General features: G+C 43.3%; 3 protein-coding genes across 6 annotated transcripts; 2 read left to right on the top strand and 1 right to left on the bottom strand.

Moving 5' to 3' along the window:
* The first annotated feature begins 31,990 nt into the window (after positions 1-31,990).
* ZNF862 (zinc finger protein 862) lies at positions 31,991-37,494 on the top strand. 2 transcript variants are annotated; one of them, XM_036758398.1, is made up of 2 exons: positions 31,991-34,046; positions 34,783-37,494. In XM_036758398.1, exons 1-2 carry the CDS (start codon positions 32,057-32,059, stop codon positions 35,013-35,015), a joined length of 2,223 nt encoding a protein of 740 aa, XP_036614293.1. In that variant the 5' UTR covers positions 31,991-32,056; the 3' UTR covers positions 35,016-37,494. The 2 variants fall into 2 exon arrangements, with proteins under 2 accessions (XP_036614293.1, XP_036614294.1); XM_036758399.1 differs by having other exon boundaries at positions 31,991-34,050; positions 34,783-34,809.
* A 9,035-nt stretch (positions 37,495-46,529) lies between these two features.
* Positions 46,530-56,338, bottom strand: LOC118850805 (zinc finger protein 664-like). Its single transcript, XM_036760460.1, has 4 exons — positions 55,860-56,338; positions 51,569-51,695; positions 50,770-50,877; positions 46,530-48,471 (listed from the first exon to the last, which is right to left on the bottom strand). The coding sequence occupies exons 1-4, from the start codon at positions 55,950-55,952 to the stop codon at positions 47,342-47,344; spliced, it is 1,458 nt and encodes a 485-aa protein (XP_036616355.1). The 5' UTR covers positions 55,953-56,338; the 3' UTR covers positions 46,530-47,341.
* A 1,326-nt stretch (positions 56,339-57,664) lies between these two features.
* On the top strand, positions 57,665-70,307 carry ATP6V0E2 (ATPase H+ transporting V0 subunit e2). 3 transcript variants are annotated; one of them, XR_005010489.1, is made up of 5 exons: positions 57,765-58,076; positions 59,778-59,825; positions 65,307-65,431; positions 67,511-67,594; positions 69,932-70,307. XR_005010489.1 is itself a non-coding variant. In XM_036760458.1 (4 exons), exons 1-3 carry the CDS (start codon positions 57,973-57,975, stop codon positions 65,398-65,400), a joined length of 246 nt encoding a protein of 81 aa, XP_036616353.1. In that variant the 5' UTR covers positions 57,665-57,972; the 3' UTR covers positions 65,401-65,431; positions 67,511-70,307. The 3 variants fall into 3 exon arrangements, 2 of the variants coding, with proteins under 2 accessions (XP_036616353.1, XP_036616354.1); XM_036760458.1 differs by having other exon boundaries at positions 57,665-58,076; positions 67,511-70,307; XM_036760459.1 differs by lacking the exon at positions 69,932-70,307 and having other exon boundaries at positions 57,762-58,076; positions 65,307-65,423; positions 67,511-68,765.
* Positions 70,308-70,644: the final 337 nt, after the last annotated feature.

The raw sequence follows: 70,644 nt of genomic DNA, 5'->3' as shown, positions 1-70,644 counted from the left end.
GTGCGTTGGGAGTAGGGAGACGGTTGCCTAGCGACGAAAAGTCGTGCGGGCAGAGAGGGGGGGTGAAGGGGGTGGGGGGTGGGGGAGAGGATGGGGGTTGGCGGGGCGGGAGTAGAGTCTCTCTAGGCCCAATCAGGATGGCGCCTCGACGTAGCCAATCACCACTTTCAGGGCCTGCCTGCTTCGGTTCGAACTACGCCTCCCGTGAGGCTGCGGCCGATGCCGTAAAGCTGCGCGCTGGGCGCGACGCTCGCTTCAGCTTAGTACCCACTCTGGGCCGTGGTCACTTACCCGCTCCCCCAATAGGGTCTCGGCTGCCTGAATCCTTGGGCCGGGCCCCGCTCCCCGGCGCTCTCTGTTTCCGAGAGAGCCCAGTCCCCGGCCGGGCCTCAGGGCTGGGAGGGAGGAAGAGAGGGTCTTCGGGAGGGCTTTGGGGGAGGGGGTCCCGTGGAGGGGTCGGCGCAGCGGACAGCGGGGCCATGGAGTCCGGGGAGTCAGGGCAGGTAGGATGGGAAGGGGCACGGGGACCTCCCACTCCTCCTCCCGCAGCTCCCTTACTTCAGGATAGCCCGCGACGGGCTGGTGGGGTGGGTGAGCCTACCTTGCCTACCTTGCAGGGAAGGAGGCGCCCGCCCACAGGCCCGATCCGATTTTGCTCTCTGCTGCCTCCTGGAACTGCAGCTGTTTCCCCCTTGATCTGCCGCAGCTTCCCCAGCTCCCTGACACTGGAGAGGGAGCAGGGCAGTGGTTAGCACGTTTACTCAAGTCTGCACCCTACCTTTCTGCCTAGCTGCTGGCTGAACTGGTCGGGCGAGTAACCCCCTGGGAGAGAAGGCGGGGTGATGGGAAGGAATTTCCTCTCCCTCTTCCCCCAAGAGGGTTTGGAAAAACTGATCTGCCTCTCAGGGTGCTGGCAGTTTGCAGCAGGTCAGGATGTTGTGTACCATTAACTATGGATTTGGAATCAGAGGCCCCTGGGTTTGAGTCTAGGCAGTGTGACTTTTAGATGGCTAGGTTCAGCGAACGTTTAAGTCCCTTGCCCTTCAGCTTTAGGTCCTAGGGCCTCAGAGAAGAAGGCTTTCACTAGTTGTCTGGTGGACTGATGGGGATAAGGGATGATCAAGCATACTTTTCAGCATCCAAGGCTTCCCTGGGTCCCATGGAAGGTAGAACCCCGTGTTCAGTTTCTTCCTTCTGAACCCTTTCAGAAAATGTCAACTTGATCTCCCAGTGCTTTGGGGAAAAGTTGTAAAGTTTGGGAAGAAAGGAGGGAGCGATTTTATTTTGGGAATGGGGATATGGGGCAGGAGAGGAAGATATAAACTATTCATGGTCATATACAGTCTAGGGCACAAGAAAGTTCTTGTGAGGAACCCTGGCAGCTCCTGTTTGCCAAGTAAGTTTCTGCTTAGTTGCTGCTGTCCTTTCCCAAAGGCTGAGATATTTTCTTGATATAAAAAAAAAAATGCCATTCTCCTCACTCTTAGAATATAACCAGAGTGCATATTTGAAAAGGTGGATGAGGTCTTAGAGAATGCTTCGAAGGGAAAATAGATGGTGTGGTTCATATTGATGCTGAGGGAAATCCTTTAACATATCCTAAGGGGAGAATATTTATATTTTAAGGGACTCTTTCCCTCTTGAATTTCTCCCCTCCCCATCACTAGTTTAGGTAGTTTACTTGTGTAATCCATGGTAGGGTTTTATTTGCTCAATTGACACAGAATGAAACTTGATCATCTGACAGGTATCCTTATCATTAATTGAATAGCTAGTATGTGCTCAGCTTTTTGTTAGAGATTGTGAAGAAATGTTTAACACAGTTGTGTGATCCTAGCCAAATTTAGCCCATTTGGTCCTCAGTTTTTTCATCTGTAAAATGAGGGAGTTGGATGAGGTGGCCTCTGAGGCCCCTTCCAGCTCTAGATTTATGGTTCCATGAATTTAGAGCTGTACAAAACAGCCCCTGCATTCAAGAAACTTGGAATTCCATCTCCCAAAATCGTATCAGTGACAGATTTTTAGTGCATATATTGGGGAGAGGGGAGAAGATTAGAAAAAAGTTAAATTGAGAGCTTAAGTACTTGTTTTGTTACACTCACATCTTCATCCCTTGATGTCTAGCTGGTTCCTATCTTGGTTTACATAGGTTCATTCCTTTGGCACCTAGATCTGGAAGGAAAGAAATGAAAATACTTTTTAGATTGAATGTGCAGAGAATCCTTGGTACCTTTATTAGGAGCAGTTACAAATTCCAAGGGCTATAAATTTCATGTTTGATTCTAATTTTGACTCAAAGAATGACCCTGGACGAGACTCTCTTCTCAGTATCTTTTGATTTTTATCCCAGAGAGTTAAGTAGTGAAACTTATTGCAAAATAAAATGCCAGTGTAAGCTGTCCTGCAAACTAAGGACAGCTCCTGAGGCCCATTGGTGAATCCAATAGGTGTTCCATTCACATGTTGAAATCTCATAAGAATTTTCTTTCCACACACTGTTGGGGAAGCTGGAGGCCTGCTTGAGAAAATAACTTTGTGTTTTCAGAGTCGAAGATGATAATTCTCCTTTGATGTCACTTATTCATAAGCAGCAGCTTATGAATATCAGAATAGTGGAAATTGGTCCAAGATCTGGTCCTCTCTAGGAAGTTCCCATTCTCTGATAGTTGACATGGACACGGATCTTTCACCAGGGTGGGCATGGTGATATGAGGAAGGCTCTGATGAAAACACTTCACATCCTGAGGTAACAACAGTCTTCACAGTGTCTTGGGTGATAGGGCCTCACCCTGTATGCCATGCATTGGCCTAGGAGTGAAGTAGAAACAGGATCAGCAGTGAGCAGCTATCTGAGTACCTCATAGATCCCAGGCATGGTAAAAGATACAAAGACAAGATGGGGCCCTTTTCTTTGAACACAAAGTGGATATTTCATAATATTTCATGTATATGCTATAGATGATAATGTGCTTCCCACCTATCTTTATGCCATATATAGATCAGTCTGTAGTGTGAGAAGCAGTGTGGCCTAATTGGGAGAAAGCTAGTCTCAGAATCAGGAAGTCTTTGGTTTAAGTTCATACTTTGAAACGAGTTGATTCTGTTGCCCTGGGCAATTACTTGCTCTCCAGGTTCCCCAGTAACCTCTTAAGGTGCTAAATTGTAGAAGAGTGGCTGATCTTCATTGGTAGGAGTTTCCACACCAGGAGTCCCATACCAATAAAAATTTAGGACTAGATAAAAAAAAGTCACGTAAGTGAGAGAAAAGATTTGGAGTCAGCTGGTCTGACCCCTCCATAGGCAGCCATGTAAGTCATAGATGAGTGTCAGCCAAAGAACAATCTCTACTGCAGTCCCTTAGGACTCTGCCTCTTGGATTAAAATAGATGACACCGTTATCAGATTTTTGGATGAAACAAAACTAGGATCCAAAATGATGTGCATAATTAAGTGAATGAAATTTAATTGGGCTCATTGAAAGTTCCAGCACTTGGATCCAAAATATAAATTAAGACCGAGGGAACTGTATTTAGATGACAATTCGTATGAAAAAGACGTGAGGTTTTTAGTGGATTGCAAAGCCAATGTGAGGCAACAGTGTGATGTGGCAGACAAAATAATATGATCTTAATCTATACCAACAAAATTATAGTGACCAGAATAGAGGAGGTGATAGTTCTTTACCTAGTCAGACTGTAACTAGAGCATTGGATCCCATCCTGGCACCATATTTTAGGAGATTCATTGACAATCTGGAGCAGGTCCAGAGCAGGTCCATTGGAGGGTAGATCTGCTGGAGTTTTGAGGTTCTTAATATTTAAAATTCTTTGCCAGGTGGCAAAGGTACTAGAAACTATGATTAAAGATACTACAGCTTTCATCATCATAGCTTTCAAAATGTTTGAGTAATTGATAAGTGAAAAGCAGGGTTTACTTATTCTTCTTGACTCGGGAACACAGAATTTGGGCTACAGGGAAGCAGATATTTGTTTAAGATAAAGAAAATCTCCCTAACAACTGATCCAGGGTGAAATGAACTATCACTGGGACAGTTCCCCATTACTGGAGGGCTTTACTCAGAGGTTGGGTGGCTACTTGGGGATATTGTAGAGGGGATTTGTGTTTCAGATGGGTTAGAGTTAGACTGTCTTCTGTTTTAGAATGCCTGTTCTAACTCCTGGTGTTCTGTGACTAGCTGACTGACAGGTGTTTTTTTTTTAATAAAGTAAAATTCTACAGTAAATCCACCTTGTCATGGAGCTTTCTTGTTTTTTAGCCCTTTTTGTGACTGGATCATCCAGAAACTGAAGGTCTTAGAATTTGTAAAATTCAAATGATTGTGATAGGTTGGAAGAACAGAGAGACCCAGATATAATCTGAGTTTTACTGCTCTTAGTTGATATAATCTCACCCAAAGAGTTGAAATTAAAATATATCCGAGGATTATATAAGTTGTTTTTGTAAATGAATACATTCTAGTTTTCTGTGATTATAATGAACTAGAAGCTAAACAAATATACATCTTTGTGGATTAGGAATGGCAGGTGGGAAGTATTTGTCCATTTTTGCATTCATTGCTACATTCATTTACCAATTACGCATTGTTTGTTCCCCAATTTTTTGTAACCTTTCAAAGGTTTTGAATTTAAATATGCATATTTGGTCCTGAGCATGAACTGGAACCTACTATTATGTGGTTTTTAAAAAAAATCCATACTTTAACAAAAATAAAGCATTTAGGGGTCCTTTTTTAAGCCCTGGACATCAAATGGATATATTTTGGTACCCCTCTTGCTTTTGAGGTTTTTCGGTAATCAGTTGACCCTGAAACCATATTAAGTAGAGCCCAAGAAGATAGCCTTCCATGTCATGTTGTGTCATGACTATGATCATGTTAGGTTTTTCCTTTAGCATTTAGAATTATGGAATTTTGTTCCTAAAAGGGATCTTTAATGTGAAGGCTCTACCCCTTCCGCCTTTCTCTTTCTCCCGCCCCTCCTCCCCCACTTTGATAGATCTGCTGGAGTATTAAGGTTCTTAATATTTAAAATTCTTCATCCTTTGTATGAGAAAATAATCTGGATGTTGTGCCAAAATTCTTCATCCTTTGTATGAGAAAATAATCTGGATGTTGTGCCATTTTCATAATAATTATCAGTCATAAGGGCCAGTTTTATGTAGCATTTTGTGATTTACCAAGTGCTGATTTACAACCCTTATCAGAGTTGATCCTCACAACAACGCTCTCATGAGGTAGTTAGTACTTATTATTATAATATCTATTTTAGAGTTAAGGAAACTGAGAATCTGAACGATTGAGTGCCTTGTCTAAAGTCATGTATGGGCGTAAGCATTTGTATAGCTTCTGCCATGTGCCAGGCACGGTGCTAAGTGCTTTTACAAATACCATCTCATTTGAACCCTGCAGGGTAGATATTATTATTCCTATTTTACAGATGAGGAATCTGAGGCAAACAGAGGTTAGGTGACTTGCCCAGGGTCACAAAGCTAGTAAAGATCGGAGTCCAAATTTGAACGCAGGCCTTCCTATCTGTAGGCTCAGTGTTCTACCCACAGGACTACTGGCTGCCTAAGCAGTAAGGCATTAATGAGTAGAAGAGCTAACGTTTGAACAGAGGTCTCACAGGATTCTATAAACCTGAACTCTAAATAAGAATAAATTCTCCCACTTTTAAAAAACTTCTGTCCTCCCCTTTCTTGGACACTCTAGCATACTTGCCATCTAGTTTGTGGCTGTAGGGCCTCAATTCAAAGTCTTTACAGAAAAATGTGGATAAATTCTTAATTAATGACAGAAATGTACAGTCTCCAAAACAAGGCCTTACTTAGGAGCCACAGCATAGGGTTATTACTTAAACACATAGATCAGTCTCTTGCTGTTTCTTTTTTCTTTTGCTGAGTTTTAAAAAAATCTTACCTTTCCTCTATGATAAGAATTTTGAATCGCCTGGCTCTTTTCAGCCTTTGATGTTTTAAAAAGTATCTTAATGACTATTTCAATAGAACTGGTTTCCTTTGTGATCCTATATATTTTCTTTTATGCATTTATAAACATGATTTTGAGGAGGAGTCCATCACCCAAAGGGATCTATAACAGAATGAAAAAAAAGTCTGAAAATGTCAGACAACCTCTGCTTGCGCATCTTTTGCAGGTAAATTTGACTTTTGTGCCATGTTCACCCGCAAAGAGAAGACTGGGTATCAGCCAGCTCTTGCCGTTACGAGAATTTAAAATCACAAGAATATAACAGTTAAAAGGAACCTTAAAGGTCAGTTAGGCTGATCCCATTTTACAGATGAGCAAACTTGAGACCAGTGAAGTAACTTGCCCAGTTTACTTGGTGACAGAGCCACGATTAGAATCTATCTCCCAGTTTCCAGTTAATTCATTTCCCACTATGCTTTCAGTTTCCTGCCCCATTCTTTTTTTTTTTTTTAAATGTTGCCAGTGGTCTGTCTAAACAAATTGATGTAGGTCTTCTGATAGTTTAAGAGTAATAGAGTGGAAATGGAATTCAGTTAGGAATCAGAAGACCTGGGTTCTTCCGGTTGTGTTATTCCTGTGCTCTATGACCTTAGCTAAATTACATTCTGTGACCAGCAGTTTCTTTGCTTCTGAAATGAAGAGGATCACACCTACCTTTGCCTTTCATACAGTGTCATGAGGATCAAATGAGATAGTGTATTTTGTAAACTCTAAAGCACTATGCAGATACATTAGACCTTAATAGTGGCAGCAGCTGCACTTTGGTAGAAACAAGAATGCTGAATTTGAAGTCAGGGGCTCTGGGTTCGAATTTCAGCACTTTTATTAATTACCTGTAATATTTAGGGTAAGTCACTTCACTGTGCTAGGCCTAGGTTACTCATCTCTAAAAATGAATAGATTGGACTGCATAACTTCTGAGGTCCCCTCCACTCTGAATCCTGTGATCCGAGTAAAATAGCATGTTGTCCCTAATCTAGGAACCTTACAGTGGTGTCACTCGGATGCGTATGTGCGTATGTACATAAGTGATGTGTACGTATATACGTATATACATATGCTAAGTTCATTCGGTTCTCATGATGTGCAGATGTATATATACGTACACGTACATCACTCCCTCTCTGTGTATTTACTGTTACTAGGGTTTCCCTTTCTTCTGGTTGTAAGATGTGTGCAAAGTGGGAACATAGGATTTAGAGCCAGAATGGTCTTTAGAGATCATCTAACTTAGAGGTGGCTGGGTGGTGCAGTGGATAGAGCACCAGTCTTAGAGACAGGAAGACCTGAGTTCAAATGCTGCCCCATATACTTAGTAGCTGGGTGACCCTGGGCAAGTCAACTGACTATCCCTCAACCGTCTGCCTCAGTTATATCATCTATAAAATGAGAATAATAATAGCACCCGTCCCACAGGATCAAATGAGGTAACGTGTAAAGAACTTGGCTAACCTTAAAGTGCTAGGTAAGTGTTTAACTGCTATCATTAATTCAGCTCGCGGACGAGGAAACGGAGGCCTGCAGCAGGACTAGGGAGTTTGGCATCAGATTTTCTGCATTGTTTCCTGGTGTCTGTTCCTCTGACCTCCAGAAACATGGAGAATTATTTCTTTGTTCAGCATGATAATTATCCAGCCTTAATGTGAGGGCTGTTTCTTTTTAAGCTAGCTTTTCTCTTAGAAGTTTTCTCTTATAAGTCAGTCCTAACCCCACAGCATTATTGGCTGCAGCATATATGATGTAGTTGTTTAGGCCACAAATTGGATTGTGTGGTTGCTGAAAATGTTGAGGTACAGGGTTGTAAAGTCCTTGTGGCCATTCGTCCTCTTTTTCCTTAATGTTTCCATCCCTCACTGTAATTAGTACAGTGACTAGCACATAGTAGGAGTTCAGCAAGTGTATGTTGAATAGGTCAACATTAATTTGGTTATCTTTTCTGAGTTATGCTAAGTATTCCATTACTTCACTTACAAACTCTGACATCTCAATATTGCTGTTCTCTCAAAAGAGAATTTGCTTGCATTGATCGCTTGAATATAAACGGTGTTTTCTGCTAACCCTTTTCCTTTCTCCACTGTTCCTTTTGTGGATTTGCCCGTTTGCTTATTATGTTCCCACTTCCTATGTCCTCAGCTGTAGTTTCACATTCTTACTCTGATCAGTGCTGTCATACTTCCCTCCATTAAAGGTTCCTGAGCAGCAGAGCAGCACGATGAAAGTGGGTACTAAATTTAGGGAGTGTTATTCTGCAGGGTAGAGTGGAGATGAGGAGACAATGTTGCCATCATTACTATTTCTTGAGCCTCTATTAAAGAGCTCCCTCTTGTATTTTGTACATTAGCGTCGAGGGGATAGAATAGAGAAAAGACCAGTTCACCGGCCCCTGGGAACTTGCACAGCAAATAAACACATCTCTGATATAGTTGGATGCTCATATTCATGAAGTATCAAGTAAGCAAACTGATTTTTAATATATTGAACTTGTATATCCAAATAAATATTATCTTCCATGATCATCCCCCTGGGAAGCAATACACTTATCCTAATAATGCTTCCTTTGATCAAAATATTTTTGGAATTTCTTTTGTATATCCTTCGGAACCACATTTTATGGGCTTACCCACACAATTTCTTCTCTATAGTTGTACCTTTACTTGTAAACAATATTGTCATTCATCAGCTTGAACACCTGCTTTATTTGACAGTTGTGGTACTAAATGACTGCAGACAGCTTCCGAAAATTATACTCATCCTCACAGGTCAGTTTGCCACCACTGAGAATATTTGAAAGGATGGGGCCCAGGCTAGGGCCAAGGGCAGGGGACTAGGCAGTAACTGATAGGGCATCATGGAGGGTAAGTGGAATAGAACAGATGGGAAGGCCTTTGGGAGGTCAGAAAAGTAAACCTGAGTAAAAAGCGGATGTTAAAGTCCATGACCTTTGTTCCTAGATGCTGGTGACATTCGATGACATCACAGTGTATTTGCTTCAGGAGGAATGGATGCTGTTAGGAGAGCAGCAGAAGGAGCTCTGTGGTTCTGACAAGCTGGTGCCACCACTGGGTAGGCATTCGAATTTGCTTCCCTGTAGTCATATTAGGGTAACATTTCTTAACCTTTTCTCCACTGTTACTTCCCTGGGAAGTTGTAGGAATACATGTGGGGCTGGAGATTGGGACGGTAGGGGAACATTCCCTCCATCCCTTACTGTTCATCATGGCATCTGCTGCTTTGGCCATCTCACTAGTCAACTTTACCCCCAGCCACACTGTAAAACACGGGATTTGGGAGCCAGAAGGGGCTTTAGAAACCATCTAGTCCAACTCCTCCCCCTTTTTTAGATAAGAAAAAGAGACACAAAGATGTTTTTCACAGTTAAAATCTATTAATTTATTTTGACCTGTGATTTTATCAGTATAAGGAATTCTTGGTGAGTAAGCTCCCTCTCCCAGTGCAGATTATCAGCTATACTGCAGCTTTTAGTCTTTGAGAGCTGCCTGGTTCACTAAGAGGCGAAGTGTCTGTGCCAGGGGTGGGAAACCTGGAGCCTTGAGGCCACATGTGGCCCTCCAGGTCCTCAAGTGTGGCCCTTGGACTGAAACCAGTCCGAGAGGATTTGTTCTGCGAAGTTTGATTTAGTCAAAGGGCCACACTTGAGGACCTAGAGGACCACATGTAGCCTTGAGGCTGCAGGTTCCCCACCCCTGACTCTGAGCTATGAGCTAACCCAGGTATTCTGACTCCGAAGCCTTCTCTTTGGCCACTGCACAACAGCACTTCCTTTGGGAAGGGCACCGTACAAAGTGATGGAAATAGAAAGTTAGGAGACATAGTCCCTGTTATCTGTCCCCTAAGGAACATTCAGTCTAGCTAAGGAGACAGGCCACCTATGTGAAAAAATATGAAACAAGCCAGCACACAATAGATTCTGTAGGTACAAAAGATCACTGAATAGATAGGCATAGACACACCTGCCAGCCTCTTCTACCATGATTACTTCTGTCTTCCACTTCTGGTAATAAATTGAAATCATATTGCACTAAAGTCTCAATAATACTTATTTTGGTCAAATTTAGCCCCTTCTGTTAGGTCCTCTAGCTTCCCTGGTTTGTTATCATTTCTGTATAGATGATCCTCAGATCTGTACAGCCAGTCCCAGTCTCTCTCCTGAACTCCACACTCCTGCATCCTTTTGCAGAGATGTCTTGGACTGGTTGCCCCGTAGGCATCTCAGACTTAACATGTCAGACCTGAACTCATTCTCTTTCCCCCCAAACCCTTCTGTCTTCCCATTTTCTTCTTACCATTGAGGATGCTCCCATCTTCCCAGACACCTAGGCTCACACACTCAATGTGGTCCTTGGCTGCTCCCTTGCACTCACCCCACGTGTCTGGTCTGCTGTCACAACTTGTCATTTCTCCATTCACTTTTCTCATATCCCCTTCTCTCCACTCACACAGCCGCCACCCTGGCACAAGCCCTCGTCACCTCTCTACTGGAAGATTGCTCTTACCTTCTCACCAGTCTACCTGCCTCAAGTCTCTCCCCATTCCAGTCAGTCCTTCACCTAACTGCCAAAGTCATTGTCCTAAGTACAATTCTGATCCTATCACCTTCCAACCGAATAAACTCCAGTGGCTCCTAGTTGTTTCTAGGATCAAATATACAATTCAGCTCAATTCAATAAACATTAGTTAAGCACCTACTGTGTACCAGGCACTGTACTAAGTGCCTCTGTTTATCATCTAATACCCTTCATGACCCGGCTCCTTTCTACCTTTCTGGCCACCGTGTACTGTATTACCGTCACTTGCTGTTCCTTGTATAAGGTGTCCAGGTTGTGACTCTTTGCTTTTATACTGGCCATCCCCCAGGTCTAGAATACTCTTCCTCCTTTCCCCTGCCTCGTAGCTTCTCTGGTTTCCTTTGACACAGCCACAACCTACCTTCTGATTTTCCAGTTGCTCTCTTCCCCAAGCCCCTTGGCATCTTTCCTCTAGATTTTACTATGAATGTATCTTCTATCTATATAGTTATTTCTATGTTGTTTCCCCTATTAAGATGTGAGTTTCTGGGGCAGCTAGGTGACGCAGTGGGTAGAGAGCTGGCCCTGCAGTCAGGAGGACCCGAATTCAAACCCGGCTTCAGACACTTAACCCTGATTGCCTCCCCCCAAAATATTTTTAAAAATGTGAGCTCCTTGAGGGCAGGAATCATTTTTGCCTTCCTTTGTGTCTGGCACAAAGTAAATGTATAATAAATGCTTGTTATATGACAAGGTGTCCATATTAGCCAACTGATTTATTACTCATATTTGTGCATGTACTTCTGCGAACTTGAATTACTACTGCCTATCTCTTTTTTGCTCTTTTTAATTATTGATCATTTCCTCTGCTGGTCTTTCTGCTACGTTATACTTCTTACTCTGTGCGGGAATTGCCTTGGTCATTGAAGAGGTCCATATATATGCACAGTATCTTACACATAGTAGGCATTCACCAAATCATAGAATATTAGTGCCATCAGGGACTTCTGAGATCACTCTCTACCCCTCCCCCCATTCCATGCACATATGAGCATTGACTCTCCTTTATAACGTCCCTGGCAAGAGGTAATTTATCTACCTTTTCAAGACCTTACATGATGGGGAGCTCACTATTTCATAAGACTGTCCATTCCACTCTTGGGTAGCTAAGAATGTTTAGAAGCTTTTCTATATATTAGGCTGAATTCTGCCTTTGTCTCTTTTACTTCCTCATCCTGTTGAACTTGAAGTCTGTTAAATCCCCAGTCTTTTTCACATGTGTTAGTGTATGTCTCCCAAAATAGGCTTCAAAAAATTCCTTTTGTTTTTTGTAGCCTTCAATGCAAACTTCATCTTGTTTTTGGGTTTAGGCCCCCTAACTTTATTCTTATAAGTTCATGCACACTTTATTCATCCACGATTACCTATCCCTGCTTCACTTTTCTATGTATGTCTTTTAAAAATCTAAATTTGTAGATGAATTCCCTGTGTAGGCACGTTGTCCTTCTTATATAATGTCTTTCCTTCCTCAAAATCATTTGTGTTTGCTTTATCAGTTTTTTTTAATTCTCTAGAGAAGGAGTTCTTTATCTGGGATCTATAGACCCTAGGGTCCATGATAGATTTTAGGGGGTCTGTGAGCTTGGATGGAAAAAATTATATCTTTTTTTGTCGCTAAACTCCAACTTAAATTTAGCATTTTGTTATGAGTTTAACAAAAGATATTCTGAGAAGGGGTCCATAGGTTACAGCAGATTGTCAGAGTGGTCCATAACACAAAATAGACTAAGGATCCTTGTTCTAGAGCATCCAATAATTCTTGATTTAGTTCTCCTGTAGAATCTTAGGACATGGAATCCTACCTAGGTTTTCTCAGAATTCTTGGAAAATCCCTCTCAATTCCACCTCCACAGGATCTCTCCAGTCTTTTGCCTTGTCACTACTCACATGGGCAACACCCCAGGTCAGGCTTCATTACCTCTGTTCTGAACCATTTCAGTAGCCTCCTAATTGGTCTCTCTGCCTCAAATCTTTCCTTTCTCCAATCCATCCTTCACACAGCTGCCAAAGTGATGTTCCTAAACTGCACTTCTGACCATTCAGATGCAAATACCTATGTTTGGCATTTAAAGCCCTTTGCAGTCTAGCTTTAAGCCATTCTCTCCTCCCTTCTACCTCTTAGAATCCCTGACTTCCTTCAAAGCTCAGCTCTGGTGCCATGTCCTACAAGAAGCCTTTCCTGTTCTCCTTCCCCCATGTCTCCCTTCTCCTAAAATGACCCTATATTTATATTGTTCATATTTCCTATTTACTTTTCTGTGGACATGTTGCTTCCCTTAATAGAATGTAAAGACTTCATTTTTGTCGTTGCATAACTAATGCCTGGTGTAATGCCTTATTCAAAGTAGGCACCTAATAAGTAGTTGTTCTTCGTCTGATAGTCTAGTATAGACCTGTACAACTTGGCAGTAGGTAGGGGCCAAAATCAAAATAGATTAAACCTCTTCAGGCACTTTCCAAGTAAAGGTGGCTAGAGACAGACTGATGATGGTGGGTTGCCTCGGGTCACAGGACAAAAAGGAGAGCGTGTACAGTGGCAGACTGCCAGAAGTCCTTTGGTGGGCTGCAGGTGGCCTGTGGACTGTATGTTGTGTAGGCCTGGCCTAGGGTATATGTCAGATTATATCTGGCATTTTCCCTTCTTATCTGTCAGGAATTTTCACGTAAAATAGTCTGGTCATGGCATGTGAACACAGCTCTTGTGTCCTTCCTGAGTAATGACAGTGCCATAGATATGATAAAATCGAGTGCCTTATCTATATTATACCATGCCACCTCACCAGTCTCTAGCACGCTAGGATAGTTGACTGCCTTTATTGTAAAGAGCTTCCAAATCTTCATGAATAAATGTGGATCGAATAGAACTTCCCCTGGAGCCTCTGTTCTGTGCCTTTGTATCCGTTAACTATGGTGATCCCTTCCTCTTTGGAGTGGTGGTCTTCCTCCTCTTTCTCCCAAATAACTCAAAGCACCTGCTTCTTTTCTTGACCATTCACCCATGTAGAGAAGTCACTACTCAATTCCTATCTCTATTAAGAAATGTGAGCTTGGATGGAAAAAATTATACCTTTATTGTCACTAAACTCCAACTCAAATTTAGCATTTTGTTATGAATTTAAAAAAAGATATTCTGAGAAGGGGTCCATGACAGCAGATTGTCAAAGGGGTCTATAACACAAAATCCTCAGTTCCCAGAGGGTGTCTCAAACTTCCAGGAGTTTTCTTGCTAGAAAGCCTTCCTTTGGAACTCAGGCCCTCTGTTCTCTGTTCTCTGGAATAGGAACCCCCATCGCTAACCCGGAGTTGTTCTGTAAGCTTGAAAGAGGGGTGGAGCCGTGGCTGGGAGATGCCCCAGGCCGGAGGAAGCTCTTGAATCATCACCTGGGTGAGTTTGGACTTGCCTTTTGAAGAGGATGGTGAGCTTGAGGATTAGAAAGAGGGAAGGTGGTGGTCCTAGGTCCCCCTCTGGCTAGTAACTCTCCCTACTCCCCCCCCCCCCATTCTTATAGCTGCCAGGTTGCATAGTCAGTCTACAGGAGGGCCGTATTCAACATCCTTATAACCCCTGTACCTTGTGTCAGTTTGGGGACTTGAGATACCTCCAAGTAATAGAGAAAGAAGGGACTCTGCTTCTCTTGTTCCCTGATGACAGAATGCTTTGTACACCACAAGTATATTGACTGTTGAGATTGGCCAGAACAGTGGGGATGCAGTGGAGGATGTGAGAAGCTGGAAGAGTGGTAGAGTTAAATATGAGGAGACAGTTCTCGTATCCTCAGACTTTAGCAAGTGTTCAATTCATATGTAGAGATATAGACATAGAGTGTTAGACATATAAAATATTACATATGTAAAAGTTCTCAAGTTTCTGAGGTCTGAGGATGCAAAAATTATCTGTGTGTGTATGTTTGTGTATGTGTGTGTGTGTATACACACATATACGCATACACATGTGGCTGTAGCAATGTGATGTTTTACTTATGGTCTGGAAGAGAAGATTCATTTGGGATTTTAGGTATTATTGAGTTATCTAAAATCCATTTGAGTTAAAACAGTAAGTTAATTACATTAATTTTAAAAAATGTATTTTTATAGTTAAACAATAATTAAAAAGGTAAAAATTCATTGTTAATGACATTGAAACATTTAAAAATTAATGTTTTACCTTATGAAAGTGAAACTTTAAAAAACTAATGTTTTGACATGCTTTTAATTATTTTAATTCTTGAATCAAAATTTTTATTTCCTTTGAACTAATTTACAAATAAAGCTACACATTGATAAATCACCCCATTTCTTCATGTGAGCATTGATAACTATATTTTATATGATTATAATTGGTTTGTGTATTTATTACTGGCATCTGCTTTAATTTTTATTTTAGCCTACCCTGTCTCCACTGTTAGACTTTAAGCTCTGGAGGGCAAGGGCTGCATCTTCTGTACCTTTGGGACCTAGCCATATCCTAGAATATAGTGAGTGCTTGGTAAATGATAGTGATATTGATAAACATGTAGGAGCATTGAGCATACCACTAGGGATTCTTCATTGTCTGCCTTGTTCCATTTTGGTAACCTCTCCCTTCAGGATCACTTCCTGTCTAGAGATGGCACAAGTAATAGTGTTCCTCTGTATTGAGTGATTGGCCTCTGCCCTGAAAGAGAAAGGTGCTAAAGGAGAGAGGCCTAAAGAAACCCTACCACAAAGGGTCGTTATGCCCATACACTGTCCTCTTTGTATCTGTTTCTCTAACCTTCTTTATATCTGTCCAAAGTTGATCCAGAGGATCCTGATACTTTTTGTTTAAGATTTAAGTTGTCATAAGGACTAGTTCCTATTCCTCCCTGGCTGGACTCCAAACTCTGTTTTCATCAGCTCTTCAGCAATGGCACCAGATTGTCAAGGGAAAATATACAAGTTTGCATACTGGTTGATAAACTTAGGGCACATATTGATGCATTAATAAACACTCCCTTTTCTCTCCCCCTCCTGTCCCAGTGCCAGTTAGATAGTTCCTGCGTGAGATGAGGATTGGGGCTATCTAACACAGGCTTCAACTAGTGAATAATTGAAAGAGCGGGGGGCATTTATTCTGGACAGGAGAAGACTAGGGAGACATACAATAGCTATCTTCAAGAATTCCTTGTGTTGTCATGTAGTAGAGAGAGCAAATTTGATCTATCTTGTTCTGGAAGGTCCAATTAGAAGCTGGTGGATCAAAATTAAAAAGAAGCAGATTTGAACTCAATATAAGATAGCCTTCTGATGAATCTAGTTGTCCAGCAGTGGAATAGCCTTCCTTGGGACATAGGGAATACCTATTTATTGAAAATATTTAGACAGAGTCAGATAGGCATCTGTGAGGTTTGCTGCAGAAGAGATGCACAAAACAAATTACTTTTGTCTCTTTCTCTAAAGGAAATAAGAAGAGGAGATCCATGGGAGAAATAGACATACAGGGTCCCACTGGAGAAGTTGGGTTGTATCTGCCACCACAGAAAAAAGCCTGTGTTTCCCACCTCAGTCACTCAGAGTGTGACAGCATAGAAGATGATTCCATAGGAAAAGCCAAAAAGATATTAAGACCACGTTCCATCCAGAAGTCTTGGTTTCGGCAGTTTCCGTGGTTGATCACGAATGAGGAGCAGACGGCTCTGTTTTGCTCTGCCTGCCGGGAGTACCCATCTGTTCGGGACAAAAGGTCTAGGTTAATAGAAGGTTACACGGGACCTTTCAAGGTGGAGACACTCAAATATCATGCAAAGAGTAAAGCCCACAAGTTTTGTGTTAATGCCTTGGCCTCCAGGGACCCCGTGTGGGCAGCCCGTTTTGAGGGCATCAGAGAAACACCTGAAGATGTGCTCACCAGTGCAGAGCACCTCTTCAATGCAGATTATCCTGTCCTCTACCCACCAGGATCTCTGGGCGATTATGACAGTTTGGTTGAGCTTTGGCCAAACTCCAGATCTGAGCTTGGAGACACCACTGATATTGGAACAGGATCAGCTCTCTACCTGGATTGTATTTCGGATGTGAGGCAGAAGCATGCCATCAATGACATCTGTACCTCATCAAGTATTAATGTTTTGTTTGATGACTCCACAGAGTTCTTTTGTCAGGTACTATGTTGGAATAATTTTTCATATCTTTAATCAGTCAACAAGCATTGATTAAACATTTACTATATGCCAGGCATTATCCTAAGTGCTAGGGATACAAAGAAAAGCAAAAACAATCCCTGCTCCCAAGGCACTTACACTCTAATGAGGAGACAGCATGTAAAAAAGTATGCACACACAAGATATATGCAGAATAGAGGTAAGGAAATTTCAGAGAATCTCAGGCACTAGCAGCTAGAGGGACCATGGAAAACATTCCTTTAAGTCAGTCTGAACAGTAAGTATTGAAACAGTGTGGATAGGGAGTCTTTTATGGAAGGATACATCAATGAAAAAGAAACTTTATTTTTGATAGGAAAATACAAAAGATTGTACTCATTTACCTTAAAATTAATAAATTCAATGGATAAATTTAAGAAAGATACTTTAATATTTTAATGTTAAGGTTAAGTAAGGGAAATAAGCAGAAGGATGAGGAAGAGTTAGGAGAGCGACTGAGATACCCTAAGAGGCAAAATTCAGTTTAATTTGTAGCAATGCTCTTTTTCAAAACAAAACTGTGTAGCCCCTTAGATGGAAAAAGGGCAAACACTGCCAGTTTTTGTAATTTGTTCAGGTATTATATGATCTCTGCTTGGGGTAGTAGGATGACTCTTGAAACTTTGCTTGCTTCCAAAGTGAAGAATGCCATTTTATATAGGGAAAAAACCCCATTAATTCGCAGAGTGAATCTCTGTCTTTTTACTTTTTATAAAGTTGACACGAAGGCAGTATTAGAGAAAAGCATTTGACTGCCTTTGAAAGATTGCTGCAGCGTTCTTATTGTCCAATTCTCTTAGCGTCTTATCCTTGTTACTGTTTCAGGAAGTAGTGAGAAAGCCTAGCTCTTTGCATCCCCAGCTGCCTTAATGATGGATGATCCAACCAATGTGGGATCTGTGTTGAGAGTTTCAGCAGGGAGTGATATTATCAGCACCATTTCTTAGTTTTATCAAGCAGTGGTTGTCAGTGTGGACCAAAGTTTGCACGGAGCCTTACAGTGTGCTAGAAAAAGCACTGTCTTGGGAATCTGGAGACCTCTCTTCCCTTCTAGGGCTGATTTTGCTGTGACTCTCTGTGGGACCTCAGGCAAATCATTTCTGCTTCTGGGCCTAAGTTTCTTCAACTGTATAGTTGAAGGTGTGTTGGACTCACATTGGAGAATTCTATGACTGTATGATCTTTTATACCTTGAGCTTTAGTTACATTATATCAATGAGCTTTCTTGGCTCATAAGTCCCAGTAGCATCAAAATGGGAAAGGCTACTTCCAGGGGAGGCATTAAAGGAAGAAAGGAGCAAACCTACATTGTCCTCTGCCTTATTTTTGTGTCTAGCATATAGTAAGGCTTCTTTATGAAAAGGTGGTGCCTAGCACCAGGCCAGCTCTCCCTTTTTGTTCTTCTTCTGAAAGGAAAGGCTAGCCAGAAGCCTGGGGTTCCTAAGAGAAGCTGGCCCCTGGTGAAGAACAGGGAAGGCCATGGAGCTCTTCTGGCTGTCTCTGCTTGAGCCTTGCTCTCCATCCAGGCACCTGCATCTCTGCTATCCAGGTCTGCCTGGTTCTAAGATAGCTTTGGGGTCCATATACCGGTATCAAGAGGGTTGGGGAGAGGTTTAGGAAGTGTTCCTGAGGGCAAGGGGAAAGTTTCATTCACACCTTGGGAATCATATGGTTGGGAAGGAACTTCTCAAGATTTTAGAAACAGGAGTATGTCACTGAAATGTGCTTCTATGAAGGCACACTCTTCATAGCCACCTTTCTTTTTTCCTGCCAAGGCTTGCCTGAAGGGATTACTTTAATTATAGTCCTCAGGATACTCTGATGCTAAATAAACTTATCTCTCAGGAACCCTGGGGAGTTTCTGGGACCTTGCCAGACTTTTGGGTGGTGTCAGGGGATGGGTTCTGAGAAGGGCTATCATGGAACCCTTTTGGTGAAGTCCCTTCCTCTGGTCATGAAGGGTGTTCAAACATCCTGAGGTACTGAGTACCAGATGCTCTTTGTTTCAGGATCCTTCTGAGGAGGGGCTCTTTCAGGAGGTGCCAGTGGTGTTTGAGGAGCTTCCGGTGGTGTTTGAGGATGTGGCAGTGTATTTCACCCGTGAGGAGTGGGCAATGCTAGACAAGCGGCAGAAGGAGCTGTACAGAGATGTGATGCGGATGAATTACGAGCTGCTGGCTTCATTAGGTAAAGAATCCTCTGTGAGTTTTGTTTACTTCTTTTAGGCTCCAGTGGCCCAGCTGCCCCTCTCCATTCCTGTTCTTCCATAGGCAGAGGCACTGACTTAGCTGTGCTCCAGAAACCCTGCATCCTGTTCTTTTCCTTGGGCCTGGTTCTGTGTAGTTCAGGGTGAAAGTAGCAGCTGGCTACCTGAGGACGTTCTCACCACCGCTATTCGGTTATTGGAACCTGAGTCCTAATAGTCACCAAGTGGTCATTAGCAAATTCGTAAGGATGATGAAATTTCCCTGTGCTCCGCCTCTTCCTTTTCATTGCCTTGGAGACCCTACTTTCATCGAATGCTCTTGGACCAGCTAGCCTTTTCAGGAAGCAAAACAATCTTATTTGTTAAAATCAACTTTAAAATTTTTTTCTCATGTGAACTGACAGAATTAGAGAACTGAAACACCGAGCAGAGATTGCTTTAATTCAGTATCTACCATGAACAAAGCACTGTGCCAGGCTCTGGGAGCTAGTACACATAGGTTGTATTGAATGTAATCATAAGTATCTATCAGTAAGGCTGTCTACCAGGGATTATCTTTTTAATAGCTTATTTCATATTGCCTTATTTACACTAATCTTTGTTGGGTTTGTAGGCTATAGATTACCTTCCTAAAGATAGGAAGGATCATAGGATCATAGATCTAGAGCTGAAGGGACCTTAAAATCCTTCCTCCTCATTTTACAGATGAGGAAACTGAGGCAGAGAGGTTAATAGACATGCACAGGGCCTGAGGCACAATTCAAATTCAGGTCTTCCTCTCTAACCACTGTTCTGCTTAGCTACTTCCCATGGACTGAAATGCTTCAGGCAAAGTCAGCTCTGGAAGGACAGGAGATAGTAATGAAATTCTTAAAACACGAAGGGAAACAATTCTAGTAAGCAGGAAAAATGGGATTTGTCTGAAGAGACTGATATAGATGCGCAGGGAACTTTAAAAAGGAACTGTACGGGAGAGCAGAAGCAAGGCCCTGTACTGATCGATTAATATTGGCGTTATAAGCGTGATCTTGTAAAATAGCATCGAGCGGGCTAAGAAAGGACAGGACCTTTGCTTGTGGGGGCCAGGTGGTAACAGACAGCAGAGAGAAGGGCGAGCTGCCCAGGTTTCTTCTGTTTCTGTTTCCCTATAAAGGAGGATTACCTCTAGACTGGAAATGACAAAACAAAAGTGACTCCCAGACAGTGGATACTCAAGATACATAAGGAAAGAGTAAAAGAACACCTAGCTATTTCTCTATGAATTCAGGCCAACTGGCACCTGGGTCCTGAAAAAATTGGCAAATGTGATTCCTGGGCTGCTGTCAGTGATGTTGGAAAGACTATGGAAAATGGGAGAGATGCCGCAAGATTGCCAAAGGCAAGTGTCCTTATTTTCACAGAAAGGGAAGAGAATAAAGCCTGCTAACTATAGGCTGTTGAGTTTGATTTTGATTTCTGGGAAAATCCTAGAATGTCTCATTAAAGAAATAGTTGGCCCTCTTCTAGGAGGGGAAGTGGTGATTCCAAAGAGCCAGCACGGTTTCATCAGCAACAGGTCATGCCTGGTTTACCTCATGCCATTTGTGGACCCCAGTAGATGAGGAGGACACTGTGGATGTAGTTTACTTCCCTTTTAGCAAAGCTTTTGACAGAGTATCTCATCCTGTTCTGGTGGAGAAGATGGAGAGAGGTGGACTAGATGATACGACTGTCAGATGAACTTAGAACTGGTTCAATGGCTAGACTGAAGGAGTCTAATGGTTCCGCATCAGTGCGGCTCACCAGAGGTCACCAGTGGAAAACCTGAGTGATCTGTGTGCTTGGCCTTGTTTAATGTGTTTATCAGTGACTTGGATAAAGGTCTAGATTTTGTACTCATCACATTTGCAGGGAACGCTAAGCTAGGGAGAAGACCTACCACAGTGGACCTGGAAGGATCTTGAGAGGCCAGAGCATTAGGCTGCATCTATGTAGATGACCTTCAGTTAGGCAAAATATGAAGGCTTACATTTAGGTACAAATGAACTTCATAAGTATAAGATGGATGAGGCATGAATAGCTAGTGGTTCTAAAGTATAGCAGTTTTTTTTTTCAAGAAACATTTAAAAAAATTATTTATCTAATATTTTTAGTTTTCAGCACTGATTTCCACAAGATTTTGAATTACAAATTTTCTCCCCATTTCTACCCTCCCCCCACTCCCAGATGGCATATATTCTGATTGCCCTGTTCCCCTGTCAGCCCTCCCTTCTGTCACCCCACTCCCCCCATAGATTTCTATACCTCATTGCCTGTATAACTTATTTCCTAGTTGCATGCAAAAGAGCCCTTTTTTTTTGAACATCTGCTTTTAAAACTTTGAGTTCCAAATTCTCTCCCTTCTTCCCTCCCTACCCACTCTCCCTAAGAAGGCAAGCAATTCAACATAGGCCACATGTGTACCACTATGCAAAACCCTTCCACAATACTCATGTTGTAAAAGACTAACTATATTTTGCTCCCTCCTATCCTGTCCCCCTATATTAAATTTTCTCCCTTGACCCTGTCCCTTTTCGAAAGTGTTTGCTTTTGTTTACCTCCTCCCCCTATCTGCCCTCCCTTCTATCATAGGAATGTAAACAAAACAGTTCAACTTTAGTAAGTCCTTTGTAATTTCTCTTTCTTGTTTACCTTTTCATGCTTCTCTTGATTCTTGTGTTTGAAAGTCAAATTTTCTGTTTAGCTCTGGTCTTTTCACTGAGAAAGCTTGAAAGTCCTCTATTTTATTGAAAATCCACATTTTGCTTTGGAGCATGATACTCAGTTTTGCTGGGTAGGTGATTCTTGGTTTTAATCCTAGCTCCATTGACCTCTAGAATGTCATATTCCAAGCCCTTTGATCCCTTAATGTAGAAGCTGCTAGATCTTTGGTTGTTCTGATTGTGTTTCCACAGTACTCAAATTGTTTCTTTCTGGCTGCTTGCAGTATTTTCTCCTTGATCTGGGAGCTCTGGAATTTGGTGACAATATTCTTAGGAGTTTTCTTTTTGGGATCTTTTTGAGGAGGTGATCGGTGGATTCTTTCAATTTCTATTTTACCCTCTGATTCTAGAATATCAGGGCAGTTCTCCTTGATAATTTCTCAAAAGATGGTATCTAGGCTCTTTTTTTGATCATGGATTCAGGTAGTCCAGTAATTTTTAAATTATCTCTCTTGGATCTGTTCTCCAGGTCAGTGGTTTTTCCAATGAGATATTTCACATTGTCTTCCATTTTTTCATTCCTTTGGTTCTGTTTTATATCTTGATTTCTCATAAAGTCACTAGCTTCCACTTGCTCCAATCTAATTTTTTTTTGTTTTTTTTTGGGCAAGTCAGTTGGGGTTAAGTGACTTGCCCAAGGTCACACAACTAGTACATGTGTCAGGTGTCTGAGGCCAGATTTGAATTCAGGTCGTCCTGACTCCAGGGCCAGTGCTCTACTCAGTGTGTACTCAGGGGCTTAGCTGCCCCTTCCAATCTAATTTTTAAGGTAGTATTTTCTTCAGCAGTCTTTTGGACCTCCTTTTCCATTTGGTAATTCTGCCTTTCAAGGCATTCTTCTCCTCATTGGCTTTCTGGAGCTCTTTTGTCATTTGAGTTAGTCTATTTTTTAAGGTGTTGTTTTCTTCAGTATTGTTTTTGGGTCTCCTTTAGCAAGTCGTTGACTTGTTTTTCATGGTTCTCTCATGTCACTCTCATTTCTCTTCCCAATTTTTCTTCTACTTCTCTTACTTGCTTTTGCAAGTCCTTTTTGAGCTCTTCCATGGCCTGAGACCAGTTCATGATTTTCTTGGAGGCTTTTGATGTAGGCTCTTTGACTTTGTTGACTTCTTCTGTCTGTATGTTTTGGTCTTCTTTGTCACCAGAAAAAGATTCCAAAGTCTGAGTCTGAATCTGAGTCCGTTTTCACTGCCTGTTCATGTTCCCAGCCAGCTACTTGACCCTTGAGCTTTTTTGTCAGGGTACGACTGCTTATAGAGTAGAGAATACTTTGTCCCAAGCTTTGGGAGCTGCATTGCTATTTTCAGAGCTACTTCTACACAGCAAGCTCTGCCACACCAGTGCTCCTCCCCCAAGAACCGCCAACCGGGATTGCGGCCCAGATCCAGGCAGGGCAAAGCAGGCTTTGCACTCCCACTCTGATCTGCCACTTAATTCCTCCCACTGGGTGGGCCTGGGGCCGGAAGCAACTGCAGCTGTAGCTCTGGAAGCAGCCTCAGAGCTGCACCCGCCCCGAGGTGGTGGCTGACAGTGAACTCTTTTCACTGTGTCCCAGCAGCTTTTCCCATTAACCTCAGTTGTCTTTGGCGTTTGTGGGTTGGGAAGTCTTGTAGCTGCCACAGCTCACTGATTCAGGGTGCTGCGCCTGTTCCACCAGGCTCCTGGTCTGGTTGGTCCTGGCACAGCCACGTTGGGCTCTGTTCTGCTCCGCTCCCAGCTCCCTGCGATAGACCCTTCCCAGCCATCATCCAGGCTGTCCTGGGCTGGAGCCCTGCTTCCCTTTGCTATTTCATGGGTTCTGCAGCTCTAGAATTTGTTCAGAGCCATTTTTATAGGTGTTTGGAGGGACCTGGGTGGCAGCTTAAGCAAGTCCCTGCCTTCCAGCTGCCCTGGGAGTTTTAATAGATTGCAAGTTTAATATGAGTCATCAGGGTGATGTGGCAGCCAAAAAAACCTAATGCAGTCTTGGATTGTATTAAGAGGGGCAGAGCTTCCTGATATAGGAAGGCGATAGTCCCACTGCCTTCTGTTCTCATCACACCTCCTCTGCAGCATCATGTTCCGCTCTGGGTGCTGCAGATTAAGAAGGACATTGACAAATTGGAAAAGGCCCAGAGGAGGCCAACCAGGCTGGTAAAGGGCCTTGCGATTGGTTAAAGGAATTAGGCATGTTTAGTTTGGAGAAGAGTATACTCAGGAAAGACATGATAGCTGCGGTTAGGTGTCTGAAGGGCTATCATGTGGAGAAGGAATCATTAGACGTGCTCTGTTTGGTCTGGAGGGCAGATATGACAGTAGTGGCAGGTCACTGCAAAACGGTCATCTTCGGCTGGATGTCAGAAAGTCCTCATAATGAGACCGGGCTGCCTTGAAAGGTACTGGGGCTCCTTCCTTACAGGTCTTCAGACAGGCTGGATGATGACTTGTTGAGTGTTTATAGTGGACATTCCTGTCATTGACTTCATTAAGTGGATTGCATGGCTACTGAGGTTTGAATTTTCTACCTCTCAAATTCTGCAGTTCTGTAGTCTTATAGTATGTAGTTGGATTTTTTTCCCCTTTCAAAATGTTAAAAAAAGTGCTAATATTTTAAGAAATGATTGTATGTGAGTTGCAAAAATGTTTTTTTAATCTGTAATGGCAATTTATCTTGTATTACAACCTTCCATAATTTCTCAAACACCTTTGATTTGTAAAAATGCTTTTAATTCCATTGTTTAACCATACATAACTTTGCAGGGGTTAGGAGCAAAACAATAAGCCTTTGCTAAACACATTTCATAATATTTGGTAGTATTTGAATATGTTCAGAGTTTTCTGTAAACGTGAGGTTTGGAACAGATGATCTCCCTACTTGTTCTGATGTTTTAGTGATTGACTGCTACTGACCCAGTGCAGCTTTTAATGTAATGGATTTCACATAATGAATTATTCTTTATCTAGACTTAATTATATTGGGGCCATAACCTTCCTTCCCCCTGCCCCCAACAGATTGTGTGAGTGTGCGTGCACACCTCCCTGCCCCCAGGTATATAGCTTGTTCAGCAATTTGTTGAGAATTGAGGCTTATGTCAGAGATTCCATCAGGTGTTTTGTACTACCAGGCAAGAGACTTAAATATAAACACTTAAATGTTCAGAGATTTGGGGCAATATATCTAGTTTGTGACTAATGTCTTTTGTCCGTGATGTATTTATATAGGATCCTGTTATCACTGTATACATTTGTATAACTTAGTGGCTTTGAGGCACTCAACTTCGTCAACTATTAATTTCTCAAATTCTAAAAATATCTTTTTTATAATCTATGAAACCTTGTTGTTAACAGTAAAATGCCCTGTTTTAAAGAAATCAAACTGTGAAACCACATTTTCTATTTTTTTCAATAACTCTTTCATTCTGAACAATGTACCTACCGTTTTTTAACTATTTGAAGATACAAAGGTGAATTTGTCCTCCATATTTTGAAAGCCTATGGATTTATTTCCAGTTAGAAGCATTGATGTCCTAGAAATATGGAAACCAATGACTTTTTTGATGCTATTTGTTTCTCTATCTGTCTCATCTTGGTGTAGATATAAGGAATTTATTTAATATTATACAATTATGACTTTCCTTTTTGTGGGCTGTAATGATTCTTTTAAGGAGTTGTATGTTGGTTGTCTTGTCCAATTAGGGAGATTGCTGCCTATAGGCAGTGTTAAGATAACTTGCAAATATTAAACAACATGTTAGATCCTAAGGTGTGGGATTCCCAGCCCCACTTTGAGTGTTTTAATATTAGTTAATGCTCTGGACCTTTGCTGTCCTGCCAGAGTTATCTGATTATTATTGGTGATGATGGTAGTATAGAATTTTTTAGACTAGTTAATGTGTATTTGTTTAGCTCTAATTGAATAGTTTATAAAAAATAAAATCTGGGGCAGTAGTACATTTTAATTGTATAAATTTCTAGTATCCATGACATTTAAAGAATTTGCCAGTGTACTGTCAGTTAGTCAATAAACATTGATTAAACACCTGCCATGTGCTAGGCACCATGCTAAGCACTGGGGAAACAAAAAAAAAGGCAAAAGACAGTCCCTGCCCTCAAGGAGCTTAAAAATCTAATTGGAGAGACAACTTGCAAACAGATATACAAAGGAAGCTATTTACCGGACAGATAGGGTACAGGGGAAGGCACAGGAGTTAAGAGGGGTTGGGGAAGGTTTCCTGTACAAGGTGGGATTTTAGTTGGAACTTAAAGGAAACAGGGAGGTCAGTAGAGTATAGGAGGAAGAATGTCCTAGGTATGAGGGAACAGCCAGAGAAAATGCCTACATCTGAGAGGTGGAGTATCTTGTTCATGGAATAGCCAGGAGGCCAGTGTCACTGGATCAGAGAATATGTGTTGGGGAGTCAGGTGTAGGAAGACTGGGATAGTTGGAGGGGGCCAGGTTACAAAGGGCTTTGAATGCCAAGCAGAGCATTTGTATTTGCTCCTGGAGGTTATAGGAAGCCCCTGATCCACTAGATCTTTTTGGTTCTATAAAGAGCTTTTCCTGTAATTGCCTGTGATTTAGAGACTAAAATGGGCATATTTGTATATACTGAGGTCAAACCTCAGTAGTCTTTAATGTCTGATTACTCGCTTTAAGTTAAATTTAGTAGATATCATATCATCATAAGGGCATCTGCGTGGTGCAGTGGGATACAATGCCAGGCCTGGAATCAGGAAAACTTATCTTCATGGATTCAGATCCAGCCTCAGATAATCTGTTTGCTTCAGTTTTCTCATCTGTAAAATGAGCTAGAGAAGGAAATGGCAGATCGCTCCAGTATTTTTGCCAAGAAAACCCCAGATGGGGCCATGAAGAATTGGACATGACTGAAAAATGACTCAACCAGCCAGCTGTAGCATCATAGATGTAGAGTTTGAGGGCGCTCATGTGGCAGAACCCCTCATTTCCTTTTTTATTTTTTAAATAGAATTTTCTGATATCTTTAATTTTTACCTCACCTACATTTCTCAGCACATTCTTCTTCCCTCCCCCTCCTAGAGAGCTATCCTTTGAAACACAAATTAAAGAAGAGGGGGGAAAACGGTTCAGCAAAAGCAGCCAATGCTAGTGGCAGGCAGCAGCAGAGGCAGGAACGGGGAGCGTTCTAGAGTGCAGGGAGAGAAACAAGGCTGAGACCGAGCACCAGCACAGGGAGCTCTCAGGCAGAAAGAGGGCCCTGGGAATTCTTCAGCTGGTGCTGGCTGCAAGAACTGGTGCCATCTGGCAGCTCTCTCTCTCTCTTATTACCCAGTTCTGGGTCACAAATCCAGGGCAAAGTGGAACAGTTATGAGCAGGGAATAAGTTCAGAAAAATAGTTTGGCTCTGAGCCATGACTTAGTTCTAGCCTTTCTGCCTGTGGGTCAGCCTGTGGTGGAATGATCAGGGCAGGAGTCCTAGACCAAGAGCTGCCAGCATCAGTCACTCTGAACCTGCAGGATCTCCCAGTAAGTCAAGCAAGTAAGTCAAGCAGCAATCTACTGAAACTTATTGCACACACAACAGGGTCAGGAACTTGCAGAGGTCAGAACAGGAGGGGAGTGAATAGATCTCTCCCTGGATTGTACTTTGTTGTCGTTGTTCAGTTGTGTCTGACTCTTTGTGACCCCACTTGGAGTTTTCTTGGCAAAGATACTGAAGTGGTTTGCCATTTCTCTCCTGCTCATTTTACAGATGAGAAAACTGAGGCAAATAGAGTGTCTGAGGCTGGATTTGAACTCATGAGGATGAGTCTTCCTGATTCTAAGCTCAGTGCTGTATCTATTATGCCACCTAGCTGCCTACCTGGATCACACTACTTTGGGAATTGAAAATTTGCAGGCTCCTAGATTGAGCTGTGAAAGCAGCAGGAGGATGTGAAAGGACAGAAGCCCAGACTAGATATTCCTCTCCTCTCTGACCCCCTTACCCCTCTTCCCTTCCTTCCCGAAAAAAAGTACCAGAGCCCAGTACTAATATCAAGTCCAAAATCAAGATGTAGGCTAGAAGAATGAGCAAACAAAGAATCCCACCATTAAGAACTACAGTGGTGACCGAGAAGCTCAAGATACCAACACAAAAGGGAATGTCCTGAAAATATCTATCAGCAAAGCCTAAAAGAAGAAATGTAGCTTGGATACAAGCCCAAGAAGAATTCCCAGAAGAGTTAAAGTAATTTAAAAAAGAGCAAAAAAGGATTTTAACAAGCAAACGAGAGTGGTAGATGAAAAAAATGAGAAAAGAAATGAGACCTATACAAGTAAGATATGAAAAGAGAATTAACAACTTAGTAAAAGAGATATAAAACATTACTGAACAATAAAAAAAAACTCCTTGAAAATAGCCAAATGGAATAATAGCCTTGAAAATGACCAAATGGAAGCTAATGACTCTACAAGATATCAGGAAATAATAAAAGTCAAAAGACTGAAAGATAAAAGAAAATGTGAAATATCTCATGGAAAAAACAGCTGACTGAGAAAATAGAGTGAGGGGAGATAATTTGAGAATCACTGAACTACCTGAAAGCCATGAACAAAAAAAGACTCTTGACACCATATTTCAAGAAGTCACAAAACAAAACTGTTCACCTATCTTCAAACCAGAGGGCAAAGTAGAAATTGAAAGAATCTGCCAGTAACCTCCTTGAAAGAACTCCCAAAATGAAAACTCCCAGGCGTATTATAGCCTAAATCCAGAACTCACAGGTCAGTGAATATAATGGCATACTTTGGTGCTATAAGAAATGATCAAAGTCAGTGGTGTCAAACTCAAATAGAAATGATCCCTGCCTCTGCATATTGGCTTAGAAAACCACAAATTAACATTATCTATGTTGTATTGGGTTTTTGTTTTTTTCCCTAAACATTTCCCAGTTATATTTTAATCTGGTTCTGGCTACACTGGAGAATTTTTCCAGTGGGGTGAGTTTGACGCCTTGATGAAAGCAGTGATTTCGGAGAAGCTTGGAAAGACATGTATAAACTGATGCAGAGTGAAGTGAGCAGAACCAGAATCGTTTCTACAATATCAGCATCTTAAGGTGTGTTGGTAATCAAAATGGGCTCCTTAGCACTTAGTTCAACAAGTGCCCGTGAAGAGTTTGGCCTTTGTTTCCTTTGATTAATTCAGTGTCTTTGATTGAGTATTACTAGGTGCTAAGCCCCAGGCCCAAACCCCTATTAGGTGTAAAACCTTAGTGGGTGTGGATTGGCAACTAAGGTGGGGCCCAAGGTGGGGCCCAGGGAGGGCCTAGTTTACCTGTCTGGGAGAGCAGAGGCTTTTAGACCACGTGGGTTTAAGTCCGCCTCTTTGTGACAATTCTAGGTCACGTGGGTGATTCGCATGTGTGACTCACCCCTGACGCTGAAAAAGATATAAAAACCAGGGGCTGGCTGTCAGTTCTTTGGAGCTCTACCTGCAGCAGTGGTGGTGAGCGTGACTCTGGGCCAGCCCTTGTTCTGAGCTCCCGGGCTGAACCTAGATGTTGGTAACTATGAATTGTATTGGGTCTGTCTGTTGATGTTTGTACTTTGTAACTTGCTCTGAAGTTCAGGGTGCCGGCTTTTTCCCCTGAACTAAGTGAATGCTGTCTGTATGCTGAATTAAAGTAAACTAGTCAACCCCTTTATACCTTGCTTTCCTTATTAAGGCAGATCAAAAGAACCTGTGCTGTTGGCAGCTTTCTGGGTGCTGGCTGTGGGTGGATCTTATACCCCCCACAGAAGCTGCTGGCTGGATTGTTGAAACGTAAGGACAGACATCTTTTGTAGACTTTAGATCTCTGATCAATATAATGTTCAAACATGATTCTAGATGACCTCAGGTGCAGAGTGAAACATAGTTTTGAACATGGCCCGTTTGGCAAGTTCTTTTGCCTGACTGTGAATTTTTTTTTAACAAGAATTTTCTTTTTCTTTTTTTCCAATCATAGAAGGTAGAAGCTGGGAGGGGGAAGAAATGGAAAATTGTTGTTTGTTAATAAAAAAATTAATTAAAAAATGGATTACTCAGAGCTTTAGGATTCAAACAGGCCTTTTACCAAAAACACATTCCAACACTTCTTGGCCAAAGCCATTCCAAAGATAACAAAAAGTAATTCAGAGAGGTAAAAAACAGATAAAAGTTATTGGCAAGGTCATCCTAAAATATATTTTAATATTCTTTTTCCTCAAAGGACCCACCATTTGGTCTTAGATCAGTCCCCCTGGGGGCAAAGTCCAGACCTCCAACTAGACCCAAGGTCTAGACCGCAACTTCCTCACACACGTACTTCTCTTGGCTGGTGTTAATTCACATCATCCTAGTTCCACTACTAAGCATCCTGGCCTACAACATAGATCTTTGAGTTAATCTCAGTTAAAATGTAAGTTCCCTGAGAGTAGAAATTTTTTCATTCCTTGTATTTGTATCCCTATGGGGCCCAACACAATCCCTTGCATATGATAAGTTAGGTGCTTTACTGAATGCTCTATTGATTGTCCTTTGTCATTTTTTTAGTAATTAGATTGAGTAGTTTGGTGAATGCTCTGTCCCCATGTCCACCTTAGATTTGTGACATTGATGACATGGTTCCATTACTTTTCTTTCTTTCTCTTCTCCCTTCATCTTATGCTTTTTCCTTTCTCTTCCTCCATTTTTCCCTCTGCTCCTTTGTTATTGCCTTAAACTTGCCAGTGGCCCTTGTAGATACTGCTTAGTACTATTGATGTTAGAGGTAAAGAGGTTGATGGCCCATGGTTGAGGAACTCATATCTGGCCTTTTTATAGAGAACTACTTAGAGTCTTAGAATATGCAGTTATCTTGCCCCTAGCTCCTATTCTGACCCAATCTCATTGGTACTTAGAGGTGGAAATGTGACCATCATTGAGGTTGCTTTCAAGCCAATATTTGCCAGCCAGATATTTTGGGTGAGTGTGTATAGGGGCTATAGATGGGCCACTAGATTAACCACTTGTGAGTATAATCTTGATGTGATTTTCTGTACTTGGAACAGGACCTGCTGCCGCCAAGCCAGACCTGATCTCGAAGCTAGAGCGAAGGGCAGCCCCCTGGATCAAGGATCCCAATGGACCAAAGTGGGGGAAAGGTCGCCCCCCAGGTGAGTCTTTAACAAATGAACCCAAAGGGTGAGGCCTGGGATGTCTACACTCAGGGCATCTGTTATAACTCCTCAACTGTAGCATTATGCACAGTATTGACTAAAGGGGAGGGGGGATGGTCTCGAAAACCTGTCCAGCAGAAGAAGGTAGGGAGAAATTGAGGATCCTGAGATCAGTGTACTTTTTCTAAGGGGTCTTTTAGCTGATGAAAAGAGGCAGGCAGGAAGCAGCAAGAGGTCGTGAAGGGGCCATATGAACTATCAGACTTTCTTAGGGCCACAGTTCTCCATCTACAACAGTATAAATCTTCCCAGGATCACAAGAGAAATGATTCTTTGGTGGATGCAGTGCCACCCTTGGAGTTTGGAAGACTTCTGTTCCAGTGCTTCCTTAAGCACTTAACTGTGTGACCCTGGCCAAGTCACTTAACCTCTCTTACCCTCAGTTTCCACATCTATAAAATAGAGAAAATAATAACACCTACCTCATAGGGTAGTAATGAGGATTAGGCAAGATAACACATAGGAAGGACTTTGCAAACCTTAAAGTGATCATTAAATGTTAGCTATTACTATTAGCGAGATATCTAGGCTCCGTGAAGAGGAAATGCAATCTATAGGCCTTTCTGCCTCTGACAAGTAGTATCCTCCAGTGCATAGAATTCTGTGGAGGTCAAACTTGAGTGCCTCTTCTCTTCTTGGTGTCCTCTGGAGTTACTGCTAGTTCTGCCTACAGCATCTTCAGTGATTGTGATTTAAGTTGCTTGTCCTTGGGTTTGGTGTCAGATGATCACTTGGCCTCAGTGTAGTTGTGGGCAATGAGGGTGTCAGGCAGAAGAGTCTAAATGAACTGGAGAAATAACCTGTGGGGAACTCAGTGGATATTTAGAGGTCATGGAAGGCAAATCAAAAAGTCTGTGGCATGGCCGTTCTCTAGGAAGGTGTCCATCTTTTCTTGGGTTCATCTTTTCTTCTTGGGCTCTGTGTCAGGTGGTGCATTTCTTGGTTTGGGGTCTCCGAGCTCGTAGGAGACCTTAGGGAAAAAGGTGAGACCTCTCTGACTGTGTACAGGCCAAAACTGACATTTTAATCTTTTTCTAAAGGGAAAAAGAAGACTGTTATTACCACCAAAGAGGTTGACATGCTGGTCTCTGCTGAAGGAGTTGGGCTTCCTTTGCTTCCTTTAGTAGAAGTTTGCGGCTCCTGCCCCAATCCTGGCAATGGTGAAAGAGAAGGAGATATGACTGGGAAAGTCAGGAAGACTTACCGACCACGATCAATCCAGAAGTCTTGGTTTGGGCAGTTTTCTTGGTTGATAAGTGACCCAGAAGAGACCACGCTGTTTTGCTCAGCTTGCAAAGAACGCCCTTCCCTCCATGACAAATCTTCCAGATTAGTTAAAGGGTACACAGGACCTTTCAAAGTGGAGACTTTAAAGTACCATGAGGTCAGCAAAGCCCATAAGCTTTGTGTCAACACAGCAGAGGTCAAGGAAGATGCACCTCGGGCTTCCCTTGTTCCAGTGGTGCCAGAAATTTCTAGTGACTTAATGGCAAACATGGAACACTTTTTTAATGCTGCCTACTCCATTGCTTACCACTCAAGGCCTCTGAATGACTTTGAGAAGGTTCTGCAGCTTCTGCAGAGCACAGGGACCATGATCCTAGGCAAGTATCGAAACCGTACTGCCTGTACCCAGTTCATTAAGTACATCTCTGAGACACTCAAGAAGGAGATCCTGGATGATATCCGTCATTCTCCTTGTGTGAGTATATTGTTGGACAGCTCCACAGACTCATCAGACCAGTCTTGTGTGGGGATTTACATAAGATACTTCAAAGAGATGGAGGTGAAGGAGTCTTACATCACACTGGCCCCACTCTACAGTGAGACAGTGGATGGCTATTTTGAAACTATAATTTCTGCTCTGGATGAACTGGATATACCATTTAGGAAGCCTGGATGGGTAGTAGGCCTGGGGACTGATGGTTCAGCCATGCTTAGCTGTAAGGGAGGTCTAGTAGAGAAGTTCCAAGAAATCATCCCTCAGCTGTTGCCTGTCCATTGTGTGGCCCACCGTCTCCACCTAGCAGTAGTAGATGCCTGTGGAAGCATTGACTTAGTAAAGAAATGTGATCGGCATATCCGGACAGTGTTTAAGTTTTACCAGTCCTCCAACAAAAGGCTGAACGAGTTACAGGTGGGTGCAGCTGCCCTTGAACAAGAAATTGTACGCCTAAAGGACTTGAATGCCATCAGGTGGGTAGCAAGCAAAAGACGGACACTGAATGCACTGATTGTGAGTTGGCCTGCTCTGGCCAGCCACTTGCAGAGCGTGGCAGAAGCTGGGGGCCAGATTGGGCACAGGGCCAAGGGCATGTTGAAGCTGATGAAGAGCTTTCATTTCATTAAGTTCTGCCACTTTCTTCTAGACTTCCTAAGCATCTACCGGCCTGTATCTGAGGTGTGCCAGAAAGAGATTGTTTTGATCACAGAGGTAAACTCCACGCTGGAGAGGGCTTACATTGCCTTGGAAACCCTCCTCCACCAGGCGGGGCCCAAAGAGGAAGAGTTCAACACCAGTTTCAAGGAAGGTCAACTCCATGGCATTCTCTTAGACAGGATGGAGATGGCTGAACAGCGGTTCCAGGCAGACAGAGAGAAGATGATTTTAACTGGGATTGGATACCTCCAAAGAAGGTTTGATGCTGATCGATCGCCCCAGCTCAAGAACATGGAGGTGTTTGACACTATGGCCTGGCCAGATGGCATTGAACTGGCTAACTTTGGGAACAATGAGATACTTAACCTAGCCAGACATTTTGAGCTCTCCCTCCCCCCAGGCTACAGTGAAGAAGGCCTCCTAGACGAATGGCTGGACCTAAAGACCATTGCCAAGAACCTTCCCTTCTCCATGCTATGCAAAAATGCCCTTTCCCAGCACTCCCGCTTCCCTCTGCTGAGTCAGCTCATGGCAGTGGTGGTCTGTGTGCCCATCTCAACCTCTTGCTGTGAGCGTGGCTTCAGTGCCATGAACCGAATCAAGACAGATGAGAGGACCAAGCTTTCCAATGAAGTCATCAACATGCTTATGATGACAGCAGTGAATGGTGTGGCAGTCACTGAGTATGACCCACAGCCTGCCATACAGCATTGGTATCTGACTTCATCAGGCCGTCGCTTCAGCCATGTCTACTCTTGTGCCCAAGTGCCACCTCGTGCTGATGTGGGTAGGTAAGAGAGGATGGGGACAAGAATGGTGGACTCGTGACGGTAGTAAAATAAAGGGATAGACCATATCCCAGTATCCCAAACCTTCATTCTCTGAACAGTTCTGTGGGCCAGCTAACCTTATCAATGGGGTTCTTTCCCCGTTGTTCCTGGTCACCCTCTTTTTCCCTCCAAGACTTAACTGTTAGCTATAGGGCTGGGTCCCAGAGTTGATTTCTGTTCTGTAAGTAGCCTCAGAGCCCTAGCTGGAATAGCTGCAAAGATGCCAGCTTAATGACCCTGGAAATGAGGAAGAAAAGCCCAAGATTTGAGGTGTGAGGAGGAGGAGGAGAGACTGGATGAAGGTGAAGCTCTCTCAGAATAAGCAGGGGGAGAACTAGGCTTCGGGTAATTAATAAGTATGTATCAAGTATACACAGTATATATCCTATATGCTCAGCTACATGCTTAGGTGCTGTGGGAGTATGGAAGTAGAAGATGCAATCTTGCCCTCCATGAAGCTTTCACTCTCAGGGAGAAAAGATGTACACATGGGAAATGATGAGGAAGGAATATTGGATGGTATGTAATAAAAATGCTGATGCTAAGGAATTAGGGACGGCCTTCAAAGGAGCAGTAAGTGGGTCTGCTTTCTGTGGTTTTCACCAGACCAGCCTTGGGGTTCCTGGGAGAAGGGGAAGATAGTCCTCTCAACTTTCCCCTTCTGGCCAGTTACAGATTCTCCTTTGCCATTAGGTGCTGAGCTCAGGAATGAGAACACGGGAACTCTCTATATGGAGGAGGTGGTGTCCCAGGAGCCAGCCATGCAACCCTATGGGAAGCCTGTCAAGATACCACAAGATTATGTCAGAGACTCAGCTAATGGACTTAGATGCCTCACAGAAGCCAAGAGACCCCAGAACTGTCCTAATGAAGAAAAGATCTTCCAGGAGCAGGAAAGCCAAGGGCTACCTCAGAGAGCCACCTAACCAACTTTTGGGGAAAAGGCAGGGATCATCTGAAAATTCCTTGTGGGCACTGATCAGCTGCATGCTGACCAGAGCTCTGTTCCTAGGAACTCAGGGAGATGCAGCCCTTGCCGGGCCACATCCTTCTCACCAGGCTTAGCAGCGGGTCCATGGTGGGGCAAGTCCTTTATGTTAATGTGAAAGGAAATTTTTTATTTTAATTTCCTTTTTTAAAAGTCCTAGAAGTCAAAAAGGACTTGCCCTCATAACTGGAAGAACTTCAAGCACAGGAACACCTGTCTGGTAGAGACTGTTTGGGATCTGAGCACTTTATTCCCAGGGACCACTGGGAAATATGTCTGGGAGGCTGCCTGCTTACTTGCATTATGGGTACTACGTCATTGGTAAAGAAGAAGGGGAGAACTTGGCCCAGATGGGGGCCATAGTGTAAGAGAGCAATGCTGATTTATGGGGCTTCCAATCTAAGTATTCTAGGCCAGGAGCTTAGGGACTTCCTCATTTCCAGGGTGGGTGTAGACATCTAATGTGAGCCTGAACCTGGCCAAGGGAGAATTCTCCCCTCCTGGAAAGGTTCCCTTTTTAAGGTCAATAACCTTTCAGACCTAAGCACTGGAGAAAGACCAGTCCCCTAGGACTAGTGTGAAAATGAGAGGCATGTATGGGCCCTAGACTCATCTTATTTCAAATCAGGATCAGAAGTAGTGCCACACCTGTCACCATCTCTGATTATAAATACAGGCCAAGAGCAGAAGCCACCTAAAAATATAAGAGCCTTCTGTCCACTGCAACTTCTGCTGTTGATTATAAGGTTCCTTTTATCCAGATTGATTGCCCTTTTCCTAATAGATTTGTTCCATATTCCCAAGATACCTGAAATCTTTCTGAGAACATCTACCCCTTGGCACCTTGTGCCACTCACTATGCAGACACAACTTTCATGACCTGATTGAGCCTTAGGCACCATCTTGACTCCCCTTTTCTCAGCCAGGGTGGAACCTCCTGTTCCACGTTTGTCTCTTGGAACCTAATCACAGTGCCTCGTTCAACCAGAGGGTTCAGGAATTTGAGATATATCTTGTCCTCCAAGCCTTGAGCTGCCCTTTCCAGCATAGCTGGATTGGGAGCCCCAGTCCTCCCATCTACCCATGCTGATTTAGTGAGTCTATCTAAGGAGCTTGGGAATTAGTCTCAGATGTATAAATGGGCTTCTGAGAACTGGGTATGGATTGGAGGAAGACAAAAGTGGCTGCCCCAGGTCTGCATGGTGAGTGGTGGTGGCTGGTACATGCCCAGTCCCCAGGGGCCTTGAGCTAGTTCCATGGTGACATTCCATAGAATTCCTTCCATCCTGGGGCTGGACTCCCATTCCTGTCCTCCTATTATCTTCTGTTCTATTTTCTTCCCGAACACCTTGCCAACCTTAGCCTTCTAAATGCCCTAATCAGGGCATGAGGTCAGTTTGATCTTTAATTCTGGACAAGGGGTTTCCTCTGTGAGATGAATTTGTGATCAGAGGTGGAAACCATGCTAGAGAAGCCTGTGAGGGTCTTGTTGGGACCGATGTCATTGCTGAATTCTTAGTTGGATGCACTTTGAAAGAGGCTGTCCATTGCTGGCTTTTTGAGCTGGTTAGTCCTCAGACTGTGGTGACTGAAAATGCTATTTATTTGTAAAACGCAGTGTTTGTAAATGTACAGTTTACATAAACTTCCTCTCTGTAGGGTGGGTATCACAGAAGGAAGGGACACTTTTTCTACTAGACATCTTATAACTCTTTAACCAAGGGCAAAGGGATTTTTACTGAAGTTTTTGCTTGAGAGCTCAGAATAGAAAGTTATCTGGCAGAAATGGGCCTGGGGAAAGCCTCAAGGCTCAAATTTACTTTCAATTTGACTTTCATTGTCTGTTTTGGAAACTGGGCCGAGGAAATGGTCCTCCTTGTGTCTTAAATGGCCTGTACAGATGGGTAAGGAGGAGACAACATTTGCCCTGGATAAGGCTTCAGGCTGTAATCCCCTGCTTAAAGAGACCTCTACCATCAATATATTTCCATGTGCATTATCTCCTTCCCTATGGCTGATGTCCACTACAGCTGTCATTATGAGTAACCAGCATTCTAACCAATAGCTCTAATCAATAGCCATAAGAATTGGGGCTGAGAAAGAGAGGAGTTTCCCCACTTCCTTTCTTCTACCTATCCATGTGCCATGAGGGCTGTGGCCATGATCTGGATGCCAGTCATATTCACTCTTGTCAGTTCTAGTGCGTCCTGGCAGAGAGTCTTTTGTTTTATGAGTATTTACCATCTGGATGACAGTAAGGACAGTCAAAGCAACCCAGCCAGTGTCCACTCAGCCGGGAATTTACAAAGTGAGGGCATTGTCGCTTGGTTCAGATCTGTGCAGAATGTTGTTGTTTTTTAAAAAACACATTTGATTCTTAATCTTTTGCTATATGAATAAAGCAGAGTTTTATTTCAGTGTCTGCTTCAGTCCTTTGCTTCCCATGAGCAAAGACTCTGGGGGTATGGAAGCTGTTTGGAGATAAAAAACTATTTTTCTTCTTTGCAGGAGGTAGAAGGACCAAGAGAAAGATGGTAAGAGAGGTTATTATGCATCAGGCCTTTCTCTAACTCTTTTTTTAAAAAAATCATTATTTATTTATTTACTATTTTTAGTTTTCAGCATTAATTTTCAAAAGAGTTTGAATTACAAATTTTCTCCCCATTTCTATCCTCCTCCCCACTCCAAGATGGCATATATTCTGATTGCCCAGTCAACCCTTTCTTCTGTCACCCCACTTCCCCCCATGCCCTTTTCCCTTACTTTCTTGTAGGGCAAGATAGATTTTTATGCCCCATTGCCTGTATATCTTATTTCCTAGTTGCATGCAAAAACTTTTTTTTGAACATCTGCTTTTAAAACTTTGAGTTCCAGATTCTCTCCCCTCTTCCCTCCCCACCCACCCTCCCTAAGAAGGCAAGCAATTCAACATAGGCCACATGTGTATCGTTATGCAAAACCCTTCCACAATACTCACGTTGTGAAAGACTCACTATATTTTGCTCCCTCCTATCCTGTCCCCCTTTATTCAGTTTTCTCCCCTGACCCTGTCCCTTTTCGAAAGTGTTTGCTTTTGATTACCTCCTCCCCCATCTGTCCTCCCTTCTATTGTCCCCCTTTTTTATCTCCTTCCTCCTTCCCTGTGGGGTAAGATACACAATTGAGTATGTATGTTATTCCCTCCTCAGGTCAAATCCAATGAGAGCAAGATTCACTCATTCCCCCTCACCTGCCCCCTCTTCCCTCCCAACAGAACTGCTTTTTCTTGACACTTTTATGTGAGATAATTTACCCCATTCTATCTCTCCCTTTTTCCCTCTCAATATATTCCTCTTTCATCCCTTAATTTCATTTTATCTTGTTTAGATATTATCCCTTCATATTCAACTCACCCTGTGCCCTCTGTCTATATATATATATAGAATATATATATATATAGAATATATATATATATAGAATATATATATATAGAATATATATATATAGAATATATATATATATATATATAGAATATATATATATATATATAGAATATATATATATATTCCCTTCAGCTACCCTAATACTGAGGTTTCATGAATTATACACGTCATCTTTCCATGGAGGAATGTAAACAAAACAGTTCAACTTTAGAAAGTCCCTTATGATTTCTCTTTCTTGTTTACCTTTTCATGCTTCTCTTGATTCTTGTGTTTGAAAGTCAGATTTTCTATTCAGCTCTGCTCTTTTCACTGAGAAAGCTTGAAATTCCTCTATTTTATTGAAAATCCATATTTTGCCTTGGAGCATGATACTCATTTTGGCGGGGTAGATGATTCTTGGTTTTAATCCTAGCTCCATTGACCTCTGGCATGTCATATTCCATGCCCTTTGATCCCTTAATGTAGAAGCTGCTAGATCTTGTGTTAGCCCAATTGTGTTTCCATAATACTCAAATTGTTTGTTTCTGGCTGTTTGCAGTATTTTCTCCTTGATCTGGGAGCTCTGGAATTTGGCAACAATATTCCTAGGAAATTTCTTTTTGGGATCTTTTTGAGGAGGCGATCTGTGGATTCTTTCAAGTTCTGTTTTACCCTCTGGCTCTAGAATATCAGGGCAGTACTCCTTGATAATTTCTTGAAAGATGATATCTAGGCTCTTTTTTTGATCATGACTTTCAGGTAGTCCAATAATTTTTAAATTATCTCTCCTGGATCTATTTTCCAGGTCAGTGGTTTTTCCAATGAGATATTTCACATTGTCTTCCATTTTTTCATTCCTTTGGTTCTGTTTTGTAATATCTTGATTTCTCGTAAAGTCACTAGCTTCCACTTGCTCCAATCTAATTTTTAAGGTGGTATTTTCTTCAGTGGTGTTTTGGACCTCCTTTTCCATTTGGCTAATTCTGCCTTTCAAGGAATTCTTCTCATTGGCTTTTTGGAGCTCTTTTGCCATTTGAGTTAGTCTATTTTTTAAGGTGTTGTTTTCTTCACTACTTTTTTGGGTCTCCTTTAGCAAGTCATTGACTTGTTTTTCATGGTTTTCTTGCATCACTCTCATTTATCTTCCCATTTTTTCCTCTACTTCTCTAACTTGCTTTTCCAGATCCTTATTGATCTCTTCTATGGCCTGAGACCAGTTCATAGAATGGAATCATGGGCAACCAAGGGCAGAGGGTGGTCAGGAGAGGCTTCTTCCTTGGGTGATGGTGATGAGCTTATAACAATGGCTAACCAGAAAGAGGGTTGTTTTCTTATAAGAGTACCACTTTGTGAGAACCAGTGTGATTCCCAAGGAGGAGCAGGAGCCTTCATCCATAAGAAGGAAAAGATGAAGGTTGAGTGAGATAATTCTGCCACTCCGCTGACATGTCATGGGAGCAGGAGGAGGAAGAGTGTTACATCAGTGCCTAGGCCAGAAGGATGAGAATCTCTAGAGAGGCAGTTGAAAACTTGAGTGATTCTAACATCAAAGATGTGATGAAAAATGATCTATCGAAAAATGGCCTAAAGTGTGCCCTTAGGTATGCTTGGGGTTCAAATAGGGAAAAGGAGTTCACTGAATTATCTCCTCTCCTGCCACCTCCACAATCCCAATCTTTAGCAGATGCCTTCCCTGTAATAATGAGGACACAGTCTTAAGTGGCAACAGAAGTCGAGGTCAGATACAAGGAAGACCTTTGAGCAAAGTACCTGGCCAAAGAGGTTTGAGTGGGCTCCTACCTAGAAGAAGGAGTCAGGAGTGACTGGCCTTCCAGTTGTGGCTTATGGGATTAGAAAGTCCATCTAAGGCCCCTAGTGCCCCATTATAGGTGAATTCAGCCTGCCATTGATCCCCTTCCCTTTCCAGCTCTTCCATTTCCAGGTTCAGGAAGCCACTCACCCAGAGTAGGTAATGGGACTTGCATTGAGTCCCCTCTAAGGGAGTCATAGTAATCTGACTTGGGTCTGTCAGCGATAAGGTGGGAAGGACTGACACTTTTTTTTTTATGGGGAGAGGCAGGGCAATTGGGGCTAAGTGACTTGACCAAGGTCACACAGCTAGTGTGTCAAGTGTCTGACCTCCTGACTCCAGGGCCGGTGCATTACCTAGCTGCCCCTGACATCTCTTTCTTATGGAAAGAGCTGTTTCATTTTTATTTCCCAGGGATGGGAGGAACTAGATCCTGAAATGCATTGGCTGAGTACAAAGTATGTAATGTCTATGTTTGTCTCTGTGTAGATCCATAGGAGTGTGGGAGAGGGTTGAGGAGGAAGGAAACCCAATTCCTACCTGTTTTAAAAATTTTTATTTTGCAATGAACAGGCCTTTAAACTGCCCACAGTTTAAAAGAAAAAAGAAACCCTTGTAACAAGTAATTCAACGTTATCAGAACTGATAACCTCTTATGTGGTATGATTTGAGGGATAATACCTCTCCAAATATCGCAAAAAACTCCAAACCAACCCAAAAGTCATTAGTTTGCCTCAGTGCCTGAAGTTTCACCATTAAAAACAATGCCTAAGGTATTGAAAACGTCTTCTGAACTGCTTCTCTTTCTTGGGAAAGGTAACAAATTAGTAGCCATTATGGCAGATTTGGAAGAATTACAATGTTGTGGTCTAGTAGAAAGAATGTTGGACTTGGTTCTACTTGGCTCTCACTTCAGTTGTGTGATTTTGGGGAAATCACTTAACTTCTCAGCCTCAGTTTGTTTACCTGTATAGCATGGCTTCTAAATAGCTTTGGAACCTCCTTGCTTACTTCCAAGTTCATTGTGGGGTGCATTAGGTAATCAGAGTTATACAAATGCTACTTGAGTCTCCTTCCATTGCATTCTTGACTGACTGATGGCAGGAACCATAAATCAAATAGCAAAGTAGCTAGAACAGAAGAGAAAATTGGAGAACAAGGGAAATTAAATAGTAAAATCATTCTCTGCCCTGGCTCCTGCACACGGAGGGATGCAATCTTCCACACATTCCTATACCAGCGGGAGAGGGAAGGTTTCTCAGACAACTCATGGTCCTAGGATCATGGATCACCACTCACTGTCTCCTAGCAACCAGTTATATACCTCACTGTTGTTCCAATATGTTTTAAAGCTACAGTTCACCGTCTCTGTTGAGTTACTGATACTACCAATTCTGTACTTGCAAGCTGCTGCTGCCATCTACTGCAAATCTCAACTGTGGCAACTTCAAAAAAAGTGTTAGTGCTCTTTTGTGAGATAGCTCTGGGCTGAAATTTCGGGGGCTAATCCATGTATTTGCAGCTCTTCTATAAATCAGACGTTCAGCCATTCTCAAACGGTACACAGAACAGTCACTGAGGCTGCTGTGGATGTATGAGTGGGGAAAGGAGTGATCATTTATTAAACACCTAATATATGGCAAGGGGACACTGTGATAAGCACTTTTACATCTTTCATTCAATTTTAGGCCCAGTTCACTGGGTCACTGCAGTATATGTGTTGATGGATCAGTTCTATATGTTGTCCGTAAAACTGTATTATAGTCTGGGAAACAGAAATTCTTCATGTACTTGGTTTTTGCTAAGTGGATAGTTAAGTAAACTCTTTTGGGTGACTGTAGTTTCCTAAATAAGGTTGATAATCACTATAATGTTTGTTGGCTGTTTTTTTTTTTAAAAGGCTTATGACTTAGTGCAGGGGTGGGGAACCTGTGGCCTTAAGGCCACATGTGGCCCTCTAGGTCCTCAAGTGTGACCCTTTGACTTAATCCAAACTTCACAGAACAAATCCCCTTAATAAAAGGATTTGTTTTACAGTAAAATTTGAACTCAGCAAAAGGCCACACCCTAGGACCTAGAAGGCCATGTGTGGCCTCGAGGCTGCAGGTTTCCCACCCAGGATTTAGTGGAACAAAATCTTGCTTCTTTTTATCTACCATACACATGTTAAAAATCATACAGGAGTGACTTTGGCTTTTTCTGGAGCCCAGTTCCCTGACTCTTCTTTTTGATTTAGCCAGGCCAACAGCTCAGGATTCATGGAGGAACCTACGGAAAGAAAGATAAGAGAGGTGGGAGGAGATGGTGTTTATCTGGAGCTCTGGCTTACCCAGAGACCACCCTACCTAGCACTCTGGTCTATAAGGAGGTTGAGTATCTATACCTGCCTTCTGGAGGCTAAGTTGCCTAGTTCTTTCATCAAGAAGGAAGATATAGCTGGCATTAATCATCCTTTCTACACCTTCTCCCAAGGAAGGCTCCTGGCTGGGGGAGGAGACAGAATGGGAGAATGGACAACTCAGGGCAAAGGATAGTCAGATGAGTTATAGACAATAGGGTCTTGAGTATGGGAGTAGTGCAAGGGTGTGGGGAGGTATTTTAGACAGGGGCTTATGTGAGGGAACAGAATTAAAGTATTGGCCTGCCAGAATGGGCATCCATGTCTCTAAGGGCCCAGGCAGATAGTTCTCTCTCCACTCTTACACTCCAAACACACCAGGGCAGAGTTATACCTGTCCAGATAGGCCAATGAGAATTTGGGACTTATGTATGGGGAGGGGATATTCTGGAGGGGTGAGCATGGGGAGAACTGGGATTGGTATAGGCAAGAAACTAGAATGTAAGTGGGCCCTCTTCTTTCCTCACCATGGTCAGGCTCCTCTCCTATAGTCTGCCAGGTCATTGTTCCCTCCTTACATCCAGGTAAAGCGTCTGCCCTTCATCCAGTGCTGCGTATTCCACTGGGGACTTGGGTTGCGGTCTTGTATAACTGTGAGCAAATCATTCACCCTCCTGGAGCCTCACAGAATCAGAGCTGCCAGGAACCTTGGAGGCCGCTTAATCTGATCACCCCGTTTTTCTTTTGAGAAAACTTGGCATCAAAGGTGAGAGTTGAAACCACTCAGGTCCTCTGGCTCCAGAACCAATGCTCTACAAACACTGCCTCCCCACTTTCCTCATCTGTAAAATGGAGATACTTATAGTTGAGAAAAATGCATTGGAATCCTTAAAGCCCCCTGATTTAATCAGTTACAGATTTGGTGCTTTGAGGTGATCTGGTCCAACCCTCTCATTTTTCAGATTAGAAGTGTGAGCTGTCATTTAGCAAACCCTCAGCGAACATCCATCATGTGCGTACAGGCACTGTTTAACCTGGTTCCACTCCCTTATCTCTAGGTTCTCCCAAACAGTCAGGAGATGATGGAGGCTATCAAGGAGCCAGGCTAGGGGTGACTTTGGACGGTCAGTTTGGCCAACCTGTTTCTGTATTACCTATTCGAGTATTACCTAGCTCGCCCCCTGCAACCCTGGCAGGGTCAAGTAGTTTTCAGTTACTAGAAATCTTATCCAAAATATTCAATTTCCTTCTTGTGCGTTTGGCCCATCTCCTCTCATTCAGTTCTCAGTGGGGACAAAGAGGACACTTCAGTTCTGTTTCCTTGCCTGTCCCAGATCATCCAGGAGTCCATCTCTAGAGTCATCTTGTTAACTGGGCTTAGAGCTTGCAGATCTCCCAGAGTTCCTCTTGCTTTTCTTGTCTTTGTATTCCTGACCCTGCCAATGGAGACAAGAGGAACTGGAGGAAGAGAATATGGATAGCTCAATGAAGCCTATCCTTATGGTTAGACACATAAAAATAAAATCTTGTGCTCGTTTAATGAAGTTTATGCGACATCTTTACATCAGTTACTTCATTTGTTCCCCACAACAATTTTAATTACCTCCTTTGAAAGATGGGGAGACTTAGCCACACACCTATGGAATGGTAGTGGGTAGAGCCTTAGGACAGAGGCAGCTAGGCGGTTCAGGGGTCTAGTGCTGGGCCTGGAGTCAGGAAGCCCTGAGTTCAAATGTGATCTCAGATATGTACCGTGTGACCCTGGGCAAGTCACTTAACCTTTGCCTGCTTCGGTTTTCTCAGTGGTAAAATGGGGATAATAACAGCACTTACCTTGCAAGGTTGTGAGAATCAAGTAAGATTTTTGTAAAGTGCTGAGTACAGTGCTTGGCACAGAGTAAGTTTATATAAATGCATATTTCCCTTCCCTATGGTGCATACAACAGTGAATTTATTGAGAAAACAAATAAAAAATATAAAGGTATACCCCACAGAAATTTGCCCTAATCAATGTCATCATTAAAATAACCAAAACCCACTGTGCAAATCACAATGTGGCCATAACCCCTTGCAGTGGATCGCACATTTAGAACAGCTTTCCTTTGGAATGTACTACTTTCCGTAACACTGGATTGAAAGACAGGTTTTCTCAAAACCAATCAACATGGGGTATACCTGAGTGTTAGGGCTTTAAACATGTCATAGCTGCACTGTACTATGCTGCCTTTAGGTGGATGAAACAGGATGGAAATGAACAGTATAGAAACGAAGTTGGCTCCATGTGATGTGTTTTGAGGGGCTCTGAGATCCTCCCAAGCTCTCAATATTTCCTTCCCCATCTAGCTTAATACCCTATATTCCATTAAAAGTAATCCATTCCTTTGGGTTAGGTAATACTCTCTATAGGCTCTTCTTCAAAATGTAAATGTTGGTGGGAGAGAAATAAAGCTAATTCCTAATACCTTAGAATGAATAATGCGCTTTGCCATTTACAAAGTACTTTCATTTTCATTTATGTTATCTCCAGAACACCACAGGTCTCCAGAAGCAGGCAGGGTAGGTGTTATTTGCATTCTTCTGATACAGAAACTTGCTTGGAAAGGCTGAAACTTGTCTAAGGTCAAATAGCTAATTAGTGGCAGATCCAGAACTGAAACCTAGATGTCCTGACCCCACTATCCAGCACTTTTCCCACTGTATGAGTTTTGAGTTGATCACGGAAGAAGAGAAGCCATCCAGACAGCATGAGAACACTGGGAGAAATAAAAAGCAAAGCAAAGGGAAACAGGGGCAGGACAGAGGGCTGGAGTGGGGATCTGTGTTCCACAAAGATTCCAGAAAATGGGGGCTCCTTCTCCAATACCCAATATTGACTGCTGCTCAATGCTTGCTCCAGTAGTTGCAAATTTTGAAGGTTGGGGTTGAAAGGAGAGGAGAAGAAACAAAAGGGATGGGGAGGAGTATGGTGGGAGAAGAGATAGCAGGAATGAAAGAACAGAAGGGAAGAAAGAGATGGATAGAAGAGCAGAAGAGAAATAGAGAAAGAAGCATAGAAGACAGAAGAGAAAGACTGAGAGAAAAATGAAAGAGGGATAGGAGGAATGAATGAAAAAGCATGTCCATCAAGCCTTGTGCTAAATGCTGGGGCCACAAACACCGGAGACAAAGACAGTCTCTATCATTCAAAGAGCTCATACTTTAATGGGAGGGACAACAAAAGAGGGAGTGGTGGCCAGGGAAGGGTACTTTGGTCCTGAAAGTTACAGTGATGGGGAGGAAGAGATGGCATAAAAAGGAAGAACAGGAGGGATGGAGGGAGAAAGAAAATAAAACAGGAGGAGGAAGTAAAGGAGGAAAGAAAGAGGGTATGAAGTACTGTTATGTGGTAGTCCCTTGAATTCCCACTCAGAATCAGTTTACTACCCTTTTGCTCAGCTTTCTCTAACCAGTCCCTTCTTGGTCAACTAACATTCAGACCCAGATGTCTGATAACAGCATGAAGTTAATCCAACTTTCCTGAATTCCACAAAAGTGTGGTATCCCAACAGCCAGCCTGGCCTGGTCCATGCCCATCTAACTTCTGGGACCACCTATGGTTCTAAGGGCTTTGGACACCCTCTACTGACCAAAGGAGAGCAGTGAAGGGATCTAGGAGGGAGGAACCATTTAGCAGAGAAGCAAAGTGATTTGCCCAAAGCTGTACAGCTAGTTTGTGGAAGACCTTGGGGTAGATCTTCAGTCTTCTGGCTCCTAATCCAGTAACTTTTGCCCTACACCAGATTGTACCCTCTGTGCCCTGTCTAAAAGTCTCCTCCATACCCTGGAAACAACATAGTAAATCAAAACATCAGACATGTCGGGGAGCTTGCGTATAGCCCACATAGAATAACAGAATAGAGATGTAGGGATGGTAAAACTTTATTATGGAAGAGTAAGGATCGGCCAAAGCTGTGACCCTGCTTATATGTTCATAACACAGGACTGCAATTGACTGCACAAAAATCTAAGATCACAGGATCATAGATTTAGAGTTGGAAGGAGCCTGACAGGTCATCTAGTCCAGCTCCCTCATTTCACAGAAGAGGAAACTGAGGCCCAGAGTGGTTAAATGGCTTGCCCCACAGGGAGTGGACCTTAGGGCCCCTGACTCTAGATCATTAACAGTAATACTACTGCCCTTCAGGAAAAGAAAGATGGTGGATTTGGATTTTTGATGGCAACTAGGGACGATCACCCGATTCCCTCTGAATGTAAGAATAAATCACTTTCAGCCTAGACCTCAGATGACATGGCAAGCTGAGAGCTATTTGGACCTTGTTCCAGCAATTTTTCACATGGTGGAGAAGAGAACGGGGGGATCTCTTTAATCCCCTTTCTGAAGGATCTTCAAGTGACAACTTCTTGAAGACGAGGAACTTATATTTCTGTTTTGTGGAGAAGTCACACTAACTGCTAATCTTTGACCCAAGTAAAAGCCTTTAACACGTCACCCATTAGGAGAATTTCTTCCTCCCTAGGCTCCTATCTGGTGGCCTGTGAGATAGTTAGCCATTCTCATCCTGTCTATGAGAGAAAGAAAGAAGCTACAGACCCCTGGAAACTCCCAAGTGGTCTGGTCCCAGGGTAATCTTCCCAGCTTGCTCCTTGACACTGTCTCATTCTATTCTTCTTCTAGTGGCTGGACATGGCAATCCATGAATAGTCATGCTGTTGCCTCACAGAAGTGGTCCCTTCTTTCCAAATGTCACAGTCCCCAGTGCTGGGAAGTGTCTTGGCTCTTCATCATGGGTCGTTTGGTGGGTCAGCATAATCCTTTTGTCCCGGAAGGCCTTCCCGCACACCTTGCACTGGTAGGGTTTTTCTTCTGGGCATGATGGGAGCAGTCCTTGGCCCCCTGCCCGGTGCACCCGCAAGTGGCTTTTCAAATGCTGCTTCTGGCTACAGGCCTTCCCGCATTCGGAGCATGTGTATGGCCGTTCACCTGTGTGCACCCTGCAGTGGATGGTCAGTGTCTTTTTGTCCTTAAAACTCTTGCTGCAGCTGACACAAGCGAAGGGACGCTCCCCTGTGTGGATGCGCTGGTGGCTGACCAGGTGGTGCTTCTGGCTGAAGCATCGGGAGCACAGGGAGCAAGTGAAGGGCCTCTCACCTGTGTGCACTCGGTGGTGGCTCCTGAGATGATGCTTCTGGCTAAAGCACTTCCCACACTGAGGGCAGCAGTAGGGCCTCTCCCCCACGTGGGTCCGCTGGTGGGACACCAAGATCTGCTTAAGGCGGAAGCGCTGGCCACACTCCCCACAGACGAAGGGCCTCTCTGCCAGGTGATCGTTTATATGTTTCTTGAGACTTCCAGCCTTTTTGAAGCCTTTCCCACACTGGAGGCAGACATGGGGCTTCCTGGAGGCAGGTCTTCTGTGCTTGGAGAGGGCATGCTCTGAAGGGGCATCTTTGAGCATCTCTATCGTTCTATCACGCTTCCCTATGTGGATCTTTCCATGACGCTTCAGGTCCCCCTTGGAAGGGAAACCTTTCCCACACTCGGGGCACTTAAAAGGCCTCTCCCCGGTGTGGCTGCGCTCATGGATGATCAAGGCTGTGTTGCTTTTGAAGCTCTTGTCACACTCAGCACAGGTTGGGGGCTTCTTTTTCCCCAATGGCCTTTGAGGCACACTAGGCCTTCCTGCATAGGCCTGTTTTTTCCAGAACTTTTCTCTACTACTATTTTTCAGCTTTAGGGGGACCTGAACAATACCCTCTGACTTCATCAAGAATGTAAATGTCTCTGGGTCTTCCATATTGTCTCCAATATCTTTAACTTTCTCATTTCTGATCCCGTTCCTAGAACCTAATGAGGAGAAAAAGAATCCAGATGTTAGCCTATGGAGAAGGCCATACTCCTATCATTGAATATTAGTTCCCAGCCCTGGGATAGTCCCCACAAAAATCATTCTATTCTAGTCTTCTTGTTCCATATCTAGATGGGACCACTAAACAGCTAGGCTACAGCCCTCAGGAAGAAGGCTTAAACCTTAGGGAGTTGGGATGATAGAACTGGGATAATACACAATCTCGATTTGAATGAAAAGAAATATTTAAATAAAACCAAACAAATCCCAACCCCCACCTTTCAGCAATAGACAATTGATATGTAGGGAAACTGAAGTTTCAATGCCTCAAATACTGAATCAAAGTTATCAAGCTTTGTTGCAGACAGACACACATAATAAAGACAAGGATACAGGCTAGGTAGGTGGAGAATATTGACCTTACCTACTTAGTGTAGTTCTGGCTCAGACAGAGAAATTCTTGGGAGTATTAAAGAACTATCTAACTTAGGTTAGATGCTATCTGTAGAGTAAGGCTGTGGATGTCCACTGAGGACACAGGGGTCATGGAGGAAAGACCTAATTTTGAGGATACTCTGCTCAGGTTGTAAATTTCGTTTTATTTTAGCTTATGACCAAAGAGCTGTCAGCCTGCCTTAATATCCTAGAACCACTATATCCTAGGGCTGAGATGGCTCCAGTGAGCTCCCTCCCCAAGGGAGGAACCTAGAAGATGCAATGCTTACTGCAGACCAGCAGTGCCAAATAAAAATGGTGTCACATGCTGACTTAGAAAACCACATACTAACATTACCTACATTATATTATATATTTTTATTTTGTTAATTACTTCCCAATGACATTTTAATTTGATTCTGGTTACCCAGGCCTATGTGTTTACTACAACCTCAAAGCACCACTCAGCTAAGATGAGGACTAGAAGAACATTGCACAGAAACCACATCCATCCAGCTCAAGGAGTTAGGCCCAGTGACAACTGCAAGATGACATTACCAGAAAGACAGTGGTAATCATCTGAGGTGAGAGTTTCCTTCCACATGAACACTCCCCACATGTGGGCCTCATACTTTGTTCCAGCTTTCTCTCCTCACTAACAGTATGTATATTTGAGAAAGCATGTGCCCTAGCCTTATGAAAAGAATGTTTTATTGCAAATTTGCTTCCTCCATTATTTTAATAAATGACTTTGCTTTGAGCTAATTATATCCTTAGGCTATCGAGAAAAAGGAAACATCATTGGGGGCTAGTGAAGTATTATTTTGAGTGAATATGTATGTCCAGAGTACCTTGAAACTTGAGTAGTTATTTTGGGAGTGCCTATACACATGGGGAAAAGGGGGAAGATATGACAGCCCTCTGCCAGTACTTTGGCATTCAGGCCTACTTTTATCCATTCTCTTGGCTTCCTGGGCTGATACCAATGGAGGGTGGGGGAGGGTGATGTCGGACCCTGGACTGACTTTTTGGAAGATGAAAGAGAAGGAAACAATGGTGGCAGAAGTCTATACCCCTTCCAAAGCCAGTGTTAAATTTGTAACCATCAGGTCCAGGAAGCTAAAACTACAGATGCCAGTACATGAGGAGTGCTGGCGCAGGGTGAGAATGCCCTTGTTAGAAATACCCAGGAGTCACAGAAATGTTCATGTTTTAGGTTTACACCCTAACGAGGTTACTGGCAGTAAGAAAAGGCCTATTTGTACAAAGATCTTCTTAGCATCTCTTAATAGCACTATTTCTAACAGCAAAAACTAGAAACAAACTATGTGCCAAATGATAATAGAGTGCATAAAAATAATGGAAAAACTCAAAGTAAGTGAAGCACAGTGAAGAAAACAGAGTCACTAAGTGCAACAGTGTAAAGGCAGACTTTATTAAATCAACACACCAAAACCTCTGGTTAAGTACAGTGGAAGATGTTGGTGCTATCTTGTTAAACGTTAAAGTGCTCTGAGAAGATGCCCGTATCACGAGCTCACTTAAGAAGAAGGTTGTGCTCATGGGTCCTAGGAGATTAGGGACTTGGCTAGTTGATTCTAGCAATGACTTTATTCCTCCAAAGTTAAACGTGGTAAGTAGGACAGCTCAGCCTTCCTTTCTTAGAACAAAGTGTATGGTTGAATGCATTTCCTTCTGAGTCTAGCATGGTACTTTGCACACAGTAAGAGCTTAATAAATGTTTGCTGTGTAAAGAAACAAATGCAGATAAGGAGAATGCAAACTGCTTAGAGAGGGTTAGAAGGCTTAGGACCAGAGATCTGGGCAGTGATTGAAAGTTGGAAGACTGAAGGAAGACTTACTACCCCAGTGGCGATTCAGGCCTCTTCTGTGGTTCTGGGAGTCCCTCATCCATGGTTCTTCCTCCTGTTCAATTTTACAGATAACCTCTGGTTTGGCAGCAGGATACCCTAGATTGAGAAAGCTGGTTGAGGGTACGTCTTATAATTACATAGGTAGAAATATAGGGCTCCGATATTATTTATGAAATCTGACTTGAAATGCACATTTGTAATGTCTTAGGCTCACCACCTTTGCAGCGGTCTATTGAAAATGGAAAGACTTAGGCTGAGGGTTGCAGCATGAGAAACATTCTGCTGACTAGCAAGAATGGGCAGTGGAAAAGGAGACATCCAGACTGAAAGGCTGATGTTCTAAGGCATCAACATGTATTTGTGGGGCTGCATAAAAGGCGGGGGGTTACAGTATGCTTCCCCTTTTTACAATGTCATAGGACTTAGAGCTGTAACAGACCTTAGGGATCCTCTACCCCCCTCCCATTTTATAGATAATGACATTGAGGCCCAGAGATGTCATATGATGTGCCCATGGTTACAAAAGCGGTAAGTAGAACAGCTCAGATTTGAACCCAGGTCGTCTGAGTAGAAATCCAATGTTCTTTTCACTATCACTGCAAATCCCACCCCACTCCCTGCCCCCAGGAGACCAACCAAGCAGAGGGCAAGGCCAAGCCCTGAACACTTTTTGAGCTGTTTGAGCCTTCAGGGATTCTGAGGAAATTTGAGGCTCTAGGCTCCTTGACCCCACGCACCTGGGGATTCCTGATTGGACAGCTACCAAGCAAGTAATCAACGCCCTCACCCAGCGAGGTCACCAACTCATAGGTCCCCCTCATCACGTCCTGGTAAAGCTTCTTCTGTTGTTGGTCCAGTACTGCCCACTCCTCCTGGGAGAAGTAGACGGCCACATCCTCGAATGTCACTGGCATCTGCAATGATAGCAATCACTCTGAACTGGTGTCACCCTGGACAAAGTCCCTGGGGCTACAGAGAGGATATCCAGGGACCTTCATGGGTCTGAAGCATATTTTCCAACCCCCTTCAAGGACCCTGGGGCTCCTACACCTTGGGAAGCATCAGGAAGATTCAATTGAATTTTGAAGGTGTCTCTCTACAGAACTCGGCTCAGTAAACCTTTCCCCTACCCTTTAACTCTCCTATTTTAAAGGCTTTCTGCTTCCACAATTTTTAGGAAATTAATGAATACAGATACAAATAATGGTTATACCAGGTCACACTCATTGAGGGCTATCATGGCAACTCTACCAATGACCAATCAGAAACATTCACTATGAAGGGTGGTAGGGACCAATATCACCCAATGGACTTAGTAGCAATCCTGTCGGTAATCACTGCCCATATGAAAGTGTCAAATAACAATAGGTCCTTCACACTGAAACTGTAGCCAACAGCTTCTGCAAGCCAGGGTTCTTTTCTATCCATCCACCAGCTATTTTTCCCAGGCTCCTCCCAGAGCCCATTCCTCAAATCCCAGCCTCTGCTCAGGGATTATGACGGAATGATAATGATCAGATTTCCTTAGAAGATAAGCTATTTTACCAGGTGGTCAACCCAATTCCTTTCCTAAGATTCCTATTCATTTGTATGGATTATTAGTAGGTTGGAGTACTCTGAGATGCTCATATCAGAAGCTTGCTTAAGAAGAAGGTTGGGATCATAGGTCCTAGGAGATTAGGGACTCAGCTAGTTGATTCTAGCAATGACCTTATTCCTCCATTGATTATTTTTAGTTAGCATTTATACCTATTTTCTTCCAAAAGAATGAGATAATATTAAACATAATGTAAAATTAGGAAAACTGCAGCTGAAAACAGAATAGAGACCATCTCAAGGGAACAGAGGTACCATACAGCCAGGCATCTGTGATGAGCTGACTGCTACAGTTAAGTTGTATATTTAATGCCTCTAAGTTTGAAGCTAAGGCAAAATGGGAAATACACTAACTTACAGCTTTCCTCTTCTGACACTACAGAGCACCCAAATTTACCTATAGGAACAAAGTTTCTCTTAGAACTAGACCCAGAAATTTATCCCATAGATTCTTGGCTCAGAATAATAAGATCCTAGATTTAACTAGAAAAGAACTTTAGGGATCATCTTGCCCAATTCCCTCAACTTATAGGTGAGGAAACTGAGGCCTGAAATATGCTCAAGGTCTCATGGGAGTAAGCAGCCTGGCTTTGGACTGTCTCCTAACCCAAGCCAACTGTCCCATGGAAGCATCTGTTGGTTATAATCCTCTAAGGCCAGAATTTCACCCTTCTATAAAGCCTTCCCAGATCACTTCGGTACGTGGCAAACTTTCTATCCTCTGAACTACTAACAAAAATAATGGCATGTATTTCCACAGCACATATTAAGATTTACAAAGTACTATCCTCGTTCACAGCAATCTAAAACAACCTTGTGAAGCTAGTAGCATTTTACAGAAGAGGACAGAGAGCCTTAATAATATTATGAAGTCAGTAGTGTAAGCATTATTAACCCCATTTTACAGATGAAGAAACAGACTCAGAGAACCTCAGTAACCTTGTGAGGCAGAATATGCAATTTTGGCCTTTTTTATGAATGAGGAAACCAATGATCGCAAAGTTTAAATGGCTCGTCAGTGGTTACCAGCAAGGAGGTGGCAAAGTCAGGCCTCAAACATCCTGGGTTCCTTTTACTATACCATATTGCATCTCTTTATTACTTATTTGTTTTTGTACTGATTATGTGGCACTTACCTCATACTGTATAGAGGCAGAGTTAGTTGACAGAGCCCTGAACTTGAACTAGTTCCAGGTTTAGGACTAACTAGCTGTATAAATTCTCTTACTTCCCCTGAGCCTGAGCTTCCTTATGTGACAATAGTATAATGATATTTGCATCACCTGCCTCACAGAGCTGTTCCAAGGAAAGCAAGTTGTAAAACTTATAGAAATACGTACCATTATTATGTCCCTGTATGATTTCCCTTACTGGATAGTAAATACATAAGAGTAGGTACTATGTCTTTGCATCCTTCATGGAGCTTTTCTGAAAAAGGACACTCCGTAAATAGTTGTTTAATAAAGTGAATGATGGAGATCTTACGAGAGACTGCAGATTGCAAACTGTGGTACAAAACATGATGGAACGTTCTTGTGGCTTAGGAAACCAGGAATGAGGAATTCAGTGAAACCCAGGAAGAGTTATATGAACTGACGATGTAAAATAAACAGAACCAGAAAAACATGTAGTGACTACAACAATGTAAAGGGGAAGAGCAATAAAATGAAACTGAATATTGTATAGTTATAAAAACTAAGCTTTGCCCAGGAAAAGAGATGAGAAAAATATAGCTCCTTCATTTTGTGGAGGATTTGGGGGACTATGAGTATGGAACATTTCATATGCTTTCAATTCCATTCAATAGCATTTAAACACTGTGGTAACAGACAAAAAAATGTAACATCCCGTTCTTAAGAAGCTTATGTTCTACTGGGGATGGGGGGTGGGCATAAATAAAAGATCTCTCTCTCTCAGATAGAAAAATAGATATAGACTATATCTATCTCTCTATGTACAGATAAGCAAAAACAAAATAAAATACAAAGTAATTGGTGGGAGGTAGATCACTGACAACTGAGGGAATGAGGAAGTGGTACTTATACTAAACCTTGGCAGGCATTAGAGCTTCCACAGGGCAGAGGTAAAGGAAGAAGAGCAAGGCAGATATATCGGTTGGTTCTGGGGAACTGTTTATTTTTGTTTTTAATCTTTGTTCCAAGGGAAGGCTTTATGGGTAGGGAAAGAGGATGAGCATAATGGAAAATGAACGGAATATAGAAGTGAATGGCATCAGTAAAACTCATAAAAGCAAGACAGAATGTGGATGGCTCATTTCACTCCAACCCTGTGGGTGGAAAACAGCTCCTAGTGCATAGACTTTGTGCAATGGTATTTTTTTTAACTATATGGACACTCACATTTTCCCACTGAGATCTGGAGGCAGATCTAACATCAGGAATGAGGCAATTCCTTAAGAGCTTTTGGTTACCAAGTTATGCTGATCTCAAACGGTGGGAACATAGCAGGTAGGTCAGCATCCTGCTTTTAAGATAATCTTACAGGGCTCCTGGCATTTTCTTTTGTAGAAGGGAAAGCTGCACCTACTGATTCTAACAATCTATCCTATGATTCTTAGAATTTAGAGCTGGAAGCGACCTGGGAGTCATTGAATCTGATTCTCTCAGTGTATAGATTTGGGAACAGGCCCAGAGAAGGCAAAGTCATGCAGCTGGTTAACAGCAGAGGCACAACTAGAACCCAGGTCTCCTGACTCAGTGTAGATTCCTTCCAGCTCTAATTTTCAACTCTAACACATAATTGCAAGGGGCACTACAGAGAAATAAATCCTTAGAGACCACTATATTTAGGACCACCTAGACTATCCTATCTTCTTATGGTTTACAAATCCCAACTACTTGGAAAATAAAGAAAACGATCTGGTCTAGCCCTGGAAAAGAGGGAATACAATTCTCTTTAGGCTGGAGACTGAGTTTTCCAGCCTAGAATGTGAGCTCGGGACACAAGAGAGCATCATTGAGTGGACGATCGTTTACTTCATGGAATTCTATGATTTCTTGGAGTCACCTTGGGAGCAGGGTGGCCAGGAATGCCCTTTAACTGGAGTGGGTTACTGGTACAGGGCCAGAATTGTCAAGGAAACGGCCAGACCCCGGGATCCTATGAAGACAGTTCAATGTTGTGTTTCTTTCTCATCCCACAAACCCTTATTCCTTCTATCCATCCTTTCCGTCATGGTCCAACCTCGCCAGCCTGGTGCCAACTATCGAAGAGGAGGATGGACTCCAGTCCCCCAAGATCCCATAGGACAGAGCTTGTACTGCACTCACTCCTCTCACCCTGCACCCGAATAGGGAAGAAGCCTCAGCCTCAGTACTAGGACAGGCCCCTCCCCCGAAGAGAACAGGGCCAGGTAGAGGGATGAAGGGCCCAGTCCCCAGCTGGTCTCCGTCCCCTCTCTTTCCGAGCCGGGCCTTCTCTTGGGCCCGGGACTGCCCCGAGAGTTGGGCAGCAAGTCCTACCTGCAGAGAGAGCCCTTCGGACACCGGGGTTGCGCTCTGGCCCCAGACCGGCCCTGGGCACGGGCTCTCTTGCATGCGCTGCAGCTGAGGCATTGGAAGCTCTGCGTGTCACTGGAGGCAGGCGGTGGCGCTGCAGCCTAGACCCTGGCCTGTTCCGCCCGGCCTGTGATGGGTCCTGGACCAAGCCGAGCTGGCTGGGAAACCTCCACGCACCTCACGCACTCGGGGCAGGATGGGATGGTGATGTACAGGTCGAAGGACAAAGAAAATAGAAAGAGGGAGAGGACGAAGGAAAGCAGCCAGTAAGAGGGAAGGGTTTAGCCGGAGGAGGATAGCAGGATTGGGCCCAGCGTAAGCATGGAGGTAGGGGTGGAGATCAAATCTGAGACCAGACTAGGAGATGCTGGAGGAGCCTGGATTGAAGAGCATCCTTCTTGCAAGAGGCGAGATTCATCTTCGTTATTCCTCTGCTCTGGAGAGGACCAATAGGCAATACTTGCTGAGAGACCTGGGCGGCTCCCGTCTGTTCCCATGCCCTCCTTTCAACCCAGTGGCTTGTGGGACTTGTAGTACTTGTCCGCCACTCCCGGAGGCGCCCACACCCACTGGCCACCCTTCTTTGGCCTCATAGTACTTTGGAGGCCGAAGCTGGGAAGCAGGGCGGGTGTGGAATGGCTAAAAGAAGGACAAGAAAAGCCTGTTCTCTGCCTCCTCTAAGTTTAGCCTAGATAAGAGGAAGGGATGTGAGGCACTGAAACCGGTGTCTCAGAGCACTGCAGAAGCTGTGGGGGGAAGAAAGGAGCCATTGGCCGGCAGGGCATGGGTGGCGCAGAGGACTAGGTGTGCTCCTGCAGCCAGGACTGCCTTGGCACGTTGTGCCAAATAGAGAGAAGAGGGTAGGAGTGCTAGAGGCTGATCGTCATACTATTCCTCTCATTTTCCCCTTTGCAACACCTGCAGTCCTTTTAAAGCTCAATTCAAATCTCACCTCTTTCAGAAAGCCTTCAGGCGACTCCCCCCATGGGCAAAAAAAGAAAAAAAAATCTTTCCCCTCCGAGTCCCCGAGAATCTTTGTTTGGTAACTAATGCTCTCATCAAGTAATATTGTGAATTATAGTTACGAGTACTTAGGTCTTCTTTCTCTCCTAGATCTGAAAGTGAGTTCTAGGGTCCTGTTTTATCTAAATTTCTTATCTCCGCCAGAGCCTAGCACGGTGATATGCACAAAGTAGGCGCTTAGTAAATTTTGTATTTGTTGATTAATTTTGAAATGGCACCCTGACAGAGAACTTGGTGCATCGGAGAGAGCACGAGACTGGCTGGCAGAAGACCTGGCTTCAGTTGCCAAGTCTATCACTTATCACAGGATCACGGAATCTTGTCCAACGCATTCATTCTACAGATGAAGAAATTGAGACCTAGAGAGGTGAAATAATCTTGCCCAAGGTCACACAAAGTAGCAGAACTGGGAGTCGATCTTCTGATTCCAAATCTGGCGCTCTTTCTACTTACGGGCTGTGCAACGGTGGGCAAGTCATTTTATCTCTCTGGCCTCAGTTTCCTCGTGTGCAAAATGAAGACGTCCGAGTCGATGTTTGAGGCGGCTTCCAGGTATAATATCCCGTGATTTCTGTGAGAAGATAGAAAAAGTGAGATAATTTCATCATATTTGGAGAAGAAGAATCAGAATCCAGGCAGATTGTTTTTATTCTTCTTTCTTTCTTCTCACCTGGTTCCCCTTAACCCCACCCCACTGTTTAAGCAATCTCTAACCAGGGTTCTTTGCTCCGCCCTTGCCAGCTTTGCCTTGGGAAACTGGTGCATTTGGGGAAGAACGGACCAACCTCGCGAATCCCACCTGGGTCCTAAAAACCTCCTGGCCTCCTCCCAGCCCGAGGCGGAGGGAGGTTACTGCGCATGCTTCCACATCCTGGGCTCTCTGGTTTCTTAAATCTGGGTGCTCAATCAAAGGCAGAGAAATCCGACGCTGCGGTTGGGGTTCCGCTCCCGAGCCTTTCCCCGCGGCTGTGCGCGTTCCATCCCGGGTCCCCAACCTTCTAACCCGCCTCGAACATTCCATCTGGTGGTCCGAACGTCCCTGCCCGCGCCGGCCATGACAGCCCATTCCTTCGCTGTCCCCGTGATTATCTTCACCACCTTCTGGGGCCTTATCGGTATTGCCGGACCCTGGTTCGTGCCCAAGGGGCCCAATCGCGGGTAAGAGAAGCCCCCGAACCCTCGAGAGTCCCAGATTGGTACCTGGTTCCCCTTCCTTGTCTCTAGTGCTGTTAAGCGTTATCCCTGCTCTTACCTGCCAATCACCAGATCATCTTTTCACTTGCCCTTGGCCCTCTTCCCTGCATTAAAGCCGATCCCCCCTCCCCCACCATTCTTTTCCCTTCACCTCCCCCACCACCGCATTATATATTCACTCCAACCACTGATTAATTCAGTCAGTAAATATTCATTGAATTCGTGCCGCGCCTCCATCCCTGCCCCACCAACTGTGGGGATGGATGGCAAAGAAGCAGCTGTTTTTTTTCCGTAAGCTTACCGAAGGCAGGTACCATACCGTGCCTTATCGAGCGTTTGTAGTTAACTTCTCAGCGCCTAATATTGTGCTCTGCACCCAGTAAACGATTGATAACTGTGTGTTGAGTTGAGAGACAGGATAACGTGCCCCATAGGAGCTTAGAGTTTAATTAGACGATGCCAGACCTAGGAGAGAAAATTTTTGTTGTTGTGTCGTTTCAGTTGTGAGTCCACACTCTTCATGACCCCATTTGGAGTTTTCTTGGCAAAAGTACTGGAGTGGTTTGCCTTTTCCTTCTCATTTTACAGATGAGGAAACTGAGGCAAAGAGGGTTGGTTAAGTGACTTGCCCAGGGTCACACAGCCGATATATCAGTTGCTAACTCCTTGATGGGGACTGTCACTGCAGTAAGATTTAAGAGAACAAGCAGTCTGAATGAACCATATCTCTGTAAAATGACTTTACTGGATAGGTGGGGAGCTGGATAAAGAGAATGACTCCAGGCTACCGGGCAAATCCACCTCTAACCTCTGACCAGACACACAGGACTCCATTGAGACTCTCCTCTTAGGCAGCATAGTATAATGGAGAATGGCTTTGCCATTAATTTACTAGCTGTATGACCTTGGGTGAGTCATTTCAATTTGACAAACACCAATCAAGTGACTGTGCAAGGCACCATGCTAATCATATGGGATAAAAAAATGAAAAATTATACTCTGCCTACCTTGAAGAAGCTAACACTCTCAGGGCTTCAGTTTCCTCATCTTTAATACCTATCCTCCCTTTTTCACAGGGTTGTTGGAAAAACTCTTTGTGAACTAATTTCCTATGAAGTGGATGATTCCCCAGTTCATTGTAACCTATTTCAGGGTCAAATTACCAATACTGTCTGGAATCTCTCAGTGTGGTCCCTGGCACACAGGAGGCACTTAATAAATGTTTATTGACTGACTGACCTGAAGTTTTTTCTCTGATACGACTAAAATCCCTTTTGGTGTATTTTAAGGGCCTTTCTCTTCTGTTCCATGTGTACATGAAAAGTAGCTGGTTGGGATTTTGCATTGCATTTCGTATGTCTCTTCTGCTCTCCCCATTTCCTTACATATCTTCTGGTCTCCTACTGAGCCTCTTATTTCCATGGCCCTTTTCTCTTTATATTTTGAGCTCTAGAGCTGACTCTGACTTTCTACAGGTTTACGAATCCTATCAGCTTTAAGTCTTCCTTTGGACATCTCTGAACTACTTCTGCTGTTTCCAGGAGCCCTGCTGATTGCTGGCCTGCAGTGGGGGAAGAGGCTGGAGCCAAGGGACTCAAATGCCCTCCCTAAATGGATCCTAGACCTGTCTTTGTCCACCCTAACCTCTTGTCTTTCTCATTGCAGGGTAATCATCACCATGTTGGTCACCACTGCTGTCTGCTGTTACCTTTTGTAAGTAACTCTCCAGGAAGTCCACGCTCCGAAATTATTTTCCTGATCTGCCCTTCCCCACATCCTCAACTTTGCCCAACTTGCCTTCTGCTTCTGTTGAGCATTTAAAACATTATAAATATTGCACTGGTTCACCTAAGGAGGTGACGTCTGGATGACAATTTGCTAGGTGTGGTGTAGGGGAGGATTTTTTGTTTGGGAAAGGATTGGACTAGATGTCCACTAGGCTCCTCTAACACGGAAATTCCATGGTTCTCTGAGATGATGTAGAGTAGGTTCACTGCTTTGAGAAAACCCAATACATGACAATTTAACTTAAAAATAGATAAATTTGCATTACAAAAAGTGTTCTTTCCATTTGTTTTGTGATGCCTTGATTGTCTGCAGGTTGATAATTTGTAGGTATAGCTTGAAACACGGGAAAGATTGTAGTAGTAGCATCGACCCAAATTGGCTGCTTTAAGCCTACTGAAAGGCAGTGTGTTATTATATTAATTATCCAACAAGGGAGTTCAATATGAGTTGTCTTTCTGGTGCTACTCTATTTGAGCCATCAACCCAGAAAATGATTGCCTTAATCCCTCTCTGATATATATATTTGCACAGTACAGCTTCCCAAAGGGCTGGCTACCACTGGGCACTCAGCCTACCCAAGCCTAGACTGTTCCTCTTGTCCCTGTTCTCCTGCAACTACTTCTGCTCAGATTTGAATTTAAACAAGGGGACACTATGAATTACTGCTCCAAATGATTTAAAATAGGATATGTATAAAGCAAGAATGTCCACCCCGTAGCTGTAATCTCTCTTGGTCAGTGGTTCCCCACATTCACAGGACACAGGAACTTAATATGGTATGACAATAACAATAAACAGCTAATAAGGATAAGGCTTAATCATAAAAGTTCTTTAAAATTTGCAGTGATTACATATATTATATCATTTGGTCCTCGTAACAACCTTGTGCTATTATGATCCCCATCTTCCAAATGAAGGAACTGAGGCAAAGAGAAGCTAAGTGATTTTCCCAGGGTCCCTTAGCTTGTAAGTACTTGAGGCGTGATTTGAAGTTTGTTCTTTGTGACTTCAAGTCCAGCACACTACCCACTATGCCACCTGCCTGCCCATGACGTGATAGCCAACATTTATAAATATCGCTTTAAGGTTGGCAGAGGGCTTTACACACACACACATATATATATATATGTATCTATCTATCTATCTACATATATATGTATCTATATCTATATATCTATATCTCATTTAATTCTCACAATAAACCTGTGGTGCAGGTGCTATTAATATCCCCATTTTACAGATGAGAAAACTGAGGCTGACAGAGGTTAAGTGACTGTATCAGTAAGGCAAGATTCATGACCTCGAGGTTGACCATGAACATGCCTGAATGGTTCGGAATCGCAAAGTATGAAAAACTCTCCATGTAGAAGGCAGAGGAAGTATAACATTTATTTAGACTCCAGGGGATAAAATACCAAGACCAGTAACCCCAATTCAGTATAGAAGTAATTATATTCCAAAACCAGTAAACTCACCTCAATGTAGCAACAAGGAGATTATAACACAGTATTGTAGCAAGGAACTGAGTCATCCTGTAACCTTCCCCGCTGCTAGGGCCTTCTTGTAAATAATCATTCACGAGTCCTAACTGTCTGCTTGCCTGTGTTCTCTTCCATTCTGTTCGTGTTCAATTCTGGTTCTCTCACACTCTGGGCTCGCCTTATATACAGTCGCCATCTGACTGGCTAGAACTCAGGTCTCTGATTGGCTGAATTCATGATTGACTAGAACTCAGTGCACATACCATTGGTCTTAGCAACTCCCCTTAGGGCCCTGAGGGCTTCACCCCAAATCAGCTTAGTGCCTAGTAAGTAGAGGCTTTAGGCCTACTTACAAACAGATATTATCAAGCTTTCCCACCTAGCCCTACCTGAGGCCTATTGAATGGGTGGGGAAGATCTTTGATCACATTAATACCACAGTGACTTACCTAGGGTAGCATAGCGGGTACATGTCTGAGATAGGTGTTGCAACAATTCGGCTAGCAGCTGTTGTGGGGGTAAAAGACCAACACAAGCCCAACAACAAGAACGCTGCCAGCACAAATTCTTTTGATCTGCTTTACTAAGGAATGTTAAGGAGTTAACAATCTTACTTTAATCCAACATACAAATATCCTTCACTTAGTTCAGGAGGAAAAGCCAGCACCCTGAACTTCAGAGCAAATACAAACAAGTTACAAGCATACACAATATAAACAGACCAGATCACAATTCATAGTTACCAAGAAACCATCAACATCTGAGTTGATGAGCCAGGAGGTTCTTATTGTAGCTGCCCAAAGTCCCACACCAACATTCCTCCAGGAATGAGAACTTCAAGCAGACAACTCTGTTCTCTTTTTTTATACAGTCTTTCGACATCATCAAACATCATCTGAGCAACTAGAACTTAGGCGCCTACTATTGGCTCTGCTCTTAGCAACTCCCCTTAGGGCCCTGAGGGCTTCACACCCACATGGGCTTAGCACCTAGTAATCAGGGGTTTGGGCCTGGGGCTTTGTACCTAGTAAGGCTCAATCAAAGACATTTAATTAATTTAGCTTTCTAAAACAGTAAAAATGTCCCAACTTAATTAATATTACAACAGGACACAACTGCACTGTGGCCACTCAGGAAATCTCCTTTTCTTTGAAGAGCCTTGATGGGCTATGTTATGATATATTGAATGATACGGTGAAAATAACAATGGACAGCAATGGATTAGGAGACCTGAATTCTTGTCTAGATTTTGCCACTTCCCATGAGTTGTTGTGGATAAAGCATTTGACCTTCTAATAACAATTGCTAGCATTTATATTGCACCTACTATGTGCTAAGCTGTATACAAATACTATCTCATTTGATTCTCACAACAAACCTGCACGGTATACAGTATTATTATTACCTCCATTTTACAGTTGAGGAAACTGAGGTAGACTTAAGGTTAAGTGACTTGCCTTCGTTTATACAGCTAGTAAGTGTCTGAGGTGGGATTTGAACTTGGGTCTTTCTGACTCCAGGCCCAGCACTTTATACACTTTGCCACTTGGCTTCAGTTTCCCCATCTGCAAAATGGAATAATAGTGATAGCATCTTCCCTCCGTTCCAGGGTTGATCAGAAGAGATAAGCCGTCTTAAAGTGGGATCTACATGCCAGATGTCATTGTGGTTGTTATTTTGTTCCCTTGAGGAAAGCACCCTTAAATGTGCAGGCAAGGGGAGGGGGTGCTAACTAGATGTTTTCCTTGCTTTTGGTAAGGAGCAGCCCAAAGTGAAAAGTAAAGAGGCCTTGACATGAAAATGGAAGTGAGTGGGGAAGTTATCTGATTTACAAATATTCATTTTGTGCACAAGTTTATCCAGAACATAAGAGTTATACAAAACAGATACAGCTGGGAGAAGGAAGGAGGGACAGGTGTGATTAATGGAGACACTGATGACTATTGATATCCTGCCTCATGAAAGAGATGGGAAGATATCTGTATATAAATATATTCACACTTAATCATAGCTTTTGGGGTCGGGGGATGAAGGGGGAAAAAGAACAAAGTAAAAAGTATGTAGCAGAGAACAAAAGAAAACTTACAAGAAGGCAAAGATGGACTTTCAACACAATGTGTAGTATTTATCATATAGGCTTTCTTGAAACGAAAATTTATTGCTACATATTTTGAATCCTTTCTTATGTTCTGCTATGCACATGACATGCTTTTTTCTTTTGTATTGAAGTTTCAATATTTAAGCTTATGTTACTTTTTTTTCTTTTCTCTATTTGGTATTTGTGTGCTAGTGTTTGAGTCCAAAAAAAAAAAGAATTTAAAAAAAGAGATGGGAAGAGGCCCATTCCTTTGTCTGATTGTTAAGGAAAACTTTGGGGGCTGAGAGTTGATTTCGCTGGGGGTAGAGGTGCTCTTGTCCATGGTTTCAAAATAACCAATCTGAGTCTATCCATCTTACCTGGTTTATCACCTCTCTGACAATGATAATTCTGTCCTATCTCCTATTAGGCGGGCATTTTGGTATAGAGGAAAAAACCCTGGACTCCAGGTCAGAAGACCTGTGTGTGTGTGTTTGTTCTCTCCCTCCTATTTGTTAGCTGTGTGACCCCAAACAAGTCAGTTGATCTGAGGCAGCTAGGTGTTGAAGTGTATAAAGCACAGGGCCTGGAGTCAAGGAAGGTTTGAATTCATATCCAGCGTCAAACGCTTACCAGTCATGTAACCCTGGGCAAGTCGCTTAACCTCTTATAGCCCCGATTTCTCCATCTGTAAAATGAAAATAATAATAATAATAGCCGCTACCTCCCAGGGTTGATGTGACAATAAAAATCAGGTAGTATTTGTAAAGCACCTTGCAAATCTTAAAGCACTATATAATGTTACCTATTACTGTCGTCATCATCATCTCTATCATCATCATCATCACCTCCATCATCTCCATCATCATCTCCATCATCTCCATCTCCATCATCTCCATCTCTATGATCTCCATCTCTATGATCATCATCATCATCACCTCCATCATCTCCATCATCATCATCTCCAAGTACTGTGTACCCCATCTGCCCTAGGACTAAGCACATGTGTTTATGTGATAGCTAGCCAGGGTTATAGGCACAGCCTATATCCATAAATCACTGTTCCCCTTGCATGGCTAACAAACCCATGACTTCACATTAACCAAATGATCCTAATAGCCCAAATGACTTAGTATTTCTTGAGGATCTTCTGGGATCTAAATACAAAACTGAACTTACTGACTAGAGCCCTGGAAACTGAACTTGCTAACTGAATCAGGCCCTAGGCTCAGCTCTGCCACTAACTGATCGTGTGTCACTGGACAAGCACTCGTTCACCAGTAAGTGCCTTCTATGTGCCAAGCACTGTGCTAGTTTCTGGAGATACAAAGACAAAAATGAAGGAAGCTTATGTAAACCTCTTCTTTTCCGGGGGTCTCACTTTCTTTAATTGTAAAACGAGAGTACTGGACTAGATGGTCTTTAAAGCTCTGTAATTATATGCTTCAGCTGGGCTACAAATAGAGGGTTCAGCTGAACCAGGGTGGTGATAGGCCAGCTACTGGTGATAGAGAAACGATAGCTCTCCCTTTTCTGTAGACTTGGAGAAAGAAGGATGGTGCTGGAGATTTCCCTGATCAGGGCTGTGCCTATAACCCTGGCTAGCTATCACATAAACACATGTGCTTAGTCCTAGGGCAGACGGGGTACACAGTACTTGGTTCCCTATAACCCAGTCTCATTATTGGGGAAAAAAGCAACTCAAACCCAAGCCCTAATGATTGACAGGAAAGCAGCAGCACACTCTTTGCATGGAAAAATGATCATATTAGATAAACGCATTTGTCTGAGGTTCAGGTAGGGTTCCTACTCCTTTCAAACTCCTCCTCTTGTCTTTGCTTCTGGTAGCTGGCTGATTGCCATCCTGGCCCAGCTGAATCCTCTGTTTGGGCCCCAGCTGAAGAATGAGACCATCTGGTATGTCCGATTCCTGTGGGAGTGAGCAGCCGCCATGACCAGTCCCAGGTACCACGGTAGGCAATGGAGACCCTTTTTCCTTTTTCCACACCCCTAAAACACTGGTCTTTTATGGGTGAGGAAGACCCTTTTGTAGGAGACACTCCCAGGGCACTGATTCCCATTGTTTTTTGAGTATGAGAACCTTATTTTTTTAAACCATCAAAAAATTTATCAGATATGCTCTGCATGATGGTAATTACATTCACACTGCACATTTTGTTGGAGCTAAAGAAAACTCAAAATGGCAGTGCTTGGTGTGCATTGGGATTCATGGACCTCTTATGATAATTCTGTAACTCAGAGGGAGATGTTATAGAAACATTTCATTTGGGTCACTTCATTGCAAGGTCAGCAAAAATTTTAGCCTTAATCGAGCTTAGTAACAGATGCCTCTAGCAAGCTAGAGGTGTAGGTTTGGGAGGTACGGGAGATAGAAAGTGGTATAAGTGGTGGGGAGTAATGCAGAGTCTTTCCCATATCAGCAGAGTGGGCCTCAGGTAATCCCTAATGGCCACCTCCAAAGGGGCCTCCCAGTATCCAACCCTTGGCAGAGCTTACAAGTCTGTATTGTCTAGAGTAGGCATGAGGTATCCAGGGATGTGTTGGTAAACTGGCTCTCTGATAAGCAGGACACACTTTTAAGTTTAATGTTCTGCGTTATTAACATTTTCGCCATTACTTTTCTTAATTTTAAACAACCAACAAAAGAAATCAAGCTGTGGTTTGTGTCATGTGCTGATTTCTGAAGTATAAATGCTTTCATTTATACTTGCTCTTGAAAGCTTGTGCGAGCTGCTTCCAGCACACCCCTGCGTGAGCCCCTGCCTTCGGAGACTTCCTGAGACTCCATTCTAGGTACCTCAGTTCACCAAACATGTGTACAAGGTACTGTGTGATGAGGGCAGGAAGAAGAAGAATAGCACCACCCCTCTCCTTAAGGAGCTCACAGTCTAATGGGGATATGACATGCATGTGGATTTTAGAGGTCTAGACAAAGCACTCTGGGAACATTTGAGGAGAGGAGGGGTAACAGACAGCTCGACAGAGTCGGCGGCTCCCAAGCGGGGAAACCTTTTGCATCCCCTTCTCTCCCCTCTTGTTGCCGTCCTGTTTCAGGTCATTGTGACTTCTCCTGAACTAATGTTCAGCCTCCTGATTGGGCTTCATGCCACTATTCTTTCCTTTCCAATTCATCCTCCACTTGTTGGTCAAGTAGAAATTTTTAAAACACAGATATGATCAGGTGACCTCCAGCATAAGTACCTTTGTGGCTACCAATTGCCTCAAGGATAAATATACAAAAGCCTCAGCCTGGTAACCTAGCTCCCACCTACCTTACCAGGATTATTCCATATCAGTTCCCCATAACACACTCTCTTTTCCAATCAAACTGGCCTGCTACCTGTTCTGTGCTTGACTCCCCATCTCTCACCTTCATTCCTTTCCACAAATGTTCCATATCTGGGATACACTTCCTCCTTACCTCCCCAGAATCCTTGGCTTCTTCACCAGTGCAGCTCAGGCACCATCTCTTACGATCTTTCCTCCCCTTCCCCAACTCCTTCCCCTCCCCCGTTATTAGCAAAATTACTTTGCATTAATTTGTACAAACTTTGTACTTATTTATTAACATGTTGTATTCTCAGGGTCGAATATAAGCATGGACTCTTTCGTCTTTGCCTTTGTATTCCTAGCATAGGGTTAGTTGCTTAATGATGTTTGTTGTTTTGAATGAAAGGAAGAGAACGATTTTAATGCCTTGCTGCATCAGGGGAGCAGGGAGGCACACTGGAAAGCAGGGGTGGTTCTGTTCTAGGTCACTGTACTCTAGGTGTGGGGGTTCCACTTTTTTGTTTCCTCTCTAGGTGTGGGGAGCTCCCCTTTTAGTTTCCTCTCTAGGTGTAGGGGGGTTCCCCTTTTTTGTTTCCTCTTTCTGGTTGTTTCCTCACTTTAGAGGGTGGGAAAAGAGACAAAGTATTTAAAACGTGGGAAAGTAAGGCCCTGGGGGAGGGTCCTTTGGGGAGGGGTTCAGTTGTGTTTGCTACCATGGGACACCCAACTAACATGTCTGTGTACCTACTTTGTCTTTTCAGCTTCTCCAGCCCTCTTGCTCTTCTGTTGATATCAGGTGCAGTCGACCCTGGTGGCCCCCCCACTTCCACATCCCTGTGTTCTTGGTATTGTTCTGCTCTTTCCTCTTTTCAGCTTGGTCGCTCTTAGACCCAGACCTTCCCATTGGATTGGATCAGGAACTCAGCCCAATTCTAGGAAATAGCCTCTTCCCTGGGAGACCTGGGCCCCAAGGTGGGGGTGGGGTGGGGCTCATAATCAGGCCAGAGTGAAGAGATTCTCAATTTTTAGCCCCTCCTCCCTCCTTCTCCCTCATCACATTTAGCCCCCTGCCAGATGTGTGAAGTTTCTTTCCGAAAATTCGACTGAATGCAGAGACTCTTCCTAACCCAAGGATGGGTGCCTGTTGAGTGAATCCACTATTCCTAGGCCCTGGGCTTGAGTTTATTGGATAGGAGACAGTGTGGTTTAGAGGATGCTTCGGATCATGAGTCTGGAGACCTGGAATCTTCCTGGACAAGTCATAACCTCTTCAGGCCTTGTTAGGAGTTGTACTGAGGTTCCTTCTCATGCTAACATTTGATTATCTTTTTAGGATTCTGTGATATACTTTGATATAAAACTTGTGGACATTGTGAGCCATGGGGGTGGGGGAGGAACTTTCTCTTCTTTCTTGGAAAAGCATAGAATTGGAGTAAAAACTAGAGTATATGAAATACTTGTTAATGCTATTCAGAGCTGAAGTTACTTGGCTTAGGAAAGAACAAATATATTTATTATGCAGCACTTGGTCTGCTAATCAAATGAACTTGCTCATTTTATATAAAGAGTAAAGGCCCAGAATAAAACTGGAAAACAGAGATGGAAGGGAATCAGGAGATTTTTATTTCCTAATTTAAAAAGAAAAAAAAAGTAACAAAACTGCATCTGCATGTAGTTTTTTTTTTAATCCCTAGCCATTGAGTTTCTGACTATATTCAGCTCCCTTTCATCCAGATCAGATAGATGCTAGATATCCTGTTGGTCTGTTATCACATTTTCTTGAGGGGGTTACCAAACCCTAGAATTGGCACCTTGGAGCCTATAGAAGATATGACCTTGGGTTCTTTGCTACTCCACAAGCTAGTTGTAGATACAAGATGGAAGAAGGGGAAGACTTGAGAATGTTCCCATCACAACTTGTAAATAATTGCGTAGTAGAGTAAAAAGGGGCAGCTAGGTGTCCAAAGTGGATAGAGTGCTGGGCCTGTAGTCAGGAAGACTCATCTTTCTGACTTCAAATCTGGTCTCAAACACTTTCCCACTATGTGACCCTGGGCAATTCAGTTAACCTTGTTTGCCTCGGTTTCCTCATCTGTAAAATGAGCTGGAAAAGGAAGTGGCAAACCCTCCAGTATCTCTGCCAAGAAAACCCCAAATTCATTCATGAAGAGTCAGACATCAGAAAGAGCACTGAATTTAGAATCAGAGACCTGGCTGGATTTGAAGCCAACATTTGGCTCCGCTGGTGACTCCTTGTGGTACTGTGGGTGAGTCACCACCTCTTTCTGAGCTGCAGTGTTCTCCTTTCTAAAGTGAAGGCAAAGAAGCTCTAAGAATCCTTTCCATCTCTGGATCTTTGATTCTTCATGCTGAGTGCTGATGGGATGTACGGACATAATGAAATGCCTGGTGCTGACATTGAGTAACCCAGGCGCTCCTTTCCCTGGCTCTCACTGGAGAATGTTGGAGGAGCCCTTGGGTTATACCCCTGAGAAAGCATGCACACTCCTCCAAGCAGGAGGAAGTTTCTTTTTCTCTGTCCTAGGTAACTTCTGCTTCCTGTGGATGGGGTGGGCACTTCTTAAGATCTGAGCAATAGCTACCTAGGGAAGCATCCAGCTTCCTGGAGGGATAATTGATGTTAGAGAGGAGAGAGCTGAGAGGGCCCTTAGCCACTATCTAGTCCCACTTGCTCATTCAAAAATGAGGAAGTCAACCTAGAGAGACAAGGATTGTCCAAGGATGAACACCTGATTTATGGCGGTTCTAAGGCCAGGACCCAGAGCACCCAGCTCCCCAGACCAGTGCCCTTTCCCCTAAACCAAACTCACTTAAAGGAGCCCGGCTCTCTTACTTGTTTATTTATTTATTTAAAATTAATTATTTACCACTCAGAGGGCACTTATGGAATATGTAAGAGAACAATTCTTGTCCACATTTTCTGGTTCTGGTGTTAATCAGCTGCTCACCCCCACTCCCCCTCCCCAAACTCCGGGAGCATTCCTCCCTCTCAGACTTCCTGCCCTTGGCTCCTGGGTCTGTGTTTGTTCCGAGGGTAAATTACCTGCATTCAGCTCCCCTTTTGTTTAGTGATCTAAGATTGGTGAACAAGTCTAGGTGTTTGCTGGATGTTTCCTAATCCCTGTTGGATTTTGCTCTTCTGGCCCCTCCTTTCTCCCCAGCTTTCTGGTGTGGGCTGAGGAGAAGGGAAACATCCTGGGAGCTGGAACTGAGGCTTAACACTGCAGCTGGGGATGGGAACTGCAGCAGCTGGTGTGGCAGCAACTACCCAGTGGCTACACATCCGGACCTAAGGAGATGAACCTGTTTCTTTCCTGTCCCTGTCCCAGTCCTAGGTGGAGGCCCTGTTCTTCCTTCTCCTCCCCAGCAGCTCCAGGCAGAGGGCAGGAGCAGAGAGAGTTGGAAAAGTGTGTTCAGACAGAGCTTTGATCAACTGTGCCCCTCCTTGGTTCTCTTGTACTCAGTAGAGATCAGTGATTCTTATTGCAATGGATGCTATGAATGTTCAATAAATCTGGACACAAATCATTTTACTGATACCTTTTGTTTTTTTTTTACATCACAGTCGTTTCTGGTTCTTATCCCCTCCCCCACCAGGGAGCACTCCCTTGTAACAAAGAAAAGAGGGAAAGGAAATCAGCTGAAACAGTTACCTTGTCTGATTAGTGTCCCCTTTGCCCTTGTTTTCTCTCTGTCAAGGGGAGGAATGCATCTGTTGACTGGGAAGCATGACTATGTTTTGCCATTTCTCAGGACTGTTTCCTTCTGGCCAAATCAACAAACATTTGTTAAGTGCCTACTATGTGCCAGGTACTTTGCTAAGCCCTGAGGACACAAAGAGAAGCAAAACCATGTCCAGTCCTCAAAAGGCTCA

The sequence above is a fragment of the Trichosurus vulpecula genome, chromosome 5 (genome assembly GCF_011100635.1).
Source record: "Trichosurus vulpecula isolate mTriVul1 chromosome 5, mTriVul1.pri, whole genome shotgun sequence".
Lineage (NCBI taxonomy): Eukaryota > Metazoa > Chordata > Mammalia > Diprotodontia > Phalangeridae > Trichosurus > Trichosurus vulpecula.
This window is presented reverse-complemented; position numbering and strand designations above follow the sequence as displayed.

Bases quoted from the DNA above. Each gene is read 5' to 3' on its own strand.
- ZNF862 (XM_036758398.1), top strand. From the start codon at position 32,057: ATGACTGGGAAAGTCAGGAAGACTTACCGACCACGATCAATCCAGAAG. The intron at 34,047-34,782 runs GTAGGTAAGAGA...CTTTGCCATTAG, and splicing joins GCCACCTCGTGCTGATGTGG to GTGCTGAGCTCAGGAATGAG.
- LOC118850805 (XM_036760460.1), bottom strand. From the start codon at position 55,952: ATGCCTCAGCTGCAGCGCATGCAAGAGAGCCCGTGCCCAGGGCCGGTC. The intron at 51,696-55,859 runs GTAGGACTTGCT...CTATCATTGCAG, and splicing joins CCGAAGGGCTCTCTCTGCAG to ATGCCAGTGACATTCGAGGA. The intron at 48,472-50,769 runs GTAAGTCTTCCT...TCTCCTCATTAG, and splicing joins CCTGAATCGCCACTGGGGTA to GTTCTAGGAACGGGATCAGA.
- ATP6V0E2 (XM_036760458.1), top strand. From the start codon at position 57,973: ATGACAGCCCATTCCTTCGCTGTCCCCGTGATTATCTTCACCACCTTC. The intron at 58,077-59,777 runs GTAAGAGAAGCC...TTCTCATTGCAG, and splicing joins CCCAAGGGGCCCAATCGCGG to GGTAATCATCACCATGTTGG. The intron at 59,826-65,306 runs GTAAGTAACTCT...TGCTTCTGGTAG, and splicing joins GCTGTCTGCTGTTACCTTTT to CTGGCTGATTGCCATCCTGG.